The sequence below is a fragment of the Cenococcum geophilum genome, assembly GCF_001692895.1.
Source record: "Cenococcum geophilum 1.58 unplaced genomic scaffold K441scaffold_5, whole genome shotgun sequence".
Lineage (NCBI taxonomy): Eukaryota > Fungi > Ascomycota > Dothideomycetes > Gloniales > Gloniaceae > Cenococcum > Cenococcum geophilum.
The window spans coordinates 2,685,441-2,753,699 of NW_027137563.1; the positions used below are offsets into that span (position 1 = coordinate 2,685,441).

Below are 68,259 nucleotides of genomic sequence, written 5' to 3' on the forward strand. Positions count from 1 at the left end.
ACATTAACTCCAATAGAGCTTTAACTACACCCTGGTTAACGAGCTTAAATATTAATCTTACTGGCTATAAGCCAACTACAGAGGTAGAAAAGCTAGCTTGGTAAGGTAGACTCTAGAGCTTCGTATTTAACCAAATCTAATATAGAAATAGAGCCTCCGGAGTCCTCACCACCGACTATTCTACCTACCTTTTGAGCCTCTACGGGTGCGGGACGAATTTAGCTATATTTGGATACTGTATTAGGTAAATTAGGGCTGAATTTTAATTAGGTAATGTTAATATTTGTATATAGAGAGGTGCTGCCAAAAATCCGAAATAAAACACTATAAAGTCTATATAAATTTCCTAATTGGGACAGCTAGCTGACAGCTTGACAGTTAGCTTACGTTGTCTAACAGCGAGCGGACAGCGAGCGATCCAATTGACGCAGTCAGTCAGCTATTTTCCTCAAGCTCGCAGCTAAGCTAACTGTTGGACACACTGCGGCCCTTACAGAGGTAAGGCCAATAATTATAATAACCTTACAAGATTAACTTAACCCTAAGTTAGATGCGCTTGCTATAGTTGGTGCATACAACACGCCCATTGCAGCAGATGCCGCTCAATACCTTAGTTCGTCAAATTCCAACCTACAAACCCCCAACCCTAAACTTCATTTCCTACTTACGTGGTATCACAACTGGCGCTCCTGCTCCCTTTTTTTCTGCTACTTACATGACTGCCACTGATATCTCCCTCTAGCTAACCGCTCCGGTCCTCTTGCCCAAATCAAGCCGCTCATCAACCCCATCTTCTGGGACACCGTCACCGGCAGCGACAACATCACGCGCGAAATACAATGGACTGCTAACATCGGGCTGGCATTCAACTTAAGTTTGCCCCCCCTCCCCAAACCATATGACAACTTCCACCCCCACAACAACCTCAATCTCTGCACCTACACTAACCAACCCCTAGCCGTAATAGCCTTTATCGCCTCTCTCGGCCGTGGCAAAACTGCTCGAGGCCGCCTTACCATCACGTCCAGCCTCAACATAAATGTGACTACGCTCCCCTACTTCAACGACCCCGGCGCGCACGACGCCACTGCCTTCACCGCTGCAATCGCAAAGGTCCTCCCGCTCGTCCAGCAGCTTCCAAACGTGACACCGTACTTGCCAGCCGCCGGCGTCTCCGCCGCAGATTACATGAACAGTTTGACCATTGATATTTCCATGAGTGCGAACCAATGGGTGGGGAGTACGAAGATGAGGCTGGGAGGGGCTGGGGAGGAGGACTGGGTCATGGATACGAAGACGAGAGTGAGTGGCGTGAATGGGCTGGATGTGGTGGATGCGGGGATCGTTAATGGGGTGCCAACGGCCAATCTGCAGAGCGTTTTTATTGTTGGGGAGCGGGCGGCGGTGGAGATTTTAAAGTTGAGATGAGGGGAGGAATGTGATGGGAGAGAGCTGGAAAGAGATGGGATATGAATGAGGTCGAGTTATGGTAAGGGGAGAAGTTATTAAAAAAAAAGGGCAGGAAGCTAACTAATTGCTCCAATAATCAATCCTTAACAGGCAATACGATATTATTGGTATAAGAATAACTGGCTCTGGCAAGATTTTCGCGCCTTTTATTTACTCACGACAGTATCTAGAGATAATACCTCTCAATAAGGTAAATTTGGTAGAGCAAAGGTGTCGATCGGTAGTCCGTGCACCGATGAGTAAGTAAAGAATGAGGACTCTGTCTATTCAACTATGAAGAAAAGAAGCTATATATACATGAGGTAGGTGTCTGAAATAGGAAAGGGAGGGGGGGTATGTAACTGAAACGGGGGTAGTAGTACACCCGGAATGAGAACAAGGATAGGGTAATAGGCTAAATTCAACCTGAATCGACAAAAGGGCTTAAGTCACCATACTTGTTCTCACACACAGATATCGCAAAGTCTTCGTTTATTAAACCCGGCTTAAATCCTTACATTTACCAGAATTATCACATCTGTAATACGGCTACTTGCGTTTCGGTGTAGAAAGACAAGATGTGGTGCCTGACTGGCCCAAGCCCCCTTGCAACCCCACCACCCCGGACTGAGCTTCTCCGCATTCCATACACTTGGCCACAATCTCTTAACCAACGCAAAACCTCCGCCGCACGTGCGGCCAGGTACGGGCAACGGGAAGGACGTCATGACGCATACACGACATCGTATAATATGCCGAGAAAACCGATCTATTGAGGATGGAAAAATTATCTCCGCTTTGGGAATTTTGCCATGAGCTATCTATCGAGAAGAGCTAGGTTTTTGAATGTTGCAGGGATGAGTACCGGGTTGCTGTGCTGGACGTAGGGTTTTTATATTGGGAAGACGTATAGACAGGGTTTTTCCACTCTTTTTTTCCTACACACATTTGGCTGCTGCGAGGAACGGGCAACATGATGAACCGACTAATACGACTGTCTCCTCTGGCGCTCCTGACACTCTCAGCGTGTGCAGTTCCGGTTCCAGAGAAGAGTTCGAGATTTAGTTGGGCGAGTACGAGGGCATTGTAAGCGGTTGTTTCTGTCTTAATGATGCTAGTTCAAGAATTTGGTGATGGTGGTTCGGGAGATATGGTTAACGAAAATGGTGGCGTATAGAATTGCCTTCGGAGATTCATACACATACGTCCAAGGCACGCGCGGTTATGCCAACTCGACCTTCATCGGCAGCCAGCTAGATCTGAGCTATACGCCACAGGAACTCCTCACTGACTTGATCGTGCAGAATCAGGTGAGTGGCTGACCGATTTTCTGGCTTTGGCGTGTCATATCCATTTCATATTTTGGCAATTACTGTGAGGTCGGATAAGGGACTGACGGATGCTCGACAGACTGCAACGGCAGAAGGTGGGCCAAATTGGGTCGAGTACCTGACGGGATGTGGACTGAAGCCTGGATACACCAGCCCGTTGAAGTGCGAGCCGCAGTTGTGGGATTTTGCCTTTGGAGGGGCAGATATTTCTGTGGATTTGTGAGTGAGGAAGCTTTTGGCCTTCTTTCCTTTTCCAACCCCCTTTCCTTTTAACCTGATTATTTTAGGCGGAAGATGATGGAAATAATAAGGCTCGTGAGGAGGGAGGGCTAATAAAACCATAGCACGCCGCTTCACCATAATTGGACTATTAGCTTAGAGAACCAGGTCACACAGTTCATTGGCTATGGGAATCTTGTTCTGGAGAAGTTTTTGGATAAGAAGAAGACGCTTGTGGCAATTTGGATAGGTTTGTCTCTCACCCCTACTAAACTCCCACCCCCATTTTCTCATCCTTCACCCTACGTTTTCCTATCCCACCACTGGATAAACTCCGTGTATTCATACAACCAAGCCATTAGACACTCTTTCCTATTTCTAATCTTTCTATTTAGGTATCAACGACATCAGCGACAGTGCCAAATACGTCGTCAACTTCCCAACCTTCTACAATACGCTCCAAGACCGCCTCTTCTCCCTGGTCTCCTCCCTATACGCACTTGGCTACCTCAACTTCCTCTTCTTCAACCTCCCGCCCCTAAACCGCCGCCCCGGCCTCGTTAACTCCGCCAACCCGCTCCCCAACGCCACCATGATCAACTGGTGGAATGACGCGCTCGCTAACCACTCGTCCCTCTTCGCGCAGCAGAACCCAGACACAAACGTTATGCTATTCGACACGCATGCTGTGCTGAGTGGCATATTAGACGAGTCGGCGAAGTACGGGTTTGTTAATACTACGGATTACTGCGCTGCGTATAACCAGCCGGATATTTTGACGGATCCGGAGAAGTATGGCTGCTTGCCGCAGGACGAGTATTTTTGGTTTAATTCTGGCCATATGACGAGTCATGTGCATCAGATTTTGGCTGGGGCATTGGAGGAGTTTTTGCAGAAGGAGAGTCGGGGTAAATAGGCTGGATGATCAAGTTGCGGTGGTAAAAGGAGAGAGAGGAATGGAAAGCCCAAGAAAACGGCCGACTAATACATAACGAAGAATATGCTCAAATATTAAGTTATGAGTTTACTAGAAGGATAATATAAGGAAAAGCTATCTGGAAACTTAGCCCTATTATTCTCCGATTCATAAATTCCGAAATAGGGGAAATCCAAATTTAAACTGGCATTACAACACCAGTCTCCTGATCTAGGAGATTTTAACACCAGCTATTATGACCAGCTCACATGTGTGAAAGGAAGAAGATTTGTAGTACAAATTTACTCTTCCTTTATGTCCTAATATGATAAAATCGGGAGGTTGGGAGGCGGCTCGCTACCAGCCACCTTTAATATAACGACAAGAAGCGGTCCCAAACACCAACGCGTCTTTGAATAGTCACGTCGGTCAGGGATAGGTATGGAGGTCACTGTCTAAAGTCTTTGTACCTTCCCGATTAGGAATTTTGGCTTACCGCCCGGCAGGGCATTATGTATTTTATCACTGAAGGCTTAAAACCCGCATTTAAAACACTAAATATCTATATAAGCAATTGCTAAGAAGGCAGGAAGAAGGCAGCGACGAGATATTACTGCTTAACCAGAGGACCTCATAGAGTCGGTGGCAGAGCTAGAATAGGGCAGGAACCTATAGTCGCGTAAACCTCACAACCTTAAAACCAACTAGCTTATTAATTAATCTATTATTCACACGCTTACAGAGAAGAGGATTAATTAATCTGATTGGTGGGTACAGGCTTAAAGGCATTAATTAAGAATGGGTATATTCACAAGGCCATTTATAGGGGATTGCCCTGCCTTGACTAAACGTGATGCCCATAGACCTGTGCGTAAGTATATCGCTGCAGTATCTATTTATAAAGCCCAAAATATATAACCAAAGAAAAAGGTACGGGTAGAAGGGAAAGCAAGTAAGCAAGGCTTAACTTTGTAAATATTAATAATATTAATGTTACTAAGATGCAGGGGTGCTACTATAGTGCTCGCTTAGCTATATAGACATATTTATTTATTATTTACACGCTTATAAAGAAGAGAATTAATTAATCTAATTAGTAGGTATGGGCTTAAAGGCATTAATTAAGAATAGGTATATTCGCAAAGCTATTTATAGGGGATTACCCTACCTTAACTAAACGTAATACCTATAGACCTAGAAGCGCAGTGCCCGTACTATATAAGGTAGAGTAAGGGGAAGAAAAAATAAAAAATAAAAAAGGGGGGGGAAGGAGAGATTTAAGTTAATATATTAGAGTACTAAAATAGGCACTCCTATACGCCGTTATGCCTAAATACCTTCGCCTATTATATCTAAGGCAAGTAATAATAAGAATGGTATTAGCGTTTTATATTAAAAGTTTACACTTAGCTAAAATAGGTCTTTTAGGGATAATAAATAGTAAAGCTAAAACGCTTATAAGGACCACCGGCCTAGTTACTATATTTAGCCATCTATAAAACCGTTATCTTAAGCATATTAAGCAGCACCTTTTTAAAATAAGTATCCGTTATAGAGCTTAGAGTAGAGGCTAAAAGCGGTAACTTTATACTTTAGCTTATTCCTAACCATATAGCTTATAAAGGCTAATCTCTTAAAGTAAAAGAGAGGGGCGTTTTTAGGTTAGGGGTTATTTTTAAACAGGTATTTTATAGCTTAAACTATATATTTAGATTACCTTAAAGCGGCAATTATAATTAAAACTCCTTAGTAATTAACGTCCGTTTTACTACGCTTTAGACATAATATTATATAATCCTCTACTAGCGTTATATCGTTTCTAGTACATTTTATAGTAAAGAAGGCATAGCTATCTTTCTAAGCCTTAGTATAGGTAATCTCGCCTAGATAAAGGAATCCCGTAAAGGCCGTAGTAACGGCAGCGTTAAAGTTAAGATCCTTAACAGATTAGGCATTTAGGGTAACTAATTAGGCAAGAATATCTTTAGTAATTAGCAATCTTTTAGCTGTAGTAAAGGGATTTATAAATATTATACCGTTTAGAATCCTTTTAATAATAGGATTATTAAAAACAAAGGTATTATAATTAGCGTTAATATAGTAGGATTAAATTACGAAGACGTAGGCTCTAACTATAGTAGGCTTAATATAGCTTATTTCTAAACTAGCATTACTAAAGATCTATTAGGTAATCCATTCTCCTAGGTAGTAAAGAGGCGCTAGGTACTTTACCGCTCTATAAAGGTTATAGTAGCCCTTCTAACTCTTAATTATAGGATAGTATAAATCTCTTATTCTATTAAAGAGGCTATACTATAATAGTTAGCCGAAGTATTCTAAAGAGGCTTTTACCTTAATCTAGAAATTAGGTAGGGGGTCTTTAAAAGGGACTAGGTCTCCTATTTTAGCGTTAAATTAAATATAATAAAGAAGCGTATAGTAATGGTAAATTAAAAGTATCCTAATACGGGTATAGTAATAATACCCTATTACAATTAAAACGAGATAGAGTATTAGCTAGCCCGTTTTCTATAAAGGAAACCCACTCTATATAGAGTGTAATATTATAGGCTATAGCTAGTTAGAGGATTTTACGGAGCGGGTAATTACCTAGTCCTTTTACTACCATATTCTAAAATCCTAAGAGTGCTACTATATTATCTATATAGATATAAACTAAGCTATACTCCTATTATATTGCCTAGAGCTAAAATAAGGTTATAATTGCTTAGACCTCCTACTTATTAATTAGGGCAAGGCGGTATTCTACATTAGGGTAGTAGCTTAAAAAATTATCTTAGGGTAGAGATACCAAATAGGGCGGCTATATTATCCCTTAAAAATCTTTAAAAAAGAAGAAGGCCCTATAACCAAAAATCCTAAATACGTCTAAGAAGAGATAGAATTATTTTTAATCTATATCGTTAAAGAAGAGAATACTATTTAAAAGGGTAAAAGCATCCCTCTACCATAACAAGTCTTAGCGAAGTTTAGCTATTAGCCGTTAGTAAAAATAACTACCTACTTTTATAAAAGTAGAGATAAACTTCTAGATAAAGCGGTTATATAAACGCCTAAGCCTAATTACCTAGGTACTCTAAGTAAGTCTACTAGCTAGTTTTTAACTCTAAACTAATATTAGGGATCTACTACTTAACGCTTTATTAATCTCCTTAATTATAGTAGCCTATTTTAAAGAAGAAAGACGCAGCTTAGACTTTAAAGTATCTATAATATAACCTAGGACTTTAGCCGTAGTGCCTTTAATATTCTTTAATTCGTTTTATAGGATGCCTAATTTATTACTTAATTAGTTATATACACTAAGCAATTAAGGGAGAATAGAAGCGTTAGAGAGTATAAAAATAAAGTTATCTAAATAATACTTTAAGGCGGCGTTTAGAATATATTAAATAAGTATCTAGTAAAATCCCTCCGTAAAAAGATTAAATAAAAAGGGTGCAGTTCGAAAGCTAAATAAGAGGTAACGTTTAAAATATACTACACCCTTCTAGGAGAACCCTATAAGGCGTTAAGCTTTAATAGAAAGTAAGATATTCTAAAAGGCGTCCTTAATATCCCTCTTAATAATTATATAACTACGGCTTATATATATAACGTATTAAAGAACCTAATTAACTATTAAATATTATAGTATGGCAAATACTATAGGGATTAAGTTGTTAATAGATCGGCTAGATAGTAAGGATAAGTTATAAATATAGCGCCATCCCCTATCTACTTTAGGTACTAAACCTAATAGCAAGAATATAACGGGAGACGTTACTATTATAATCTTACCTATATCTAAATCGGCGCTAATCTTCTCTAAGATTAGGACCGTATTTGCGGCTATTAAGGCTTAATTCTTTTAGAAGAGGAGCTTAATTTCTAGGTCTACCCTAATCTAGCATCTAAACTTTAAGATACTAATAATATTACATTAAAGGTTGCTAGGGTATAGGGATAGATAATACCCCCACGCTTAAATAATTAAGGGGGAAAGAGAGTCCTATAGAGGAGAGGAGGGCAAAAAGACTAGAAATAATAGTATAGTATTCGGCCTACCTATACTATAAGGGTAAAGCACGGTTTTAGTGGAGTATAGATATAGTTTAATAAAATCCTCTTTCTCCTCTTCCTTTTCCTTATTAATACTTTCCTTTAGTAATTACTACTTATAATTTCTTATAGCATATAGGCCACTATACTTACTATAGGTATATAGAAACTTATAATCCTTACCTAGGTTATACTTCCCTCTATTAAAGCTATAACAGGTCCTTAAGATATTAGTACTTACTTACGCGCGTTTTAAAATAAATATAGATTTATAAGTACTAGGATTATAATAAATATCCAAAAAGTTACTAGAGATCTTTTAGTTAGCTAGCTCTAACTAGTTCTTTTAAATAATTATAGAGTAATACTCTAAGGCTATAGTCATTAAGGGAGCAATTTAGTAGGTAGTAGATAGCTAGATAACTTAATTATAAAAGGTAAGTATTTAGGGAATAAGATCTACTAAAAGATTCTTATATATAACAATTAAAATCATTATATAGTTAAGGAAGCCCTCTACCCACACTTTAACGGATAGGTAGTCCTTTATTATCCCTTCTTTTAGTCTTATAAAAAGAACGCTATTAATAATAAGGATATTATTCTAAGGCTTAGACTAGAGCTAGTATATCTAGAGGTAAAAGAGGTTATTAGGCAAGAAAGTACCCCAAAATACCTTAAGTATCTCTTTATTTAGGACGCCAGGGAGAAGGGTATTTAGGATATTAGCTATAAATAGAAGCAACTTACCTAGTTCATTAATTAGGGTTAAGGATAATACTGCCGTAGCTAATCTCGCTATTACTATAGCAAGGCTTAATATATAGAGTTTAGTCGCCCAATCTTCCTATTTTTTTTAAACGCGTAATATTTTAGTACGGTCCTTCTATTCCTAAAGGAGTCTTATTTTTTAGTTAGTTGCCTAGTTCTTAACCTCCTTTACCTAAGCTCTTTTAATCCTTAGGTCCTCCTTATATAGTTACTAAAGCTATTCTTTAGCTTTTTTAGCGGCTAAAGTCTCGCGTTAAGCCGCGGAGAGAGGCGCCATTATAGAGAATAGAGACTATAACGCTAGCGTATCGCCTAAAGGTATAGGGGAAGGTAAGGGAGACTAATAGGTAACCTCTAAGGAGTTTAGCTCGTTAAGTATATCGTTATTAGTTAAGTTTTTAAGGTTTTTATAAACAATTCGCGAAGGTTTAGATAAGCGTATAGGTTATTAAGTTATTAACAGCAACAATTAATTATTAGAAATTAAGTAAATAAGGCATTAGCTCTTAAATAAGACTAATATAGAAAGCAAGTAAGCAAGGCTCAATTTTGTAAATGTTGATGATGTTAGTGTTGCTAAGATATAGGGGTGCTGCTACAGACATGTCCATTAAATAATCGCCTGTGTATTGCCTCTTATTTAGAGCTTTAAATACGGGCTTAAGCCTCTAGTAATAAAATATATAATATTCTACTAGGCGGTAAGCCAAACTTCCTAATCAAGAAGGTGCAAAGACTTTAGACATTGACCTTCGTAACTAGGGTGAGCTATATTGTCTCTCTCTATGCTTTCTATATACATATATCCATTTCTAAATCCTTTAGTTATCCCAATAAGTCAATTCTTCATCCCCTTCCCTAAAGTAAATATCTCGTGCACACGAGGAGAACTTGAGGTATGCTTTTTACGCCAGCCTCATCCAAAGAACTAGAAGATATATATTCACCGCAAGAAGTCGCAAGAATTCCAAAACTCCTAATAAAAAAGGGGTTGTTCGGTTGCAAATCGCCTCCATTTCATAATCTGTTTAATCCGTGTGCCTTTTAGTGTCGCCCATTTTGTAATTAGTGGCGGCTACTACTGTGGCTCATTTGAATATGTAATTGAGTCGATTGTTCGGTTAAGGCTCCATAATGAGGCTCCAGATTTAACTTCGCATAATGCGTGATTGACGTCGGTGAGCGATTCGAATGAGCCCCTCTCTGCCACCAGGCCTCTATCGCGACCCCCTACTTTGGTGTAGCAATGGAGCCTCCTCAGCTAACGCCCTCTCTGCGATCGACGCTTTCTATACTTTTACCCACCTCCTATAGGAGCCGTAGTAGAGTTACAGTGACGCCCGCGACGCCCGCGACGCCCTAAAAATAAGCTTATTGCGATTATAAAGATTAAGATATTATTATTATTATATAAGGCTTGCAAATGCGATAGTAGTATCGCGATTGGGGTGTGTGGAGTCGCTATATCGTCACTTTGGCACGCATGTGAGAGCTCCATATTAAAATGGAATATGGAACAGGAGCTCGAAGCTACATATTAAAACGGTGCCAAGAGCTCCATTTCAACTACTGTATACAGTATAGCTTGCAAATTTGACGCGCTTACCGGTATGGAGGAGCTCGATATTCAAAAGTCGCCGTATTTACCGAACGACACCCTCATATTCATATTTGAGCTCCATTTCGGTTACAATATGGAGCCTCCATATTCGTAACGGAGGTGCAACCGAACGACCCCTAAGACAAATACATTTGCATACCTCTATAGTCCATAAAATTAAACGACTTTTTTCTAATAGGCCGTAGGATTACTTCTAACGGAAGGGGATAGGTTTAGTTAGCAGTTTGACATGGTTTCCACACATGCCTGATCTTTAACGCCTACATCGCGGCCGCAGCAGCCACATAACTCAAGCCAATCTGCTATCCGCTTCCACCCCATATACACCTACAACATAAGAAAATAATACCCTCACACCATTCGCCATCAATACGGCGGAACATTTCACGGCCCTGAGGATCCTACCCCGCCGCTGAAGAAACCCTTCAGCAAACTGTCTGCTGCTCCACCACAGAGCCTTGTTCTAATTTTTACATTTACGTTATCCTATCCACCATAGGAAGTTAGCAACTTACCTTTTTTCAAGCCTAATACAAGCCTGGGAGAGGTGTTACTATGTCAACTTCTCCTAGAGCATTCCAATACGAAGCACTCACCGAAAAGGATGGAATTCGACTGATAATCATCCCGCCCAAAGTCTCAGGCAACAGAACCGTAAGCACTGCAGACCCGGACGCACTTCAGTGCAGCCTTATTCACACAACTCTATCACATTGCGAAGACGAGATCATAGACCACTACACGGCACTGTCATATGTCTGGGGCGACGCGACGGACACGCGGACTATCTGGGTCAACGGGTCGCCCGTACAAGTGACTGTGAACCTGTACGCAGCCTTGAATGATTTGCAGGATGAGACACGAGTCTTGCGTCTCTGGGCCGATGCTCTTTGCATTAATCAGAAAGATGACGAGGAAAAGAGCTGGCAAGTGATGATGATGGATAAAATCTATAAGCTGGCACACCACACAATCATCTATCTTGGTCCTCTGACTGTTGCTTTAGAAGCACTGCTGAAGGCCTTGGCCTCAAGAACGGGCGCTGAGAAAGAGGTAATCATAGGTGACCTCAATCTCTCTGCGATTGATAGCGACAGACTTGACCTTCTCCGTCGGCCCTGGTTTAACCGTGTGTGGGTGCTTCAAGAGTTGGTCCTGGCACGAGACCCGTGGGTTCAATGTGGGAAACTGCGACTGAGGTGGGACCGTATATGCGACTTTCTGTATCGAACAGTACAATCACAGGACAGCTCGATGGGTCGAGAAGACATGACACTCTTAGGGATGCAAAAACTTCGAAACTTATACCGCGCGAGTTTATTTTCCGAAACGCCAAAGCCGGATCTGCTCGATTTGGTAGTATCTCGCCGCGGTCTTGGCGTTAGTGATGGCCGTGATATAATTTTTGCTCATCTCGGGCTTGCCTCAGACCTCCCTGATCACAGGATTGCAGTCGATTACAAGAAATCTTGCATGCGTGTATATAAAGACTTCGCTCTTTATGTGATGGAAAAATTCGACATTAACCATATAACCTGCCACGTCGAGGATATACCCCCGGAGCAGCGAATGCAAGGTCTGCCTTCTTGGGTGCCTGATTGGACTTGGCTACCACAACACAAACAGCGATATAGATTTGATCGGTACCAGGATGATAAATCAAGCCGCAACCCAAGACAGAAGTATTTTCTAATCGAAGAATCATCCGTTCTTGTGGTTTATGGCAATATACCAGATCCTATCGTGGATATCAGTGTTGAACTGTCGAGCTCACTATTCTCAGCCGCCCAACGACGACAGTTCCAAGACGGCTTTAGATCTCTAATAAATGATCATGATACCCTTGACCAGCAGAAGATCTTCCAGCAAATGTGGAACGCATGGCGTGCAGTTCTTGGAAATGATGTAACATTTAAGTCTTACGAGATCCCTGCATATATGTATCTGCAACTTTCACTCGAAAAACTATCTACAATTTCACCCTATTCAGACGCTTTACCAGGCAAACACCTTCTCTCTCTATTTGACCCGAGAATATCCTCAGCTCACCTTATCGAAGGGAGAAGACTAGCTAAATTAGCCAGTGGGCGGTGTTCCATAGTCCCAGCTTCTACATGTAAAGGAGACATTTACGTCGAGGGATTAGAAGCGTCATGGATACTTCGACCATTGAACTCCTCTAAGCGGGATCAGCATCTAGAAGCGCAAATTAGGGACCTATTAAGACATAATTTGAACCCAGATGATCGGCTTGGAATTACGCCAATCGAACACTGCGTGCTTGTTGGTCAGTGCTGGTCTTATTTCGATTCACTATATGGGAATTCCAGATCCCCATTTTCACCAACTATTTATGCTATTCATTAAAGGAGTTTAGCCACACAATAGGAGTAGCACGAATTCAAAATGAGTATCAAGCGATATTCATATGTCACCCACGATACCCTATACTACCCTATCTCATCTTACCTTGAGCAGGACCCAATGCACGCGCAAAACCTACCTACAAAATCAACCCATCAAGCATCCTCTTCAACTCCCAAACTCCTTTCCATTACCCTCTCACATCTACCAATCCCCCCACTCATCCTCCTTCCCCGCCGGCGCCTGCCCTCCCGCCCCCGCTCCCCCCTTCTTCATCGCCGCCGTCCCAATCCCCGCCGGCTTACTCCTCACCGCTACGACCCCCACCCCGGGCCCCGCCGCCCCCACCTCGCCCGCACTAGAAAACTCATCCCAGAAATCCCTCTTATCGGGCGCGGGCCCCGTCGGCGGCTGGCCGAACGAGTCCCAGAAGTCCTTCTTCTCAGGCGCTGTTGTACTGCGGGGCCTGTTCGCCGACGACTGATTAGGGTCATGGTCATCCGCGGAGCCCTCGACGAAGCGGGACAGCGAGGTCGCGGCGGCGGAGGTGCCCTGCTGGATGCCCTGGCCAAGCGTGGCGGCTGTTTGGCGGGCTTGGGCTGTGAGGTCGGCTTCGGCGAGCTGTATAGACATGTATTAGCAATTGGAGAATCCCCGTCCGGAGCCCCCGGCGTAAAGCAGATGTAGAGAATGCTGTGCGAGCCCAATCCCTATCCTCATGCCCATCCCACCCCCTAACCACCACACCCGCACCCCCCAACCAACAAAAACCAAGCAAAGAACCACAAAAAAAACAACATACCTTCTGCACCCCCGGCTTAACCCACCCCTCATACCCCGTTCTGGCCCCCTTCCCCACCGTCGCGCCCAGCCACCCAAACCCCTTCGTCAGCGCCGCCACGGGATCCTTCTGGAACTCATCCAGCGCCGGCGGGGCCCCCTCCTCGCCCTCCCCCCCCCCCCCCTTCCNCCCCGCCGGCTCGCTCCCAAACCCCGCATACTTCCCGCCCTGACTCGGCGGCAGCTCCGCCGGGCGCTGCGCATTCTCAGCCCCCATGCGCGCAAAGAAAGTCTCGTTCTGCGTCTTCTTCGACGGTGCAAGCGACGCCGTCCCAAGCGAGGGGGACGCCGACCGCGCGGGGATGCCGCCGCCGCCGCCGCCGCCGCCCGCCACGTCCGACGACCGCGTCCGCGACAGCGGCGTCTGCGACCGCGACCCGGCCGCCGAAGCGCGCCCACTCGTCGGCACCGCCGCCGCTGCTCCATCCCTCTTCCCACGCTTCGGCAGCTTCTCGGCGTCGAAGTCGCGCCCCTCGACTTTGCAGCTCAGTCGCTCCTTCCACTCGTCTCCGGCAGCGGAGTCGTATCTCTCTGCGATGGTGGACGCGGCGAAGGAGCGGCCGGCCGCGGCGTTGGAGCCGTGCGCGTTGAAGAAGGCCCGGAAGGGCTCGTTGCCGCCGGCGGCCATGCGCGCCAGCTCGGCGGGCTTGAAGGCGTCCATGGTTATCGAGCGCACGAAGGAGATGTGCACGCCTAGCCCGCGGTGGATCCCGCTGCAGGAGAGGCACATGAAGATGCCGAGTTTGGGGGAGGCCTGGAGGGCGGGAGGAGAGGGGAGGTTAGTGCTGGACGGAATTGGGGGGGAGAGGTGTGTGGGCGGTGGGGAGAGGAGAAGGGGTTGTGTGGATTGGGTTCGCGGGCTTCTGTAGAGGTGTGCTAGTGTGTATGGGATGTAATCGGCGGGCGTGGTGGTGGAGGGAGAGAGGCATGTACCCATTGCGGACTCGGCGCATTGCAATCAACGCAGATATTGTTCCCGTTCTCTTTCTGGATCTCGAGCAACTGTGAAAAAAAGGCGCACCAGATATTAGCTACTGCTCAAGAATATTCACTGAAACCTCGACGTGTTGAGTGGCACAGCTCTTCAGGAGTCTCTCTGCAACGAGCGAAACCCAGCGCGTAAGCCAGGTCTTTGCGGCAGAGTGTGTTGAGGGAATGTGTAGGAATGGTGGCCTACCTTGCTCCTGGTTTCAGGATCAACTTCCCACATGTTGGTGGTAGTGTAAGGAGTGGGTGGAGGGGGCGCGAGCCCTAGGGTGTGAGAGTGTGATGTTGGCGGGAGTTTTCGAGGGGAACCGTGGCGAGAGTCTGACATCGATCGGCACAAAGAAACATAGATAATGCATAGAAACAAGCCCCAATTACCGTCACTGAGGCGCGCGTAGCATAATACGAACGTCAATCAAAGCTATAGACGCTATCTTGTTGTCGATTGGTCTCGGTGTAGATTGTTACAGATTATTGTTGTTGAAGAGAGATTACCTGAATGCTGCTCGCGTGGCCTATGTCCAATTTCGACGTTCCAATTTTCTCCTTTAACAATTCAAAAATTATTTCTCCTCCTGCTCATTCCAACACATTTCCCACCATTGCTTTTGCATGCTCATAGTCTGGCCACCACCTATCTGTCTTGTGCATGCGACACTACCTCCCCCAGTCCGCGCCTCCACCAAGACTACCAGATTTCATCTATCCACCACCAGAAATAGTAACCGTATTGCCATCCTGAACCCCAGCCATATGTACGTGACATGCATCATTCGAGTAATAAAAAGACATTTACAAGTACAGCCCACAGCAATTACCATTTTTTCAGCCATCATTAAAGAACCCTCGTAGCCCACTGACATTCCACGCAAAGGTGAGAAGTCCACACCCTCAATAAGTCTAAAAGCCAATGGGGCCCCCCTTGGCTAAACAGAGTTCGGGCCGAAGCCACCATAGTCGCTCCACAAACACCGTTGCGCCAATGCTAAATTATGATCAAAAATAAAGACTAGAAGGTGAACTGTATTTACGAGTGACCCGAGCGGTCATTGATCTGTCGGATCCGGATTTCTCACCTGTATTCATGTCAGCGTCGAGTTGAACAAGAGACATCACCGAGACTACTCACATTCAGAGTCCTGGTATAGTCCCGGTTATCTTCGATCGTTATTATACTGGTGTGGCTCCCGTTGTCCAAATCCATTAATGCCGTCGGATTCAGTCTCTGGTCATAGAACAGCGGCCTACTGTTTCTCCTTTCCGATATCGGGCTGATTGAGTCAATCGTGTCGAGCCCATGCGAGCTGCTTCGATTCACCGTTGTCGTGATTACTGGCGGAATATAAGAATCTTTCTCCGTCTTCAAAAGACCCGTCTTACTCAATGTGCTGGTATTTCTTCGCGGGGGAAGAGTTGTTGCTGTAGCCTCCGAATCTTCCGCATTTTTATTCCGCTTGTGCCGAGACAGCAGAAGGAAAACGACGGCGCCGATTAGCGCGAGCCCCACAACCGATCCGACCACAGCTCCGGCAATGGCACCCTTGGAAACTCCTTTCTTAGGTGTTTGTGTCATTTGTGACGGATCAGTGGGCATGCTGGTGACGGTTTGTACCACCACTGCCCCGCTGACCGTAATGGTTTGCACACTAGTTATAGGAGTTGCTACCCACGTGGAGCTGTGGGTTTGCGTTGCTTGCGTTGCTTGCGTTGCTGGTGACGATGCAGGAGCCGAGGTGGGTTGAGATGACGAGGTTGCTGCAGCTGGAGTCTATTTCAAGTTGATTAGCATGAGAATGATTCAAATCGACTCAAAGGAATAGAAAAAGGGAAAAAGAACAGGCTTTATCATACAGGAGTAACAACGGAACTAAATACCGAAGGTGATGCAGTGACCGTCCTAAAAACAGTCTTTGGATCGTCAACGGTCTGCTTCGCAGTAGGAGAAGGAGAAGAAGTTGGCGGAGCCGATGGACTCTGCAGAAAAAGTCAAAAAAATGCAAATCGAGGAAGTGGGTGAGGAATAAGAGCAAACCAAACTAATATAAGTTGACAAAACGGCAGACGAAATTATAACCAAAGACGTTGAATGTATAATCAGAAGACTTGACTGCGTAGACAACCCAAAAGTAGATTTGGATTTATGCCGAGAAGACAAGGACGTCCGCGTCGCGGAAGAGAGAAGTGTTGAAGTAGGTGAAATAGAGAACGAGGAAGAGGGTAAACCAACCGTCGTCTCTGAAGACCTAGAAGAAGAAAACGCCGCCGAAGTTGTAGGCAGCGAAGAGAATGTAGATGAAGGCACAGATAAAGAAGAGGTGGTTGGGCTACTGACCGTTGAACTAGTGCTCGAGGCGGCTCCCATGGTCCCAGAAGGACTCTTACTCAACGCAACATAACCAAACAGATCATTGTTTGAAGATCCACAACTCTCGGCGGGAAAGCCGGGACATTTATCGCTGCAGTCTGAGACGGATGACTGGTCAGCGGGAATGTAGTTTGAGCACCAGCAATTGTTCCCTTGTACAATTGCGAAGGCGTAATCGTCCTGGCAATGTGTTGAGCACCATCCGTTGGACTGCCACGTCCAATATGCTGTGAGGCTGTCAGCGAAAGTTATCTCAGAGAAATGGGGTGTGTCGTTCATACATGCTCCATTGCTTGCGCCTGTGTTTTCGGTCGAGCAGTACTCCTGAGTCAAAGAATCGGTACGGTCTATGAGTAGAGTGAGAACGAGGGTTGCTACCATGAAGAGGCCCGAATAGTAAGGCATTGAGCCAGTCATGGTCGTGGTTGTGGATGTGGATTGTGGTCGTGTTCTCTCAGAGTAGGGTAGGATGGGATGGAGTAAAGACCGACGCGTGGGTGTGAAGAGCCTCACAGCGCCACGCGGTATTAATTCCTTCTCAAAGCGATTGTGTGATTATTAAGGGTTGTGCAGTAAGATGGTGAAAGGTGTCGAGGTCAATTGGTGAATTGAGACAGGTGTATGAGTGGACGAGGCAGGTATCCGGGGTGACAGGTTGCACAGACAGATTTCACACTGCCTAGCCACCGATGAAAGCTCGGACTGAGGGAGTTGTCGATGAGGTTGTCAGAGACAGCAGATTCCTGGCAGCTGGGAAGCAAAGCCCGAAGTGATCGCTGGTGGCTTGCACAACAGCGCCGAGGAATAGCGATACGAGAGCTTCGGGTCTAGCACGGCGGCGAGCTGTCGGTCAGCATTTTCTCAAACTTTTCCCCTCGACCTGGAGGGCTTGAAGGAAAGGAATTGAAGAGGTTGGATCGGGAGGGAAGGCAAGAGATCGGAGAGCGGACATGATGGTGGAATAGTGGGAAGGAATGCCGCGAGCTTTGGGGGAAAGCTCGGGTTCAAGGTTTTGACCGAGGTGGTTTAGCGAAAGGCTTACCGCAAGACGGACGGGGGGGTTCCCTGCGAAAAAGAAGAGGTAGATCACTGTCAGCCCCGTTTTTGCCGTGCCAACAGGAAAGCGGACAGGGGTGAACAAGGCCGAACAAGGACGGTCGAACGACGGTCAAGGACGATCAAGGACGGTTTGGGATGCACAGGACAGGTAATTGCAAAAGCCGCATCTACTCAATCGGGAGCCTGTGATTCCGCTGTTTGCCGTCGATAGTTCCGATAGTCCCAACCCAGTTCCCCAACCAAACGGCGATTTATTAATGTCGTGATGCACCCTCCTCCTTCGCCCTGGGTAGACCGACTGACTGAAGAGTGGCACGGGTGGCTACTACGATGGTAAAAGCCTCTCGCCCCTTCTCCGTCATGACGTGGACGAAAGCGGCGAAATGCAGTCTCGCAGCCACGGCCAGCTCGAGACTCGCAGATAGACGATCAGATTATATCCAATGCGGAACGACTATGCTGCCCTGTGGAGAATGGACAACAAGGGCTGGAAACCCACGGGCCCAGATCAAGAGCCTTCCAAACTGCGGCGCAAAATAGGGCGATTGAATAAAAAAGCGAATGTACGCGTCGTCCGTGGAATTGCTTCAGCGGAACGATCGCAATAATGGACCCAAGTGCACAGAGCGAAATGAAAAGAAAAAACGAACGAATGTCGAGAAGGTCGGAGGGGAATGTCTCAAAGATGGGAGCGAAAAGGGCAGGAAATAGTCCTTGATCAGAAGATTCTCGCCTGCTGATCCCGCTTGTCGGCGCAAATTTAGAAGCACTTGCAGGGTCGTATTCGTGACTAGGATGTCCGGGCAGGATTGCGGGGAGGGGCGCAGGGGAACCAGAGAAAAATAACCCCAGAACAATCAAGAACAACCACATCAATTGCCATTAGAAGGCTTAATATTTATTCTATATATACAGGGGGTTCGCGTTTGACAGGTGTCAGCCCTCTCTCCGCTGGCCGTTTCTTCTCTGCAGGCTTCAGGAGTTGTGGCTCCGTCGACTGCAGTAGTGCTCCGTAAAGCTGTTTGCGAAGGCGAAGCACAGCGTGACAGTTTGAGACAAAAGCCCCTCGGCTCAGGAGCGTGGCCATCCAGTGCCACCAGACGCTGTGGGCCAGCTCGGCGAGAGCAGTAAAAGAAAAAAACTTTTCACCCTTGGGGAAGCTTGGGGAGACTGAAGAAGTTTGGAAAGGTCGTCCGGCATTCGGGCGTCTCGCCGAAATCGTGTATCAGTGCTTCCAGAACGCTTCTTCATCACAAAACTGGCTGTGACAGTCTGCCATACCGCTGCCGGAGTGCATGTAATGTATGATATGCATGATACGCTTGATACGTGGACATACCCTCACGGCCTCTCTTCACAACCTATGGGCGCGTTGAAGCGCTCTATCTACGGCTTTAGGCTGTATTTGGCAATGTCAGCTGCCCTTCACCCGAAAGCGGACAGTCTCAGGCCAAAATGAGACTCTGTTGTCTCGTCCCGATCGAATCTCCACCAATCGTGATGCCAAGGCTCAAGATCGCAGCGGTGGTGGCGTTCCCTAGGGCGCTGTCGCTGTTTGGTTCGTGAACCACGTCTCGCTTAAGGTCGCCGAAGTCTTGGCCCTGCGCCTTGACAGACATTGCATCATAAGGAGGCGAAGCTAACGAGGAGGCGAAGCTAACGAAGAGGCGGGAGACTTTGTAGGTGCTGTGGGCGCTGTAAGATTTGCACGGCGAAAAAAAAGAACTAACGCGTTTCAAGATGGACAGGAGACAAGGACCTTGATACCCTGGAATTTTCGACCATCGTTGCGCTTTTAAGCATGCTAGAGGTGCCTTTGTTATCCCTTGCACCGATAACTGCGTCCAATAAAGTGTGGCCCGTGCATACCAATTAAATAAGGGTTATGCACGGGCGGTAAGTTGTTCTACTGCATTACTAGAGTCTTGAATAAAGCAATAAATATATTAAAATATTAGTATATTCTATATATAGACTCTTATTCTTTAATATTTAGGCCGACTAAAATGCTCCTTCTAATAAGGCCCTACTTTATTGAGCGATATTCGACAGAATCCGCAGCTAAACCGAGTTCTTGGCGCCCACTGAGGTCTCTTAAACTCCTTGCTCCTGCGAGATCTCTTTATAGTATTTACTGAAAGCTCGCATAGAGGCTTCCTGGCCGAAAGCTTCTTAAGCTGGCTCTTTCTTCCTGCCTACAAGCACGCCACGCAAGCCACTGACTTCTCGTTTATCTTAACCGATTTGTATCCGTGATATAGACTGGGTACCAATGTTTGATATTCGTGACCACGTGCACGGGCCACAATCTATTGGCACCCATCGGTGCAGGGGATAGACACCTTTCGTCATTCCTTCTATTGCGAGACCGCGATCGGCATATTCGGTTGAGGTACATTCTCCATGATTTGACCAAGTTCATCGTTTCCCTAGACGTCGCGAAAAGAGTCATTTTAGAAAAATTTGCGAGTGCCAGAGCCATCTCTGACACGTGCCGGCTACACAATCAAGATATCATGTTGGGGCGAAGTAAGCAAACCAAGATACACAACTTGGGCGAACCCCAGCACGAGTAATCTAAATATGCAGTTCTGCATATCCCATACAATCCTTTCACAGCTTGGCCTTTTTGCCGCTTTTTACGCCTGTAACCGATTCTTCCGATAGCAGAAAGTCGGGATACTTCCAATCTCCTCCAGTGTTCGTCCCTTGAGTATGCCACGCTCCTCCGTCAACTAGATAGGAACAGTAGTGTTAGTTCAGCAGCCTAAAGAAAGATAATAGAACACACATATTATACAATAATATCACTCACCAACAAGAATCTCACCATTCACATAATTCCCAGCATCTGAGAACAGATACACTGTCGCATCGGCAATCTCTTTAACCGTTCCGTATCTCCCTGACGGTACTTTCTTCATGTTCTGTTTTGCATTGTCTACTATGGAGAGCCTTGCCATACCCTCCGTGTCCGCAATTGGGCCGGGAGAGATGACATTCGAAGTAATTCCTCGAGGCCCTTGTTCAATCGCCACAGCGTGTGCCATGGCATCTACACCTGCTTTTGCGACGGAGACATGGCTCTGCATGGGTGTACCGGTGTAATGTAATGTTGCGCTGACGAAGATGATCCTGCCTCCAGTGCCTTTCGGTGGTGCTAAGGGCAGTTGGTTAGTATAATCGTACTCGTTCGAATTGAAGGGCGCTACTCACGGGTCTTCCCATCTGTCTTGTGCTTAGCCGCAGACTCGAGCAGATACGGCATCGTTGCTTTAATAGTATTCCACGAGCCCAAAACATCAATATCCATAACTGACTTGAAGGCATTAGACGATATCTGGTTCATTGGTGCCAGGAAGTTTCCAGCAGCGCCAGCACTGTAGAACATCAGCATTCACCTTCGAACATCTCATCCCTTTACCAACGAGGCCTCAACATTAACGCCTCCCAGCCCAACTCTTTACTCACACCAATCAACCTCCGGCAAGACGGCCAAAACGAAAACACCTGTTCGCAGGACAAAATGAAGCCTACTCACATGACAAAATCAATCGTACCAAGCTCTTTCACACACTTATCGGCCGCCTCGTGCAGCGCTTCCGGTTTCCTCACATCGACGTCTCCAAATCCTAACACCTTAGCTCCCTTCCTCGCGGTAGCGATATCCTTCGCCATATTCTCCGTCTTCTCGACATTGCGACCTATGATGCAGGCATTGGCACCTAGGTGAACCATAGCACGGACTTGGGCTGAACAGATTGTGCCTGCGCCACCAGTGCAGAAGACAACTTTATTATCTGATGGGGAGCGATGGCGCCATCAGCACAGGCAATACAAGTACACATCACAGGACGAAATAGACAGGAGAGGTGGCAATGCTAGCCAGATCTCGTGTCGGGATGGAGAGCATACCAAAGATGCCATCCTTCCACACTTCGCTCAGATATTCGTTCTTGGGAAGAGGCATTGTTCTCGGCGTGCGCCACGGTTCGTTTCCTGCAGACTGTCGCAACGCAGCACTGGATATAGCGGAAAAGTGAGTGGTTCTACAGGAATAGAGGTCGTGTAGAGCAGCTCACGCCTTGAAATAGCTACGGCCGAAGCTGACGGGTACCGGGAAGACGGTGTCGCCCAAAGCAGAAAACCTCGCGGCAGGCATTGACTTGCCGAGGTTGCAGTAGGTGATTAGTCGAGCATCTCGAGAAGCTCCAACGAGAGCATTAAGACGCTGCAGAACCCGTGAAGTTGCCATAGTAAAAAGTATTATAAGCCTGCATTGACACTTGATCAATCTTGAAGTGTGTAGGTGAGAAAATAACCCGGCGGAGCAGAGATGCGTAATTGGCGCAGCGTTACACTTCTGAAATTTACGGTCAGCCATAATGCCAAGACGCTTGTTTCAACGCTAAAATGATTATAGCTAGCCGCTTCCATCCCTGCACCCACCTAATTAGATTGCTACCCTCCGACGACTCTCACCCGCACGTGGTGCATCCCTATGAACCTGTAGTGGCATGGAGCGAATTTGCGTTAGGAAGAAAAACAAAAGAACCAGCACGGCGGGCCAGCACGACAAGCAAAGTCCCACGATTATTAACACGGTAAGAACGATACATAAGGGAAAAAGAACACTCCCTGAAGGCATAAGAAGATACTCGAAAGAAATGGATGCAGCGCTGCCAGGCAGGCATACCCGGACTCTTTATAACAACCTTAAGTGAGTGTATTGGCACAGCTCCGAACAGGAATAGCACGACTCAACGGGCACAGACTTATGTGCCTGCGGACAAGCAACAGAAACCGGCAAGTATTTTCTTTTCCGATGTCATACCAAACACAAATGCCAGCGCAGACGGATACAAGAAGAGGCAATCTCTCCTGTCACTTAGGAGGAAAAGCACCGTCTAGCCCACACCGATAGGCCTCTGACATGAAAGTCGTTCGAGCAACAATCAAATTCGCCATAACCACAAGATGACTCGACACTGAGACGGGGACCCCAATAACCAACTGACAGCTGCAACTTCCAGTCCTACCCCGTCTCCTTCCCCGACTAACCCTCACTACGCACCCCCATGTCCCTAGCAAGTCTCGCTTCAATCTCCGAAAGTAGGACACTGAACACTTGAAAGATTGACACTAAGATAACCTGCCACCAACCCCATACGAGGCCTCTCTATCACAACCATAAATGATACTAGAGGAGGGGTTTTGAGGAGATTGGCGGAACCGAAAAGAAGTGAATTATGTAATCATAGCTTAACTGACTAACTAAGTTAACGTACCCTGCGGGCCAGTGGGCCATGCGGGCCAGTGGGCCACTTACTAAACCACCAACGCCAAATATTGCGAATTACTCAACCACGAATAATTATATTTGGTGTAGCTATCTACTAGCTAGTTGCCTGCCGTCTAGGGCACGTACGCGCCGTGTGTTCTGTTGAAGTACATACACTGCACTTGCGTGGTGCTCGCTGCGGTCGCTCGACCGCTGCCTCTGCTGCCCCCTCTGCTACCCCTATTTGGGCAGCTTGCGCACGAGATAACCCTTCTGCTCCTAATAAAACACCCCCCCTAGCTATATACGTGCGCGGCTGTGCCCTCTTCCTTTTCTGGCGTTGGTTTTCTGTACGTAGCTTCTCATTTTCACTTGCAAGCAGCACAGCGCTTAATATTGCTATTTCACACCCCTTAACAAGCTGGCTAAGGGCTTGTTCCGTTGGACTTGGTGGGGTATGCGTGCGCTGTTTAAGATAGCGTCTTAGCAAAGCCGTTTGCTGCTGTAGCTTAGTAATATTATGCGGTGTTTCAGCTACCTAGGATGGATTCAATTGCGGACAGCGTTGGGGTAATAGCGTCTGATATTCAGCGTGTAGCTGCGACAGCACGCGATTAGGGCTGTACGGAATAAGGCTAGTAGCTGCAAATCCTGCCTGTATATTATTTTAATGCAGCGCTGTTTGCCTAGCCTGCCTATATAGTGGCAGGAATTTGTGTTTATTAATATGGTTAACACCACGGCTTATAAGCTGTTCAACGCTGCGTCCGTAGGCCTGCTTTAGCGCCAAGAAACAGCCTATATTAAGCGGCTGCAGTAGATGCGACGAATGCGCCGGCATGTAGATAACGATAATCTTGCGATCTAGGCAAAACTGGTTAAATTTGAGGTTAATGTGGCTGCCGTGGCCGTCTAGCACAAGCAGCTGATGCGTGCCAACGGTACGATCCTTTATATGCTTATAGAATAGATTTAGCCAGGTTAGGCCAATCTCATTTATTATCTAGCCATTTTTACTAACGCTAATCGACCAGTTATGTGGAATAATATCGTTCTCGTACTAAGCAGCTTAGTGCATTACTACTTTAAAGATAACTAGCGGTGGAATTATACCCCCTATTGCATTAATGTATTTAACAATTATAACCCATTCTTAATTACCTAGCTATATTATTCTAGGCCGGCTAGCCCTATTAGTTCCAGTAACAACTCTTATAGTTGTAATAACGCCCATTTGGAAGCCAGTTTTATTAAAATTCCAGGTATCGTTATTAAGAATCCTATATTATATCTTTATATCTAAAACGCGTTTAAACCAGGCCTAAATAAGCACAGGATCTTCGCATTTAGCACGCTGATAGTTATACTTGCGATTCCATTTAGATTATATATCGTTATGGCGCTTAATAAAGTCGTATACCCATCGCTCACCAACTGGTTGTAAGCCGCGCTGGGTAGCTAAAAGACTAGCCATCTGCCGTACGGTAGAATTCCTAGATGGCATACCGCGTTAATCCATTGACAGAATCCACTGCTTAAGGGTCTCTTCTTGTGCTGGTGTAAGACGGCGATTTGGAGCAATAGAACCGCGTTATGGTGTAATACCTTTACGGCGTCGCTGAGCTGTAGATCGGGGCACGTCGTACGTGCTAGTGGCCTTTCGGAAACTTGTAAATTGGCCTTGCTTATGGGCATTAATAGATAGAAGAATTCTGCCCTCTTGAAAAAGGGGATTTTCTTGTTGTAGGGTAGCCATTGAGGTCGTAGTTGTATAACGCGTCGCGTCCTTTCGCGATTTTAATGGGGTGGCCCACTGGCCCGCATGNCCCACTGGCCCGCAGGGTACGTTAGTGCCTTTTATGCTTAGTCATCCGGGCGGAATAAATTCATTCGTCTATTCATCTGTCTTTGCTGCCATCACTGGCGGAGGAAATGATCGTTCTCAGCGAAACTTTCATGTGCGATAGATCTCCCACAAAGCATCATGGCTGAAGCCATTGCAGTCATCAGTTTCGTATCCGCTGTCTGCTCCCTGGCCGACTATGGAACAAGAGTTGTGAAGCGCTTGAACGAATTCAGGACCAACGTCCATAACCTTCCCCAAACATTTCTTCATATTAGCGACCAGCTACCCCTATTAACCGATACCGTGAATCGCATTCACCGGCAAGCAAAAGATGGTCATCCGAGCCCACAGACCGAGACGGTGCTACGCCCGGTGGTAGAAGGTATTCATGCACAATTGACACAGCTCGACTCTGTTCTTGTCAAGGTGTTGCCTTCTGCCAAAGCTTCAACGTGGGAGAAAGGCATCAAGGCAGTCAGAAGCTTAAAGGCCCAGAAAACTATTGACGACTTTGCTTCAGTCATCGATCGCTACATTTTAAACCTCACGGTCTACCAGACTACCCATAATGGTGATCTAATTAAAACTTTAATCAAGTTAATAGAACAGATGAACTCTCCGCGACTGCAGGACGTCCAAGTCGCGCCGCCGAGGAAGCCTTACTTCATGGTTCGCTATCAAACTGACGAGGATTTCATCGGTCGCGAAAAGATCGTGGAGGAAATTAGGCGACGATTCGGGAGGAAAAATCGAGTGGCTATAGCTGGGATAGGCGGTGTTGGGTACGCTTTCCAGGTTGCCGGATTGATTTTGACTATTCTATTAATACAAACTGCAGAAAGTCCCGTATTGCCATTGAATACTGTTATCAGTACAGAAGGGACAACCCAGACGCCCACGTATTCTGGGTGCACGGTGGTAACAAAGTCAGATTCGAAGCAGCTTATCAAGAGATGGCAAGGACGATGAAGATACCTGGCTTCGATGACCCGAAGATCAATACTCTCCAGCTAGTTTCCGATTGGCTGACTGATGAAGACAACGGTTCTTGGCTAATGGTGTTAGATAACGCCGATGACGCCGAGGTCTGGACCGAGCCTGCCATACAAGAGTCCTCCCAGCAAGACGGTCTCTACCGGTCAGCGCCTTTGATTGATTATATACCTCGAGGCTTACATTGCTTTGTGCTGATCACAACGAGGAACGGCCAGCTTGGGGAGACACTTGCAGAAGTTAAGAGGGAAAAACCAATCGATGTTCTACCACTTGTCCCGAAGGACGCGGAAAGTTTGCTGCGGAGGAAACTCTCAGAAAATGACGATATTAGCCAAGAGGATGCGAATGAGATTACGGAAGCTTTGGATTACCTCCCCCTTGCTATCACCCAGGCGGCGGCATATTTAGATCAGAACCGTATAACTGCCGCCGAATATCTTCATCTGTTCAGAGATGGTGAAGCAGATACCTCAGAACTCTTGGAGCAGGACATTTATGACGCAGGCCGCGACTATGAGATCCAAAACTCTATCTTCCGGACCTGGAAGATCTCCTTCGATCAGATTCTTAAGCAAGACCCACGCGCGGCCGAGGTGTTGTCTCTCATGGCCATGTTGGATCGACAGGCAATATCGGAAAATTTGTTGCGGAAAAATGAGGAGCGGAAGTTAAAGTTCAATGCCGCCATCCAGAAGTTGAAGGCCTTCTCATTAATCACAGAGGAAATAAAGCCATCAATCTTCAGCATGCATCGCCTCATCCAGCTTTCAACCCAAATGTGGCTAGAGCATCAGAATGAACTGTCGAGATGGCAAGAAGCAGCGTTATCTACGGTGGCTGAATGCTGCCCGCTTAATGGGAACTACGAGAACTGGATCTCGTTGGAGGCTATAAGCCCGCATCTTCAGGTTGTGCTGGATTACCAATTTAGTACAAAACCTTGTCAGCTACAGCGCGCGAAAATACTGTTCACATTAGGATGGTACAACTACGAGCAGGGTCGATATTCGAAAGCCTACCAGCTCTATTTGGAATCTCTGGTGCTTCGAGAGAGTAATCTTGGGCCGGAGCATTCCGACACACTGGACAGCATAAACAACCTGGCGTTGGTGCTATGGAGCCAAGGCAAGTACGGCGAGGCCGAGAAGATGCACCGACGAGTGTTGGGAGTAAGAGAGAAGGTGCTTGGGCTAGAACATTCCGGTACACTGAATTGCATAAACAACCTGGCGTTGGTGCTACGGAGCCAGGGCAGGTATGGCGAGGCCGAGAAGATGCACCGACGAGTGTTAGAGGTGAGGGAGAAGGTGCTTGGGCTAGAGCATTCCGATACACTAAACTGCATAAATAACCTAGCGTTAGTGCTACGGAGCCAGGGCAGGTACGACGAGGCTGAGAAGATGCACCGACGAGTGTTAGAGGTAAGGGGGAAGGTACTTGGCCCCGAGCATCCTAATACGCTAACCAGCGTAAACAACCTGGCGTTTGTGCTACGGAGCCAGGGAAATTACAACGAGGCCGAGGAGATACACCAACGAGCGTTGAAAGTAAGGGAGAAGGTGCTTGGCCCCGAGCATCCCGGTACGATGACTAGCATGAATAACCTAGCGGAGGTATTACGGAGCCAGGGAAATTACGGCGAGGCCGAGAAGATGCACCGACGAGCGTTGGAAGTGAGGGAGAAGGTGCTTGGCCCTGAGCATCCAGATACGTTATCGAGTGTATATGGCCTTGCCAACCTACATCAGTGCCGGAAACAATACGGTGATGCGTCTATCCTTTATCAAAGGGCCTGCTCAGGATATCAGAAGATACTTGGCTCTGACCATCCCGACACTCTAAAATGTTCAAAGGACTACCTTTCCATGCTGGGCTCTCTACTATAGGGCGGAATTTCAACAACTCAAATCATGCTTGTCCGACAAGAAGCAGCAGAAATCGGTGACCTAAAGTTCCTTAAGCCGATCGAGAATGCAGCCAGGGGTGTGGTTAGCTTGCTTCAAACTGCTGCACGGGAATTACGTATTGGTCATCAAGACATAAATATTGTGGTCAGAGATCAAGCTCAAACTTAATGATGCATATAGTAGTGACTGGACAGGGAGCGCGATAGGTGTGTCTCACCAGTATAATAGTGTTGGGGTGGGAATAATGGGAAGGCTCTGATTGGGAACAAGTATGGTGGGAAAAGCTTTGGGACAATTGAACACGTCTATGACGACCAGGCTGACGGACGAGCCATTCCTCATCGTCAAGCTCGTAGAACTGGGATCATTTACTTGAGATCGGAACGGCTTATATTAGCCACAAGGGCCTGTAATGATACTCAATGACGCTTCAATCCCTCGTTTGCTTGATTTCGTAATGGTGGGTTAATCCTAAGGCTCAATTCTGAGGCTGCTAGCCATAATCGGGCTAGCTGCTTCTATCCTCGCATCCACCTAATCAAATTGCTACGCTCCGGTCAGCATTTTAATACATCTACGCACGTAATAGCACTGAATTATCGTAACTCCTTATAAGTGCAGCAAGCCTCAGTCGAAATAGGATTTTGTCTGTCCGCGATCTTGTACATTCCTCAACTTTGAAATATGATTTCTGACGCTTTCCCAAAGTTGAACGTCGGGCAAGTTAATTCACTCACTTAATTTTAAGGCAGGATTTGCTTACTTGTTATCAAGGGCAACGATGACCTTCGATTACGCCATTAAAGAGGTATAGAAAGTCTACTTGATTTCAAATAACCGCCAAGATTTCAAAGCTAGTCAAGCTTAAGCCGATACTATATGTAATAATGTAAGTAAGCTTTGCAGAGTGTGGAAATGCATGAACGACTTGATTGTAAATGTAGCTCTAGAGGCTCTATATATATACACGAAGAGGGTAGAAATGATGGGGTAATAGATAGCTAAAACGGGAACGGTGATCTACAAGCAATATTGATCTGCAAGTCAATATATAAGGTGGCTGTCTTGGAGCCCTCCAGGTGACGATCTCGACACAGTGTCGGTAGTCGGTTACAAATAAAATGGTTCTTTTTTCTAAGGGTATAGAAAGTAAGAGACCTGTGATAGAGGCGGGTGGCTGAAGAATTATCAAAAGCTAAACTCGGGCATTGAAATACAGCCTGATGGGTAGCCTATAACAACTATGTCTCCACAAATCAGTGTGGGTAACAGTTAGCGTCGCTGGCAGCGTCGCTGATAGCTAGCTGCTGATGTAAGCAGTCAGTCAGCGTATAGAGTTATAACAGTCAGTCTACGATATATATACAGCGCGCTGACAGCTCGCTGCATAGGTGGTAAGAAAAGATAGATCTTGAAGCTTTTGGTAGAAGTTAAGGATATTCGGATATTCGGCTTAAATCCGGTTGGCCACTGACGCGCCAAGCACGGGAAACCTCTGGGATACTCATAGTACATAGTACTGTTTTCCCTAAAATCCCCGTCGCGTAGATGAACTTGTCCCCTCGCGATATTTACCTTTTTACCAACACGGGGCAATGCAACGCACCTTATATTTTACCTGCCGAGTAGTAGAGCTTCTTCCTCTGCTTCTTCCTCTGCTTCTTCCTCTGCTTCCTCCTTATTGCCTCTACAATCTACGCCTTAATTAAGCCACTCAGTAATCCGCAGGCGTCTTGGCTCTACTGCTTCCGTCCCCTCGCGGTTGAAGATACCCCGAGTCGGACGAGTCGAACGACTCTGCATTGCGCGAGCCTCTACCAATCGGCCGAGCCACCTAACCCAAATCCCTGCTACTGACGTCATTATCAAAACCTCCACAGGCGCGCTGAACGAATTTAACGATATTTAAATACTATATGGGGTAAACTGGGGTAGATTTGAAATTTGTCGGACGGACAAGTCACTCATAAGAACTCTGTCGATTGAAGCTGGCTCTAGAAGCTCTCTATATACATGAGGTCGGGGCAAAGACTGACGACGACGCTGACGACGATTCTGGAACTATTACTCAATCGCCACCAGGTCGATATTGCCACTCAGTCGGTGATAGGTAATGAATAGGTAATAGAAAGTAGATAGTAAGACATACGATGGCAAGAAACAGGTGTGAGTCATAAGGTGGTACTTGACAGTGACCTCAACGTTCGACAAAATTGGGCAACGTTAATATTTGTATATATAGAGGTGCTGCCAACAATCTATAATTTAACTTTATGACTATCAGATCTATACAATTTACCCGATTTGGATAAGCGCGCTGACAGCTGTGCAGTCAGCGTATACATATACCCAGCGAGCGGACAGCGAGCGATTCAATTAGTACAGTTAGTCAGCGAAGCTCGCTGTACGCTGACTGTTACCCACACTGCCACAAATAGCCGTGACAGCCGCTCGATGTTCGCGAGGGAACCAAAGAAGGTTCACGTTTCTTCCACTTATCCACTCATCCCTTACAAGTAGTTCGGACAAATGAACTGACTAAGGGAGTATACTCACGGCATGAGAATGAAGCCGAAAAGAACCCCTGTTTGTTTCAAGGCGTGATCCGTCTATCGAGAAAGAAAGAATACATAGATCTTCAAAGCCCTCGAGCCTCTACAGCGCGGCACCTGTGGCGGCGTCTCGGAGCCGTATCGTCTTGTCCTGTGAGGCCGACGCTACCTACTTGACGTCCGGCGAAAATGTAACGGCTCCGACTAAGCTAGTATGCCCTTTAAGCTTCTGCAGCGCGGCGCCTGTGGCGGCGCCCCAGAGCCGTACCGTCTTCTCGTCCAAGGCCGACGCCACCTGCTTACCGTCCGGTGAGAACATGATGGCTCTAATTAAGCGGTGTGCTCCTCGAGCCTTTGCAGCGCGGCGCGTATCGCGGCATCCTAGAGGCGCACTGTCTTGTCGACCGAGGCCAACGCTACCTGCTTGCCGTCCGGCGAGAATGTGACTGCCATGGCCGAGTTAGTATGCCCTTCGAGCCCTTGTAGCGCGGTGCCTGCGGCGGCGCCTCAGAGCCGTACTGTCCTGTCCTGTGAGGCCGACGCTATTTGCTTGACAATGCTTGCCTTCCGGCGAGAACGTGACGGCTTCAACCGAGTCGGTATGTCCTTCAAACCTTTGTAACGCGACGCCTGTGGCGGCGTCCCAAAGCCGTACCGTCTTGTCGTGCGAGGCCGACGCCACCTGCTTGCCGTCCGGCGGGAACGTGACGGCTCCGACCGGGTCGGTGTGCCCCTCGAGCGTCTGAAGAGGGGCACCCTAGACTTTTAAACTTGGGGTAACTGTGTAATCCATTTTGGTATGTAAGATATGAATTTCTTTCGGACTATGCTCTCATCTGGCGCGAAAACAATAGCGGAACAGTCTGTTTGCAAAGGCGCTGTTTCAATTACAAATCGATTTGCGAGGATAAAACGCGTAGCATCATGGAGGAAACTCGATACCTCCATGCTCTCACCCGGCTGTAAGAGTATCTTTAGTAGGCCGTTTTAACATTATGCTAGTGAAAACTTACTTCAAGGAGGCAGTGTGATTTATGAATCATTCGAATGCTTTCGGATATTAGCCCAGCCAAACTTATAGCCTCGAGCCAGTAACGGTAAGCATACTGGGCTTCCTTTGGTAGGCGATCCGAGATTGTTTAGGTGCTGACATCCCGTCGTAGGATTCCAGGATTTAGTAAATTGCAGATGTTTTACTTTAGCTTACCAGGGCTAGACATCAGTTAGATCCACCTTCTTGCTATTTTAAGATGCGTTCCATTTTCGTCTACCCAGAACGGACTTAAGGAATCTAGATCGCTACATCTCTCCTTGTCTACAAAGAAGTCGCGAAATAATAGGTGATACAGATAAAGCGGCCGGTGTGTCCTTTAGAATATCCAGGATGGCGTAGAGGTCCGCAAGTCCCCGCTCTATAGCCCCCTTAGGAAGATGAAGTAAGCTATAAAGTAAGCCAAGAAACAGCGGTAAGTATAGGACTATAATGTAGATTTTGTTGGGTTAGTGTTCTAGTGCTGAAGTAGATGTGATTCTGTCTAGTATCTTAGCTGGTCTCTTCGCCAGGGTTGTTTTGGATAATGCGAATAAGCGAGCATAAAATATCCTTTATCCAATAGAAAATGCATAAAATATCGCAATCGATAAGGATAAAAGTGCCCATGCGGAGCTTTTCTACCCCAACTGGTAAGACTCCTGGCAGAATTCGGCAGAATTTAGTAAACTTAGTAGAATTTGGCAGATATTGCAGATATTACAGATATTGTAGATATTGCGGATATTACGGATATTGCAGATATTACGGATATTACGAATACTGCCGATATTGCGTATATTGCGGATATTGTAGATATTGCAAATATTACAGTACCTTTCCCCCCTAACTATATAGCTAAATACTTAGAGAAAAATTACCTATTTCTCTTATAGTTCTTCTCTAATGCCAATTCTTTAAATACTTTATTTTCTTAAGAGTTTTAGAATCTATCTATATTCTCTCCTATAATACTATATAATATCCTCCTAAAAAGACTCTTTCTAGCTTATTACTCATTGCTATAATTAAGAGAATTTTAATTGCTATAAGCGAGAGCCGTGGCTAGCGCTTTCGTTGCTATTCTTAAGACCACTACTAAAGTATAGTTATTAAAATCTTATATAGTGTTACGGACGCTTTAAGTACAATGTTATAACTACTTAGGGAAGAGTTAGAAGAAGCTAGTTGGTTAATTTAAGCACAGTCTAGGATAGAGCCAATAGAACTATATAACGAGGAATAGTAACTAAGGTCATATAGGGTAATTTATATAATCTATAGGATCTATATAATCCGTAATAGAGTAGATAGAGTATACGTATATTATATATAAGAAGGATTTTATAGGAGTACGGTTATATATTTAAGGACCCTCGTTAGGAAAAAATTTACCAGCATTTTCGCAGCATTTGGCGGCATTTGGCGGCCAAATGCGCAATCCGCGCACTGCAACGTGTAGCGTATAGTATCAACTTAGGTGCGGCATACTGCCGCATTTAATAACGCGGTGCAGCATACTGCCGCATCCAATAACGCGATACAGTATACTGCCGCATCCAACAACGTAGTGCAGCATACTGCCGTATCTAGCAACGTGGTGCAAGCATACTACCGCATCTAACAACGCGGTATAGCATTCTGCCGTATCTAATAACGTGGTATAGCATTCTGCCGTATCTAATAACGTAGTATAGCATTCTGCCGCATCTAATAACGCGGTATAGCATTCTGCCGTATTTAATAACGCGGTATAATATACTGCTGTATCTAGTAATACAGTGTAAGTATACTGCTGCATTTAATAACGCGGTATAGTATACTGCCGCATTTAATAATGCGGTATAGCTAATTATGTATTTATAGCCACTTGGGCAAATAGTGCCTTTATTTTATTAAGCTCTTTTTATACTTAATATATAATTAATATATAATGCCCCCTTCGCGTATTTTATATATTTTACTTACTTTAAGTAATAAATAAGCATTACTCTTCCCACGTACTTAATAGTATTTACTTAGTCTACGCGGTTAGTAGTATTTACCTATTCCGCGTAATTAATATACTTTACTTAGTCTATATAGTTAGTACCCTTTACTTATTCTACGCAATTAGTACCCTTTACTTATTTTACGCAGTTAGTATTCTTTACTTATTTTATACGCCTGGCATATACTATATAAAGAATATATTTTAACCTAATAGTAGTATTGTAACGTGGCCCGCCTCCACGTTGCTATACGGCCAAAAAGACTGAGAGTGCTTGCGAACTTGTCGCAAGCGCGGCGGGACCTAATATATATACTCTTACAATTGCCCTCTCCTCTGCGCGCTCGTCCCCGAGCGCTCGCAGGGATTCCTCTGTGCGCCTATTTGGGCCTCCACAGGGATTAAACGCCAAGAGTATCACTATATTAGTTAGTCCCTAGTAATATAAGTAATCGGAATCTTCATTAACGCCTTATCGCATAAATACGCGTTAGACTATACTAGAGCGAAGTAACTAATAGGGATTGAACCTATAACACCTAGCCCCAGTAAGTTCGCAAGCACAATTGTAACGTGGCCCGCCTCCACGTCGCCATACGGCCAAAAAGACTAAGAGTGCTTGCGAACTTGTCGTAAGCGCGGCGGGACCTAATATATATACTCTTATAAGTATAATATAACCTTAATACGCCTAATAACGCCCTTTAGTTAACTTACTATTTTAAGTTTAATATTTATATAAGTCCTACCGCGATAGTAATACCGTACTATTAAACCCCTAATTATCTTTATTCTCGCCGTTATTTTTACTATTATTTTCTCTATTTATCTTACTGCCTTCTCTACTCTTATTCTCTTTATTATCGTTATTTTCCCTATTTATTCTACTGCCTTCTTTACTCTTATTCTCTTTATTAGCAAATTCTAGTATTACTAGTTTATCTCTACTTTATAGGTGGGCCTTTATATTCTCTAGTATAGTACTATCTATAATATCTATAACCTTAGACTTGCCGGTAAAAGTATACCGTAAGATACGGTAATTAATTCCTATTTCCTATTTATTATTACCTTAAATTTATTTAAGGCGCGCTTAGATAGCGTTAATATTATAATTATATAGTATTAAAATCGTCTTATTAGTATACTATAAGAAAGAGACCTTATATATAGTTTTGGGGTTTATTCTTTATAATAAATACACTAGTCTACTATTATCCTATTATATTATCTTTATTAGCCCGTATATAATAATTAAAATAGCGTAATATTATAATATAGGAAATAGTAGGAAAGTACTATAGTATATACATCGGGAAAATATTCGTAGGATAAGATTTAAGTAGACTTTGGTTTTCGCGTTTCGCGTAATTGATATATAATTTAACCAACTCGACACGCAATTGACCAACTTAACACGCAATTAACCAACTTAATATGCAATTTGACTAACTTAACACGCAGTTAACCTACTTAACATGCAATTTAACTAACTTAACACGCAGTTGACCTACTTAACATGCAATTTAACTAACTTAACACGTAGTTAACCTACTTAATATATAATTTAACTAACTTAACACGCAGTTAACCTACTTAATATGCAATTTAACTAACTTAATACGCAGTTAACCTACTTAATATATAATTTAACTAACTTAATATGTAGTTGACCTACTTAATATATAATTTACTAACTTAACACGCAATTAACCTACTTAATATACAATTTAACTAACTTAACACGCAATTAACCTACTTAATATATAATTTAACTAACTTAATATGTAGTTAACCTACTTAACAAACTTTAAAGCTAACTGTATATTTCTTAACGTGCGATTAAGGTAAAGTTATATACTATATATTTAACTATTATATATAAATCCTATACAATCTTATACATCTCATACAATCTCATACAATCTTATAGTCTTTATACTTGGAGGCTCTGCACGAGGCTCTACACAAAGCTCTGCGTATAGAGGCTCTGCACGAAGCTCTGCGCATAGAGGCTCTGCACAAAGCTCTGCACGAAGCTTCGCATAAGGCTCTTCACGAGGCTCTACACGAAGCTCTGCGTACAGAGGCTCTGCACGAAGCTCTGCACGAAGCTCTGCACGAAGCTCTGCACGAAGCTCTGCACGAAGCTCTGCACGAAGCTCTGCACGAAGCTCTGCACGAGGCTCTGCACGAGGCTCTGCGCGAAGCTCTGCGCGAAGCTCTGCGCGAAGCTCTGCGTACAGAGGCTCTGCACAAGGCTCTGCGAGAAGCTCTGCGTACAGAGGCTCTGCACGAGGCTCTGCGTACAGAGGCTCTGCACGAGGCTCTGCGTACAGAGGCTCTGCACGAGGCTCTGCGCGAAGCTCTGCGTACAGAGGCTCTACACGAAGCTCTGCATCGGGTCCCCGCTATATTCCCGATAGCCTCTACACGTGCCTCTACCCTATATAACCACCTTATTTTTTACCCTTCCTTCCTTCTTTATATCCTCCCTACCTAGGGAGGCACCAGAACGGCAGCCAGCAGAGGACCGTTGCTAGAACTAGACGACCGTCGCCAGAACCAGATGACCGTTACCAGAACCAGACGACCATCGCCAGCCAGACGACCGTCGCCAGAACCAGACGACTGTCGCCAGAACCAGACGACTGTCGCCAGAACCAGACGACTGTCGCCAGAACCAGACGACCGTCGCCAGCCAGACGACCGTTACCAGAACCAGACGACCGTTGCCAGAGCCAGACGACCGTCGCCAGAACCAGACGACCGTTGCCAGCGCCAGACGACCGTCGCCAGAACCAGACGACCTTTGCCAGAGCCAGACGACCGTCGCCAGAACCAGACGACGTTGCCAGCGCCAGACGACCGTCGCCAGAACCAGACGACCGTCGCCAGAACCAGACGACCGTCGCCAGCCAGACGACCGTTACCAGAACCAGACGACCGTTGCCAGAGCCAGACGACCGTCGCCAGAACCAGACGACCGTTGCCAGCGCCAGACGACCGTCGCCAGAACCAGACGACCGTTGCCAGCGCCAGACGACCGTCGCCAGAACCAGACGACCGTCGCCAGAGCCAGACGACAACGACTAGCCAGCCAACACTATAAACGATTCGATCGATTGATCGAATTAAGGTAGCACAGACAGGTAGGCACAAACAGGTAGATGCTAATGGGTAGGTAGATGTAGACAGATAGGCAGATGCAGATAGGTAAGCAGATATAGATAGGCAGGTAGATGCAGATAGGTAAGTAGATGCAGATAGGCAAGCAGATATAGAATAGGTAGGTAGATACTAACGGGTAGGTAGATGTAAATAGGTAGGTAGATATAAACAAGTAGATATAGATAAGCAGGTAGATGCAGATAGGTAAGTAGATGTAGATAGGTAAGCAGATATAGATAGGTAGATAGATGCTAACGGGTAGGTAAATATAGATAGGTAGGCAGATGTAGATAGGTAGGCAAATGCAGACAGGTAGATGTAGATAGGTAGGCGATGTAGATAGGTAGGTAGATGCAGATAGGTAGGCGATATAGGCAGGTAGGTAAGTCAATAGGTACAGTAGATAGGTAGAAGAGAACCATCGCTATATTATATTAAATTATCTAAAATAATAATATTTATTTTGCTAGCCTTATAAATAGCTTTAAAATAGCTTTTATTTATTTAAAATATGCTATTAGTATAAAAGAGGTAAATATAATTATGGTTGCCAAATGCGTAGATTACTGGCAGGTTGCGCGCAGGCTGCGTGTCAAAAAAACACGACATAGGCTAGTCGGTCGAGTTGCCAAATGACCTCAACTGCGCGCCAATTGCGTCAACCACCAACCATTGAGGCCATTGAAAGGGTACCATATTTTGCTAATGTAGCGAGTATCGTAATATAATATTACGATATAATTAATATAATATTATATATTTATACTTATAGTATACGGTTATTAAGTAAACCCGTTATTATACTTAGGATCTAGTTTCTTTAAATCTTTTATAGTATCCTTAAACGGATTACTAATTGCCTACTAAGTCTATAGTATCTTATCTCTAGTTATATTCCATATCTTATTAACTTATTATAAAAGTAGCCTATATAGCCTTTTATTACGCTTAANTTAGTAGCTCTTTTANGTATTNNNTAGTNNCTCCTAANTATCTATAATACGCTTTAGTAAGTATAGTAAGAGGCTTCCTATAGATTTACCTATAATTATAGCGTTAGCTTTAAACTTATAAATAACTTATATTCTATTTCTATAGTCCTTAAAAGTATATTAAATCGCTATATATATATAAGTTATATCGTATTAGCTATAATAGGCGAAAAGAGGTTAGTACTATTCTTATTAAGGGTAAGTAACTTTAGCCTAGTATTAAAGAATACGCGCTTAATATAATGTGTAATAATTAGTGCCCTAAATCTTATCTCTCTATTCTAGCCTTAGTTAGTTAGGTATAATAAAAGGCAAAGTACTAACTAGGCCACTAAGCGTAAAGCGGTTATTCTTAAGTAGTTCTACTACTTCCTCTACTATAGCCTTAGTATTTAGTTTAAGGCAGTTATAGTTCCCGGTAATAGTATTGTGTACTATATTTATTATATAATACTAAAATACGCTAAGCTGGTTATATAGCTAGAAAATTAGTTAGTATAGTGCTACTAAATCTAAGGACCGCGAACCTTGCGTGCCGCCGGCCCTAGTAGTATACTTAATGCTCTATTTATTGGGTTTTTATAACAGTCTATAATAGCAATTGCCTCTTTCTACATTTGCTTTATTAGTATGTTTAAACTACTTATGTTTATTTCTGGCTAGGGAGAGAGATAGAGCTTTTTAGGTATAGAGCCTATTATTATTTATATAATAAGACGTATCTAAGCAATACTGTATATCTTTATATTAACTAGGCTAAGTAGCTACTTTATATATTATCTAAAGTCATCCTATAGTAGTTGTTTATTTAAGTAATATATACGTTTCTTTTAAATGTAGGTTTTAGATGTCTTGCGGTTACTTAGGGTTTATAGGCTTTCGTCTAATAAGAACGGGACTATCTATTAAAATAATATTATTAAAATTAATAATAATAGGTTATACTATAGCATATTAATAACAGCCTTACCTTTTAATAGAGATAGTTATAGTATAGAGCCTAATATTATCCCCTTTAAGATCTAGATTATTTTAGAAGCTATTACTTAACTTATAGCGTCTTTATTTACTTTTTTATAGAATAGGTAGAGAATAAGTATATTAGTTTAGTAGAATTATTTAGCTTTTATACGCACCTTACTTCCCTAAAAGACGCTAAATAGTCTAGAGTCTTATACCTAATATACTTTAAATAATAACCTGGTTAACTTTTATAATATAAATTAGGTATTTTTTACTAAGTATATAAAAAGGAGTTTTAATAAACTTATAATAATAAGTTAGGAGGGCGGCCTGACTATTTATTAGGCTTTATAATAGGGTAATTAGATTACCTTACTATAGCATAGGGTCCTACTTTATATAATATTTTTTCTATACCGCATAGAAGCCTAGTTCCTCGCGATATTTGCCTACTCTTAAGGTAGATGGTACGGTATATAGGATATAAAGAGTAGCTAGCGCGTAAAGGGCAATATATAGTAGTGTTATATTCTAGTTTATTATAGTTGCAGTAATCTACCCCTTTATTATAATCTGGCGCCGCTAGTTATAACTTACCGCTATTTTAGCTAAGTTATATTTATTTACCGCCTAGTATAAGCCTATTTCCTTATATATATATTAACCTATACCCTATTTATTTACTTAAAATCTTTATTATATATAGTATTATATATATCCTAATTACTATAGTTGTTTATAAAGAAACAGTCTATAATATTAATGTCCGTTAGTATAAGTAAGATAGGCCTTGTGATATAGTTAATATTATATATCTAAAGGGTATCTAGCGTGCGTTTCGTCCTGCTATTAGATAGCTTTATACTTTATACTCTAAGTATTCTAGTTTTTATGTTAATTTTACTACTGTTATAAACTTAGAGGGTCTTTACTAACGTACTAGCGTATTTTAGGTATTTGCCCTCGCTATCTAATCGCTTAGTATCCTAGATTATAAGTAGTAGACAAAGCTTCCCTACTTTATTACTATAGAGGCTATTATTGTTAGTTACACAGGGTGACTCACCAATAACGACTACTCGAGTAGGGTTACAGTAATGTTGGTTAATAAAGCTTTTTAATTAGAATAAGGGAGGGCGAGGAGCTTAAGGCTCCTTGCCACGCTAGTGCCGCGGCGTTACGTAATAACCGCTTACCTTATTCCCGACACTAGCAACTCTTCTTTTATAGTTGCTATCTATATATAAATACTACTTAACTAGCGTAACAAATACCAATCCTCCTTACTTACTATTGCTATTGCAATATAAGTCTCGCTGTCCTAAAATTTGCCTTTTAGTATATAGTGCTTTCTTACTTAGAGTCGTAAGTCTATATTGTGTTAGGGCCGCTAAGGCGCTAGTTATAAGCGAGCCAATAGCAAATTTCTATCCCGGGGATGGAAAATCCTAATTGGCTAGGTTAAGTTAGGGTCTGCAGAATCTGGCCAATTAAACAACTTTAACCGGCGGTCGAAGTTCCTAGATATCTTAAGACCTTACGTAACTAAGAAATTTCTAGGGACTCCCTTTTAACCCAACCTTTAACTTATATACGTAGAGTATTTATATTAACAAACGTCTCTAATGCCTTGTTTAGGTTCGCCTTTATTATCGCATCTACTAGGTTATCTTAGCCATTAATCCATTAAATCTTAAAGAGTTCTTAACGCTTGTAGGATTGCTAAAGTGCTAAAATATTAATTATAAGGCGCTTTTTCTTTATGGTACTAAGCTTAACTAAACACTTATAGAGGGAATATAAGTTGGTGTATACGATTATAGAGATAATAGGAAGTTTGAGTTAATCTATAATTATCTTTAGGGTAGTTCTAATTATAATTGCTATATTAACTCCGCTAACTATTCTATATATCTCTAACACTAAAATACTTTAGGTAACGCGCTTGCTCTTAATTAAGCTCTAATAAATAAGATTGCTATAGATTATAAAGTTATTCTCTCTAGTAAATTTATTTATAATAATAATCTTATATCCTAACTAGGAGCTAAAATCTTTATTATTTATAAACGATCCATTAATAAATATAAAGAGCTTAATAGTAGGAAGATTAATAGGCACGTAGAGTAGTCCCTAATTAAGATGGTTTATTTACTAGAAAAGACGCTTATTTAGGGCAAGAATATTATCCTTAGTTAGTTCCTNGTNTTANGCGGCAATAGAGAGATTAAATAAAGCCTTAGGTTAATAGATAGAAGTAATATAAGCTCCGCAAGCGCGTTGCTCCACGTATCCTTACTTTAGAGAATTAATGTTAATAACATTAATCTTCTTACCTTAACCCTTCTGGCGCAAAGCAATAGAATTCTTATTTAGGGAGAGGATGCATCTATTAAAGAGTAATGGTATTATTAAATTAAGCTTTTCCTTTGGCTTTACTATAAGATTTGCCTTTATTAGCTTATCTTCTTTAAGAGCTAAGAACTGGTCATCTCCTAAGATAATTATATTATTAGTTTATATACCAATAATTCCGAATAGAGTTCCTATAGTTATAATAAGGAAGCAGGAATTAAATATAGAAGTAGTTATTAAAAGCTTCTCTTTATAGTGCTTACTGTAGGTAGCCTACTAGTAAGTTCCTGCCTCTGCGATTTTATATAATGGCTTAAGCATAACTATAATTATATCTTTAGGATACTAGTAGCGAATTTGCTCCAGAAGGTATGCTAATATTAAGCGCTAAAGGTGTATCTCTAATTGGGTATAGGCTTAAGTGATATCTCGTAAATAAACTGCTATTCTATTCTTTATTAAGGAGGGAGCTAGCGCAACAATAACTTACTAATTAGCTCGTTAAATTATAGGAGATTGCGTAAGAATTACCTCCTTACTATTATCGTTGTAACCTTAGATAATAAGCCTTAATTTCTTAAATAGGGCGTTAGTAGCTTTGCCCTTAATCTTGTTAACTATTCTTAACTTAAAGATGCGAACTCTATTGAACTTAGTAAGGTTATACTTCTTAAATTTAAAGACTCCTCTTATAATAAGACCATCGATCTCCTGCTTATCGGATGCTTAAAAAGGAGCTCTTAGAGTTATAATACGACCTTCCTTTCAGAGCTGTTTTACAAGTTCGAAGTTAGCCTTTTCCTTAGCTGTTATAAAGGCCATTAATAGCTTAACTCTATTCTTAATAGCGGCAATAAATTGCTCTTTAAAATTAATAAAATGTTAGCGATTTTATAATCCCTTCGGGCGACCTCTACCGCGTCGTGGTTGCGGCGTATCTACTATAATTGTGTTAGGATTGTGGTTCTCCTCTAGGGCATTTTCTATAGCATCCTACAAAGGCTTAGAACTGTTATCTTTGTAGTAAGGCTTAATAACAGTTAAACAGAATTAAGTGGGTCCGTAAGGCATCTAAATAGTGCAAGTTTAACTATTAATTGCAATAAGTTAATATGGGCCTAACTACCCTCCTTTTTTACGCTATACGCGTACCTTAGACTAGAGTGGTAGATTAAGCGTAGTTAAGGTGTTTAGGCCATTTCTTATTTCTAGTGCGTTGTTAACCTAGCGTATAGCGTAGAGATGTCGCACCTCCTTCATTGCCTTATAAATAGCCTTAGCTTATTATATAACAGAGGGAGATAGTGGAGAATTATTAGTTATTTAAGCGTAGGCGCTAAAGACAAGTAACGTAGGTATAAGTCTATTTAGGCCAGTAGAATTATTAACGGCTTTAACAGCTATTTATAAGGTAAGTTCTTCGCTAGCGTCCTCTAGTTCTAAAGAGATAATCTTATATACGCGGCGTAATGGTGCGTAATATCGTTCTACTTTTCTAATACTATTATATGCCTTAATAGGGACTTCCTTAACCTTAATTGCCATTACTTTTATCTATTATTAAAACTCTATAGATAAGAAGTTCTTTTCTACATTATAGACGATTTAGTTAGGGGGTTTTAGGTAGATATTAATCTAGTATAATTATAGGGTGTCCTATGCATTTCTAGCTAATATATCCTTTAAGAAACGTGCGGCTTAGAAGGAGGTTAAGAAGTTAATAACTTAGAGTACTAGCTTGCCGCTAAGGTATATAACGTTAATAATAATATAGAAGTTAAAGTTATAGTTATTTTTAAGGCTGAACTTAAATCGGCCAGGGGACTTCTGGTTTATTTAGCAGTAATAGTAGTACTTTATAAGATGCTCAATCGCCTTAACCTTAACTTTATGGCCTACTCGCTAAAGGACCCTAAGTAGTTGGTAAATAGATAGGTGGCTAAAGCGATGGTGTAGTTAACGTAACTCTAACTTAGTTAAGTGGCTCTAAGCAATACTCTTTTCTAGTTAATAAAGGAGCAACTAGAGGTAACCCTATTTGCGCATAACAGGCACCCAATTATCTCCCTAAATAAGTATATCCTTAAGGTTATTAAGCTTAACGCCTAATTTATCTATATCTCTAATGTAAAATAGAAATAGGGTATTTATAGGAATAACGTAAAAGGTAATATACCCTAAGGGGGTTTGGACCCTAATTATGCTAAAAGAGATTGTAGTACCCTTGCTAAAACAAATCGTATATTGGCCTGCCGTTAAATAGTTAATCTAAACAGAGCTATTAAGCTGCTAAAGGGCTCGAACTTAAGGTTCTCCTACTATAGATACTTTTACGGCTCTAGTATCTAGTATAATACTATAGAAGACGTTTGCCGAGTATCTGTTATTAAAGGAAAACGCGGAACTCTCCCTTAGCTTGTTAAAGATATCTAATTTTATAGTAAAATAGAGCGTAGATTAGTTATTAAGAATAGTGACGGTTTATATACCATCTACCTTATTATACTTAGTGAAGTATTAGTTGGGTAAGTAGTCCTTAATTTCTATATCTATAAGGAGCTATTTGGCCTTATTAACCTCACTCTTAAAATATTTTACGCCTTTATATTAAACCAGAAAGCTTTAAAAGTAGGCTATAGTAACCTTATAATTTCTAACATTTCTTATACTTTAGTAAAACTTATTATATACCTCCTTTCGCTTATTAAAAGAATGCCTAGTTAACTAGTAATTCGGCTTCTTATAAATATAGCACTTCTTCTAGTAATTACTTTAAAATGAACCTCCATAAGGGCCTCCATCTTTACCTTATAGTTATTAATTATACCCTCTACCGTATTATCCACCCCAGCTACTATATATTCGATTAGTCTAGTTATAATTATATTAGTTAGGCGGGTTAATTAAAGTAGGTTAGAGTTAGGCGTTAAATTGCTATACTTTTTAAGAGTGTAGAGTGGTGCTAATAGAAGATCTTAATTAAGTATATACTCCTTTATAAGTATTTACAGGATTAAAGAGTATAAGGTTGCATTCTTTAACGCCTTAGTATACGCTAATAACTTAATTACATAGGCTGAAATCCTTTTAATATAATTTGGATAAACCACACTAAATCGTCTAAAGTTAATTAAAGAGCTTTTGAAGATAATTAAGTTAAGGGACACCTAGGTTTGTAGCGATAATCCTTAGGAAGGTAGTTTCTCTCCATTCTAATATATACTACTACTTATTCTCTTCTATTTTAAAGTGGCATCTTAATATATATATTATGCGGTTAAAATCGTATCCTTTTCCTGCTAAATGATTATAATAGAAGGTACTAGCTTGGCCCTTAAGCATAACGGAATAGGCATTATAGTATTAATTAGACTCTATTCCTACCTTCTGGCAATAGTTATAGAAGATACGTAGTTTCGAATTGAGAATATCGTATAATTCCCCGCCAAACTTCTTCTCCTAATTTAAGTAGAGCTTCGCAAGCTTTATAAGCAATTTTGAACTACCTCCGATTTAAGATTAAGATGGAGGTAGGAGTTGCATTATAGGCTGCAGTGGGGACGTAGGTCTGGTTGGTAGAGTCCGAAGGTCGTTAAATTGCGAAGCAATGGGATCCTATGCCTGCTCTTGTTGGGGTATAGTATCTAACGTTGAAGTTATAGGTTAAATTGGATATAGAGGAGTTAAGGGCGGAGGTAGGGTTGTCTCTAAAGGTGTATTACTTAGGTTCCATTATAAGTTAAGCTTCCTTATAGTGCGTAGTTGGTACTTAATCTCTTATGGAGTCCATTTATGCTCTTTTTTTATGTTAATAACCTACTCCTAAATATTGTCTCTAATAGTACCCCCATCCATTGGTATAAACACTCTATACTCCCACAAGAAGTTATAGAAGTCTTGTATAATATCCTTCTTTATAGGAGTCTATATTTCCTTTATCCATCTAATAAAGTCCTCCTTTATATAATACTATAGTATAGTATTATTGTATTTGCTATCTTTATAGTATACTATACGGTATAATAAGAATCCGTTTAGGTCCTATTACTTAGCGTTTATAAAGTTAATTATATCGGTATTCCATATTTCCGGGTTAATGTCCTTCTCGTACTTCTTTAGATAGGTTAACGCTATAGTAAGTACAGAATTGATGGGGTGTCGTACGTTAAAGGTAAGTAGGATTTTTGGTTTTATAGGATCTCGTAGGTTTACTATTAAGAGGTAGGCAATTTAAGATATTGTTTAACGCGTTTTAGACGTCATTTAACGCGTTTTAGACGTTAACTTGGGACTATAGGTTTAGTAACACTTCTAACCTAAAGTACTTAACCAAATCTTTGTAAACGTGGTTGTTTTATATAATAGACGCAACTTGGTATCTCCTAGTACTTAGTAACACTTCTATTACTAGTTTTCCGTAAGTTTAAGATAGCACAGTATCGCCAGAATCCATTCCATATAAGCATATATAGCACCCCTATACAAGACTATCTCTTCTATTTAAAAACCTAGCTGCTCTATAGTTAACTGTATATTTAACCACTAATTAGTGTTAGTTATATAGGGTAACTCACCAATAACAACTACTTAAGTAGGGTTACAGTGATGTTGGTTAATAAAGCTTTTTAATTAGAATAAGGGAGGGCGAGGAGCTTAAGGCTCCTCGCTACGCTAGTGCCGTGGCGTTACGTAATAACCGCTTACCTCATTCCCGACAATTATTACCTACTTATATTCTTATACTATAACAGCATTATAACAGGGGGCTTTAGTATTAGCCTATAATAGGGTATATTAAGTAAATACCTTATTAAGCTTATTAGTATTAATAGTATCCTTTTTAAAGTAAATATAGTATATAATGCTATAATAGATGCTTAAGGGTATCTTTAATACCTAATTATTATCGGCCTCTAGTTGGTTAATATCCTAGTTTATTTACTAGATTCTATTAATCTACTTACGGTATTCCCTTATAAAGGGGGCTAGTTTAGATATAAGGTTGGTAATCTCTATCTAGCGCTATACCTCCTTAACCGTACGCTAGATAGATATATTAATTCTTTAGTCTTAAAGTGTCTAAGTTATATAGTTGTTAAAGTTCTATATATATAAGTAATATACGCATATATTAACTATAGGGCCTAGTTATATTGTCTATATTACGCTTATTAGGTCTACTAGGTTTAAAGAACGACATATAAAGGGCTGTTACAACGTAGTAATAAGAAGATATTTCCTTACGGACGAGCCGTATACACTCTAGTAGCTATATTAAAAGTAGTATAGGCAGTGACGCAATAACGAGTAGGAAGATTTCTATATATAGTTAGACGAAAAAGTTATCTAAGACCACCTAATTATAGAAAAGGCTATAAATCACATTAAAGGGGCCTTAATTATAATATTAAAAGATCTAGAGGAATACTTAGAGGACTAGAGAAGTAAATAACGCATCTTAGTACCTGCGAATAAAGTTATAACATTTAGATTAACACAGCAGAGGTTTAAACTTAAGAACAAAGACGAGCTAAAAGTTAACCTAAAGCACTAAGTATATTATACGCTATTATAGATTATATATATGGATAATATATGCAACATACACAAAGCACTAAAGGATAAGCACTATAAGTATCCTATAAGAATATATTGGATAATAGAGGAGCAAAAATATAGGAATGCTAATTATATATATAGCTGGCATCTAATAGAAGTTCAGGAGTTAGGTAACTTAATACTTTAATTAGAAAGATTCTTTACAGAAGAATGCCTAGACAAATAATAGTAGTGGGAATATTTAGAGAATATACGTCTATGGTATATTAAAAACAAAAAGCAAACTAAGTATTAGCCTAAGTTAGACTAAGTATAAATAGGATTAAGCAGCCAATAGTTAGGAAAAGTAGAGGCCTATAGGACTAGAGGGAGCTAGTAGTAGAGCCTTAGACCCTTAAAGGAATTTAAGGATAACACCTAAATTTATAAATTAAGTGGTAAGATTAGCAGTTTAAGGCACTAATAGATAGTGGAGCAATAAGGAACTATATCTCGCTAATAGCAGTTAAAAGAATGGGTTTACTATATAGGAAAAAGAAGCACCCTTACCTATTAGTGACAATCTTAGGAGATCTAATAACTTATAGAGGAGGGATTATTAATCTTAAAATAGGACCTATTTAGTTAACCATTAAAGGGAGATAAATTAAGATGTCTTTTAATATATTACCATTAGGAAATAATAAGGCAGTATTAAGAATACCTTAGTTATAGGAATATAATCTAAAGATTAATTGGATTACAGGTTAGGTTAATATTAGGGATACTTAACACTATAAGAGGCGATAATAAGCTAAGATAGTATAGTACTAGGTCGGAGCGATATATAAGGAGACTAAGCGAGGCTTAAGTTATATACCAAAGAGATACTATAAGTATGGTAAAAAACTATAGTCACTGGAAAGTAAAAAGCTGTTAGAGTATATAGTATGGGACTATAAGATAGAATTAGAACTAGGAATAAGTTCTAAGTTCTTTTTAATCTATAAGCTTACTAAAAAAGAAGGTAGAGCACTAAAAGAGTTTGTCTAGAAAAATCTATAAAAGGGATATATTAGACCATCGCAGTTATTAACGGGTTATCTAGTACTATTTATACTAAAGAAAAATAGTAAGCTAAGGCTGTGTATTAACTATAGATAGTTAAACAGCATTACTAGAAAAGATAGGTATCTTTTACCCTTAATTAGCGAAATTTAAGATAGGATAGATAACGCGTAAATCTTTATAAAGATAGATCTAAGATAGGCGTACCATTAAATTAAAATTAAGGAAGGTAATAAATAGAAGGCAGCCTTTAGATTAAAGAAAGGACTATATAAACTATTAGTTATACAATTTAGGCTTATAAACGCACTAGTAATATTCTAAAAGCGTATTAATAATATATTAGGAGAATACTTAGATGAATTTATTATAGTATACCTTAATAATATTATTATCTACTTAATAACTAAGGAGGAATATGGAGAACACATTAAATAGGTCTTAAAAAGACTATAGGAAGAACAGATGCTAGTAATAATCAAGAAATGCGAGTTCTTTACTAGGAAGACCGATTTTATTAGATTTATTATTAAACTAGGCTAACTTAGTATAAATCTAAAGAAGATTAAGGCTATAGTAAATTAGTAAGAACCAGAGAATGTTATATAGTTAAGATTGTTTCTAGGGTTTTATAATTACTATAGAAAGTTTATAGCGCAATAGTTAAAGGATATTAAGCTATTTACACGGTTAATAAAGAAAGAAGAACTATAGGTATAGGGAGAGGAATAGTAGGAACTCTTTAAGAAAGTTAAAGAGTTGTTTACCTAGGAGCTAGTTCTTAAGATCTATTAACTAGGTCTAGAGACTGTTATAGAAACAGATGCATTAGACTATATACTAGGGGTATACTTTATATAGAAATATTAGGATGGATAGTACCTAGTAATATACTATAGTTAGAAGATAACACTACTAGAGTTAAACTATAACATCTATAATAAGGAGTTATTAGGTATAGTTATAGTATTAAAGAAATAGAGAGCATTTTTATAAGGTATAGAGAAACTATTTATAGTTAAGACGGACTATAAGAACCTAATAGGATTCCTTATAATAAAGGAACTTAACTAAAGATAGGTTAGATAGGTGGAGATACTTATAAAATACTATTTTAAGATTTAGTATACTAAGGGTATAGATAATATATAAGTAGATGCTCTAAGTTATAAAGCTAAACTACAAAATAATAAAAAGCTATTAGGGGCTTTACTGCAAAAAGATATAGATGGATTAATTAGATATAACTATCCGAAAATTATAGTAACTTAAGAGGAGTTAGAAAAAGTCTACAAGATACTAGAGAGCTTTTGGGTATAAAGAATTCTAGAGGTATAACTAGAAGATCTATAAATAGATATATATAAAAATTAAGAAATGAAGTATATCCTAAGAAGCATAGTAGAGCAATTTATAGAGGACTTCTATAAGGGAATAACTTAAGGACATAATAGAGCTACGGGCTTAGTGTTAAGACTCTAAGAAAAGTACATTATTAATAAAATCTAGGGACTAGCGTAAAAAGTTATAAAGGAATATTTAGATTGCTAAAGAAATAAACTAATAAGGCATAAGCTATATAGAGGGCTATAACCTATTAAAACACTAGAGAGACTATAGGAGGTTATATTATAGGACTTTATTATTAAGTTACTAAAGTTAAGAGATCCTATTACTAGATAAGATTATAACGCGATTTTAGTAATAGTAGATAAGCTTATAAAGTGGGGATACTTTATAGCATATACAGAAGAGATATTAGTAGAAGATATCGCTAAAATCTATATTAAAGAAGTATTCGCAAGATATAGAGCATTAAGTAAGATTATATTAGACAGAGATCTAAGATTTATAGTAATATTTTAGGAAGTGTTCTTAATAGAGTAAGGAGTTTAAGCAGTAACTTCCACTATATATTATCCGCAGACAGACGGTTAAATAAAAAGACTAAACTAGACACTAGAGCAGTATCTAAGGCACTATATTAATTACGTATAGAATAATTAGGTATTATTATTACCAGTTATATAGTTCGTATATAATACGACACCTTAAGAAGAAATAGGTATATTACTATTTAAGGCAAATTACGGATATAAGCTAAGAATATTATTATTACTATAATAAGTGAAGAAGATAAGTAGTATAGCTAAAGAAAGAATAAAGACGTTAATAAATCTTTATATAGACCTTANNGAATTAGTAAANNNAGTATAAGAGAGAATAANAAAGTANTATAANGCTAAGAGATCTAAGGGACCAGATCTTAAGGAGGGAGATAAAGTATAGCTACTACACAAAATTTTTAAGAGTTAACGACTAAGTAAGAAGTTAAACTACGTTAGACTAGGACCTTTTAAAATTAAGTAAAGGATTTCACCAGTTACGTTTAAGTTAAACCTACTAGCTAAAATAAAGATCTACCCTATATAGCATATTATAATATTAGAGCCAGTATATAGGAATATTAAGCCACTAATTTATAAAGCGGACACGTATAGAGGACAAGAAGAAGATAAATAGCAAGTTTTAAAGATTATTAGTTATAAGGACATTAATAACAAAATATAGTATAAGGTTAAGTAGATAGGCTATATTAAGACTACCTAGGAACTACTAGAGAATTTAAAAAATACTATAAAAAAGGTATAGGAGTATTAGAAGAAATTAGGTTAGGCAGCATTAATAAAGAAGGATTACTAAAGAATGAGTTACCTAAGGGGGACCTAAGAAGAGCAGTTACCGAGCTATTTGGACCTATTTCCTTCTCTATTGGAAGAGAATCTATTCTTTTATTACTAAGTTCCTATAAACCTTATTTTATAAGTTTTTACTCCTTAGAATAAACCTTTTTACGCACCTTCTTAAAATAGATTAACTAAGTAGACGCCGTAAGACGAGACTTAAGGGCCCGTTGCTAAGCATCGGCAGCCTCCCGTTTAGCGTCCTAAGAACGGCGCAATTTAGCAAAAGTAATAGATAGCTTATTATCTAGCCGCATAGCAGCAAATTAAATATAAGACCCTAAAATAAATTAATTAGGGAACTAGACAACTATTAAGAGTAATAGGTTATATATATTTAGCATTAAAGATAGAGCGAACGTTATAGGACAAATAAATATTTGCTTTAGTGCACTTTAAGTAAGAAAACGGTTGTTATAAAGATAGGTTCGCCAATATAATATAAACCAACCCCTCTTTCAAATAGCAAAAATATAAAGACGGTATAATCTTACTAAGAGACAATATTGTAGCGATAGTGCGAATACGACAAGCAGTTAAAGAAGAAGAAATTGCTTTAGGTATAATAAGCAATAATATTAACTAAATTAATTAGACGGATATTACACCTCTAGTAAACAACTTAGAGATATTAAAAATCTTTAAGGATAAAGATAAAAAGGAGGGAGATAGTGTTACGGACGCTTTAAGTATAATATTATAACTACTTAGGGAAGAGTTGGAAGAAGCTAGTTGGTTAATTTAAGCATAGTCTAGGATAGAGCCGATAGAACTATATGACGAGGAATAGTAACTAAGGTTATATGGGGTAATCTATATAATCTATAGGATCTATATAATCCATAATAGAGTAGATAGAGTATACGTATATTATATATAAGAAGGATTTTATAGGAGTACAGTTGTGTATTTAAGGACCCTTAATCCCTACCTAGATAGTTCCTTCCTTATAGTAATTCTTAGAATATAATTAGAGTTAATCTATTAGGTAACCACTCCACTAGTTATTATTACGTTGTTAACTTCTATACTTGCATTACCTATATACCTAGCCCAATAATAAGCCTATTGTAGTTCCTGCTATAAGGTTCCGTTATATATAGCGTCTTAAAGATAAAGTTCTTATACTTATTTTAACTTTTTAGTTAAAATATTATGCTATTAAAATCCTTAGCAATCTTATTAAACTTATTAAGGTCTTAAGCTAGAGCTAGCCTTTTATATAATAATATACTTCTAGGCGTAGAACTCTTATTCCAATATCTTTCCTAAAGCTCTTTAACGCTGTTAAGTATAGGCTTACGCTACTTTTTCTTCTAAACCTGCTTAATATATCTTATATAATAGGCTAGATAAAGAATAAGTACAGTGGCGTAAAGGGGCAAGTTATCTATTTTATAATAATATTTATTAAAGATATTCTAAGTATTTTTAATGCGTTTAGAGAACTCCTTATTAAATATATACTCCCTCTATTATATAATATTAGCTAAATTAAGAAATAAAAAGGGGGGATAAACTAACCTAGGATTTATTAAGGTGCTTAATTATAATATTTATTATAAAGAGTATATTCTTAAGCGTTGCTTTATATCCTTAGTATTTTAGGGTTACCTGGTAAAATATCTAAAGAAAACTTTTTATTATATAAAGCGCCTCCTAGTTCTTTAGACTAAGATAGTCCTTTTTAAGCGTATTAAGGTTATGCTTAGTATATATATTAAGGGCAAACTCTTTCTTAATTGCTACGCTAAGCATAAAATACTAGCTATTCCATTTTATATAATTATTAAGCGGAATTCTTCTCCTTATAAGACTTTTAAACTCCCTTATATAACTAGCTAAGCTATAGGTATATATAGTAATATTATAAAGCTTTTTAAGTACGCCAAGTTTCTAAAATATATTACTTTTTTCTTTCTCCTCTTTTGGATCTAACTCTTTTTCTTTTACCTTATCTTCTTTATACGACTTAATATTATTAAAACTAATTAAGTTTTTAAAGAGGAAAGCCTATATGGTAAGGTTAAGAATATAACCCTAATAGCGGATCTGTTAGTAGACAGGATTCTATTTAATTCCTTCTTTTTAAAGAAGCTAGTTACTTATTATATAATAGAGCTTATTATTTATAATATAGTTATTAGATATAATGGCACCCAGCTTTTATATAATCCTATAGTCCTTAAGCACTAAAAGAAAAGTATTTTATTGCTCGTTCCCGCTATAGGAGGCTACTATACAGAGGCCGAGAAGAGCGTTTATAAGCTTTTCCTAACTGTCTATAAAATGGCCGCAAATTATAAGAAGAAGGTAATTATTTAAAGAGGTCTAGATATTAATAGAGAGATAAATACTTATTAGTGTAGACTGCAGCCTCTTTTATATAATATCCTTTTATAATAGCTATAAGTTATAAATCTTTTTACTAACTGTTAAATAGGCTATAGTTATATGGCCGTTTACTTTAGGATTAATTAACTATAGAAGAATATAGAACTCTAGCTACTTAACTATTTAAAATAGTAAGTTTTATATAATAATTAATGTAACAAGGGCCTTATTAATAACTTTTTTATTTAGGATTACTTGGAGTACTTCTAAATCTAGCTCTTCTATCTTATTTTAAGATGACGCTTTAAGGTAAAGGTCTTTTAATTAATCCTATATTGCTTCTTTTATACAACTAGTTTTAGGCTTAACTATAATGCTATACTTTAACGCTAAGTAGTTTTGGAAGTTGGAAGTTAACTATATAGCGTATAACTCTATATAGTGTTTACAATAGAATAAAAGATGGGCTTTTTTATTTTATATAGGCTTATTACTGCCTAGTAGACGGGTATGCTCCTATGTTAAAAGAGCTGAGCAACCTCTTATATTTTTTAATTTAGAGGTATTAATAGAGTTAAGAGCTTTTGATTCCACTTCTAAAGTTATATTTTATACGATAATAAAGAAGAAGAAGGCAACTAAAAATTTATTTGGGGTATGCCAAGACTTATCGCGATAAGGATATCTATTGTGCCTTATCGCGATAAGATTTATCCAAAACAACCCTGCTCTTCGCAGCGTATCCTCTTGTCAGCCGGACATACCAGGTCAGGAACAAACTCGTGTAAGGATTGAAATCTACGTAGATGCAGGCTTATATACAGGCAGTGTAGTACCCCCCATAGGGGTCCCTGGAGAGCGGTGAAACTAAGCTAAAACTGGGCTAAAACTGACGTCTAACAAGTCGACACCTCTCCCTTTGCGGATAAAACGACATGCTGTCGCAGCCTAGATAAATAGACCACTGGTATTTGGAACCAGCCGTCTAAGAGCTTGCTCGCTTAACCGGCCGGCTTTAAGAGTTTATTCCTGTCTAATTAATCTTAATTTATAGTCTAGAAAAATAGAAAAATAATCGTCTATAATAGCCGCATTTAGTATTATAAAGGATAAAGTTGTGGTACTTAGCAGTAGGAATCTAGCAGAAGCTGTAGCGGATTAGAACCTCTAGTCTACTTATAATTAGCACCCGCAGCCGGACCTTCTTTAGCGATCGAGCCTTATCTCAGAGTCGCAGAACAATTTGCATGTTGTTTTTACCTTTATATTCGTCTAAAGCATCCAACACTATAATATACGATAGGTACGTGTTACCGCCGTTTAGCTTTAAAAGTAATCTAAGTACGAGTTGGCGGTATTAATCTGCGAGGGACTAGCTTATGATAATACTACACTCTATAAGAATATTACGAATGTACCGCTGGACTGGCAGAATGTATATCGCAAGCTGTATAGTAATAGTAGTAATAAACTTTAGTAAACTCGTGGATATTATTAAGAGTAAGCCGTATAGAGTCGTACAGCTTTAACGGGAGTAGGTTAAGAGCTGTAGTGGAGGTAGGGAAAGGTAAGGCAAATGCAAGGTATTAATTTAGGTATAGACGCGCACTAGATGTAAACAGGTTAAACGCATGTGATGTTTTAACTTTAAGTGGAAGGGTCTAAGCCTTTTTAGGCAGGGGTGTACGCATATCAGTTAGGGGGCGCATTAGTGATTAATGGCGCCCTAAATTAAAAGGCGTATTTGCTGCGAACGGTAGGAGGCTAAGCGGATTTTCTCGACCTATTACAGCCTGTACGAGCTTTGGCTTCTCCCCCCCCCTGGCGCGCAGCGGTATATATCTAATTTCGCTAAACCTGCAGCTAAATTAGTATGTAGGGCTAGTAGGAAGAGGTGTAGTGTGTGGCCCTGGCTTGGGCCACTAGAGCCACCTCGAATTTGAAGCTCAAATCTGAAGCTATTCGTGACTTGCCTCCCTTACCAAAACCGTGATATTTGCTCCAGATTGTGGTGTATTAAAGCTTCTTTCTCTCCTTAATATAAGCTCCAAACGTATAGCTGCTGCCTCTATTAGTAGTCCCTCTGGCCGCCTACCTATATAACGATTTCAAATGTCACTAATATAACCTTCCTTATTAATCGCCCGCCCACCTACTTTGACATAAAGCTTAAGTATAAGTACGGTGGTAACTCTCCCACCTGTATATAGTAGCCAAATTGGTATACAGTTCGAGTATCCTCTATAGTCTATATACGAGGGCCTATATACGTCGCAGCAGGCTGCCTTATTTGCTATGGGTGAGCTTAATAAGATCCTAAACGATCTAGCAGCTGCTAAGGAGTATAATAATAAGGAAGTTTGACACTTTTACTACCTACAAGGTTATGATGCGGTAAGAGCTCCTATACAACCTCTATAATTCTTATAGTATATGAATATAGCTCCCCTTACATTGCTAAGTTAATCGTATACTTAAAGGCCTTTGTTAGCAGAGGCCTTAACACCTAAATCTTTAGTAGAGAGGGAGGAGAATTTGGCTCTAAGGCTTTGAATAGAATAGGAAGAGCAGCTGGCCAAGCCTTCTAGTAGAGGTTCCTTCTTTAAATATCGCCTCTTAGTAACTGCCAAGATTAAGAAGATAAATCGCTTAGATTATTTCCTAACTTATACATTTCCTAAGGCTCGCCTTTATCTCTTAGTTATATATAACCGCGAGGTTCTTCCTAAGGTTAATAAGGCTCTGCAGCGGAAGTACGCTGGCTGTACTTTTATAAGTAATGGGTGTAATAGTATTATAAAGGTTCTTAGGCGATTAAAAGGCTCCTCTAAAGCTACCTTCTAATTTAATCCTAGCTATATAATAGATTGGCTTAATTCCGAGAGTGAGCTTATAAGGCTAGCGAGAGCCTATTACGATTGCCCTAGTGACATAATTAAGAAGCTTAAAGTTAAGCTTACTCTTAAATATATTAAGACTATAGGATAGTAAGCTCCTTATCCCTTTGGCCGCTCTTTTATAATAATATAATTGGCTTTATAATTGGCTCCGGAATCCTTATAGAGCTCTCTACTAACTACGCCGCAGTATACGGCTAGTAATCTTGCGGCTTCCTCTATAGACCCTATAGCGAGCTTTATAAAGATATTTTAAAGGTAGTAATGTTATAAGAACTGTGGTAGTAACTGGTGCTAGGTGTATTAGTAAGTCAACTATAGGCTTATATAAGAGGATATAAAGAAGTGGGCTTAGGTAATGGATAAGGGCCTTACTACTAAATATACTCCTCCCGTTAAGTTAATATAGAAGCTTTTTAATAAGAGGATAAGTAGTAAGAAGAAAGAAGAGCTTACTACTAAGGCTTCTATACCTAGTACTCTAGGTGTAGTTAATTAATTCTATATTAACCCTATGGGTAGTTACTATAGGCGCCTATCTATACCTTTAGCGGCCTCTCTCTTAAGCCTAAAGTTGTTGCTAATTGCTCCTCTACCGCGCGCTTAAGGCCTTAATCGGCTTGCTAATTTACGGGAGTAGTATAAGTAGGCAGTATAAGAGTTAGAGGACTGGTAGGAAGATATTGAGGCCGTATATTAAGTGGTATTTAAGAAGCGGTGGGACTTAAAGATGATTTAAGAGTAGAAGCTAAATAAGTAAGGAAAGACGCTAATTAAGGTAATGATTGAGGTAGGCGTTCTAGAGGCAATTACTAAGAGATTATAAATAGATATCAAGGAGTGGAGGGCTTTGAGAGGCCTTAGTGGTAGTAACTTTAAGAGCCTTACACTTAATTAGTAGTAGATTTTTTAACTTAAGCCTATATCTGCTTATAGGCACCTATTATAATATATACTTTACTAGTAATCCTTATATAAATTGTATATTGTAAGTATAGAAGGTAGCTATACTAAGCTTTATACGTAAAGATACCTTACTCCCCCCTACTAATATAACCGCTATGGCGGAAATAGGCTCTTGCGCTCTTACCTTTGCCTCCTACTACCTCTATATACTAGCTTAGAAAGCTTTTAAAGCTATTACCCTATTACTTTAGCGCCTCCTTCTAAGAAATAAAGTATTGCCGAATAAACTCCTTTAGTTTACTCTATTAAAAAAGAAAATGGAGATTTGACTGCCGTTTTTGGAGGGTTCTGTCGCCATTTTTGGAGGTCACGTTACTAAAACTCCCCACCGCCCTAAGCCTTTTGCTTACCGGTCTAACGTTAAGCCTCTCACTTACCTAGCCTGTGCCCCGTTTTTTACAGGCAGACCAGTTCATCCAGAAGTATAACCCTTTTACGCGCCTAGCGCTGAACCTATATATACTCCATAGCTCCTACCTCTAATCCGTTTAACCTAGGCCCCGTTTCTCTTATTCTTTACCCTCCTATCTCCTTAACCCCACATTACTCTCTATACCCTTTCCGCTGTCACTACCCTAAGTTCTCTTCTAGCTCCCTAAAATACGGCGCGCTTAATTATTAAATTGCAGCTTATTATCCAGCGTTACTAACAATAAGTATATAGATATGGATAGCGACGGTAATAGCTACCGGATAAAACTAACCGTCCTCGATAGTAATACCGACAGCACTACTAAATCTAAAAATGCTTACGAAGTATCCGCTCAAGCATGGCTTTATAAAAATTAAGACCATCTACTAGAATATTACCTCAAACAGTTAGAAGAGTTTAAGAAATCTAATTTTACGACGCAGAACTACGCCGATGCCACTATAGCTCTCCTTAACCGCATTAAAGAACACTAGCATTAGTAAGTAATAACCTATTTAGCGGCTTCTTCTTAGGCCTAACTTAGCAGAGAGCTAATAATTTCTAGATACTGCACCTATATAGGGAAAGACCCTAAGAAAACGTACCGAGTCCTCTCGCTTCGGCTCCTTTATAGCTTCTTTAACTAGTCCCTAAACTAGAAACGAGGAAAAGGTAGTAGAAAATGGTGCAGGACAAAGGTTTCTAGCTCGCTTAGCCTATACTAGAAGTACTATCGCCTTATATACAAGAGAGCGACCGAAGGGAAAATTGTTAGTAAACTAAACCGCTAGATATATAAGGTAATTACATTCCTAGTTAATCCTTTAACCTAGTAAGGTAAGGCAGAGCTAAGATATCTTTCTTAGGTACTTTAGAAACTGGCGGAGAAACATAGTCTAAGCAAAAAAAAGTAAGAAAAGACTATTATAGACGCGGAGGATCTCGCCCTAGTCCTTAAGACTAACTTAGTTACAATAAGGAAGCAATATATAGTTAGACAACATTAGATATAAGTGCATTTCTTAATATAACTAGGTCTTTACACTGCGAGCTGACCTAAAGCTCTTCTAAACCTATGCTACTAACATATAATAATTACACTTATTTATAACCTAGAAGGCGGGCCTTATAAGATCGTGCCTAAGTTTATATTTGAATTTACTAAGGAATATCTTAGCATGAAAGAAGCGTATATTCCCTTTCTACCCCATTCCTCTCCTTACGCTTACAGAGAACCAGTAATACTTTCCCAATTCCTAAGATTATCTTTAACCCTTCGCTTATTCTTAGCCCTTACGTCTTTCTCCTAGGCCTTCTTTTTACGGACAAAGCTTTTACGGCCCCTAATCTAACGTCCGTAGAGCAGCTTAGCAAGCTATATATTAAGCCTAGGCGTAATAAGTTGCCACTACCACTCCGTTTAGACCTAGATAATATCCCTATATTTTGGCGATTAATTAAAACCCCCTACGGCCATAAGGTCTTACTTAACTAGCCTTTACTATACTTAACTCTTTTGCCCTAGATTAAGGACCTTAGCGCAATTACGGGATTTTAGTAGGTTACGCGCCTATATAGTCTCCATTACGGCGTAGGCAAGGCATTTAATAAGAATGGTAAGTTCTATTATATAGAGCTAGTTCTACTAAAACCTTTTTAACGCCTATACTACCTAGGTAACGTAAGTAACGCCTTCCGGAACCTAATAATATAGTACGCCGACGCTCAAACGTTCCTAAAGCACTACCTTTCGCGGCGTGTTAACGTAGATACATAAGTAATCGTTTAAGGCTTAGAGCCTTAAGAAAAGTTAATAAAAGTAGTATACTAAATAAGCCGATTAATTAACCCGCGGCGGCCACAGCACCTAATAATAAAACAATCCTTATTGGTAAACGAGAACCCGCGTATTCGTTCCTTAATCGAAGTTTAAAATAAGCTAAAGCTTAGCCTTAAGCGCAAAACCGCAGGAAGTACAGAATACCAAAAGCTTAGCCGAGAAATCACAAATAAAAGGCAACGTTAGAGAAATGCGCTATTAGAAAATATTAAGAAGAATTAGGACAACGAACAAGCTATAATTAATATTAAGCGGCAACTTTCTAAAGTTACATTTAGCAAGGATATTAAAGCAACCTTAAAATCTAATAATAATAGATCGGCCGAATATAAACGCCTTATTAAAGTGATTATAACGCTACCTGGCACGTCACTAAAAGATAAGATATGCAGACGCAATAATGCCATTAATGCAGTTATAGATTACTGCAATATTAAGAAAGGCAGAGCGTATCGGCTAAGTCATTGCCAGAGACAGTCTAGGGTAGGTGTCGCCCTTAGCTAAGTTAAGATTAAAGAAGATGCCAAGATTTTAGAAGCGGCTAAAGCGCTAGAGAGTGCAAAGTTATCCTTATTTAAGGAGAAAAGACCAAAGATATACTTTATCTGCCTTGGGAACCAAAAGCTACTAATTAGCAAGCGCATATATAGGTTCCATACTCCAACTACTTTTACGAAGCATTTTTGACAAGCGCATCTCTCTAAACTCCTATAGTAGGGTAAGATCGAATATAACGTTTGCGAAGTAACCCTTAAGCATAAAATGCATCTTTAGAACCATACGCTTAGTATATATGGGACCTTTTCCTAATTATTACGCGCTTATCTTATTATTCTTTACTACTTTTTATTTCATTTTAGTCTGTTATTATCCAATCCTATTCTAGTATTTAGTAGAATAGATGTAATAACTGGGATTTTATAATTCGTCTGGGGGGGCAAGGGGTAATAGGTGAGGTAAGGGTAAGAGTAAGGTAAAGGATAAGATAAAGGGTGGGGTGAGGGGTAAGAGGTAAGGGGTAAGGGGTAAGGGATAAGGGGAGGGGAGGCTGATAGGAGATAGATAATACAGTTGCTATATAATATCTGACGGACCGACTATAGACGAGATATACATTTAAATTTCTTAAATCAACCCAAATAGAGAAAGGAAGAGAAGTATTATATAATAACTTCCTACCTAAGCCGATCTCCTAAGCTATATATCTTTACTTATGCATAATACTCGCACCTTTTATAATAAAGTATATAAGGGTAATTAGGGTCGAATAGATAACTGCTCTCCTTAATATAATATATAAACTCGGCTTTGCAACCAATATTACGATAGGTCCTAGTCGTATAGAGGGTATTAAGACAGTTATTAATGTTTTCGCTTTTACGCTTAGCCGCGGCGCACCTCGCCTTGGCGGATTAAAGTAGTAATTTTATTTATTATAGCTAGGATTAAACAGCTTAAAGTTTCTGTGTGAAATTTTCCTCTATATCCTTAGATGCGGTAATCGTTGTCCGTATAATACCGATAGCGAAATCGCTTATAACGTCTAGCTCTGTGAAGTCCTTAAGTTTGATAAGCTCTTTAATGTGCTTGGCCGCTGTTAAGGTAATTATATTATATAATGCTAAGTCGCCTATTAGGCTAAAGACATCCTTAATAATATTAGGGAACCCATTTGCAGACCAGCCGGTTCCTAGAATGTATTGGATTTTTATATTCGCAAGCTCTTTTAGCTGTGGTATATTGTAATAATCGGCAATTATATTAATATAGACGTGGCGAAGTATAATATAGGCCGTTGTCGGCCGTATCGTTGTGTCTTTATTATCGCCACCGCTACTATTTAGTTTAGATGGCGATAAGGCATCGGCGTTGTCGAGTTACGCTACCTCTAATTCTATAGATTAAAGCTTAAGTACGGATAAATTGGATTAGCGTGCGAATATATCCCTTACCTTAGCCGAGCTTTTCCATACTTATAATATTGGATTTTTGCTCCTCCTTGCCATTATTATAGTCCCTCTTATATATAAATTGGATTATTCTCTTAACGGTACCGGAATTGAACTCGTTGATATTTATAATATTAGTCGCTACCTCCTACCCGTTAGTGAGTTCCTAGTTAGGGTCAATTTCATTAGATGTTTGGTTGGCTTTTACCTAAAAACCTCTATTATAGGCAGCTGTAAGTACAGGAGATTAGGTGCATATAATTACTTTATAGACTTTAAACTCTAGCCCCTGGTATATAAGTTTTAAGTCGCTATATTTCTCGCTGTCTATAAGCTACGCTAAGCCGAGTAGAACATTTTTAGATAATATATTTTATTAGTTTTCTTTTCTAGTTCTAGTTTTAACTGCGTCTTGAGTAATATTTAAGAGTGTAATTTAGTATTAAACAGGACGATTAAAAACGAGAACTCTGCTTTATTAAATATGGCTCTAGAGCCTCTATATATATATTAAGAAGTCATTATTAGCTTTGTCTAATCTGCGACAGATTTAGTTAATTAGTTAGAGCTTTAAATATTAATCGCTTAACTAAGGACTAATATAACTTCTAAAGTTATAGGTCGATATTTGGCTTATATATATGCTAAGCATTTTTTACTACCTCTCCACCCGGATAAAGCCAGTCATATGACTAGAAAAACCCCACTATTTATATCTAGTAAAAGTATGGAAAATTACAAGGTAATAAATAAACACTATATAAACGTACGTGGCGGCTATAGGTAGAGGAGCGTATATTGCGGTAAAGGAAAAAAGGCAACTGTATTTTAGCCTAGTTAGCCTATAGGCCTTATAACTCTGCCAGTAAGCCCTAAATTTCGTAATAGTAAACGGAACCTAGGCTTAATATAGTTAGCTATTAGCAAAGCAATGTTAAAGCACCTACTTAGATTTAAGATTAAGTTAATTCTCTAAGGAATATAGGGAAGAATCCGATTAGTTCTTAGTAGGAAAGGCTTTTATGGTATAGAACCTTAATTAAGGCTTATATTAACTTATCCTAGAAATCTCCTGTCTGTCTAGTTTAAGTAATTAATTCGACTCTTTAGGGATGCGATGCCGAGGAGGCTAGTATCTTATGATGAAATAGGGTAATTATTATAGGCTTATGACGAAGAGAGCGATATAGAGCTACCTGTAGGATAAGCCTATTGGAACGTAAAGAGAACTGGTAAATAGAGGTAAACGCGGGGTTAGCGCACCCGGAAAGGCACTAATATAGTATCGTTATATAGGCCGACCTATTGTCATATCTATAACTTTATTGGCTATATTAGGAGAAGGTAGAAGCGGAGACTAGTGGTGTTAGCCGGTTTTATATCGCTAGCGGTTAATTAGGTTGATGTAGTTAATATAGTTAATATAGTTAATAGGGTTAATAGGGTTGACGCGGTTAATAGCCCTACTTTAGTAAACGGCACTCCGCGTAGTAACACTAACTTTTTATTTTAACGCCACTACGTATAATAAGTCTTACCGCTAGATCTAAAGCTAGTAATATATAGGCTGTTGCTGGACATTCCAAAACTCAATGGAAGCGGTTCCTGGTAAGCAGGGATATAAGTATAGCCTCAACTCTTAGTAATAAAGATTGGCAGATACTTATATAAGAAGAAGCTAAACGACTTCGCTTATTATATTTAATACGCTTTGCTTAGTTTAAGGTTTCTATAGACAAATAGAAGGAGCTTCTAGAGCGTTTAAACAAGCTGCTAGCGGCTGAGAGTATACCCTAGATAGCTACTAAAGTCCTTAATTAGCGTATAGCATAAGCCGTTAGGAAAGCCTATTGTTAGTTTTGTTGTATTATAGTTAGAATACTTATACTAACTTAAGTTTTAGCTTTATTAAATGTAGCGTCCAGGGAGGAAGCAAGTGAATCAATTAATTAACCCTAGGTATCGACTAAGTAATATAATCCTATAAGAGATATAGACCGGTAACCTATATATTATAGGCCCTATAAGACGTAAGAGTAGAGGGGTGTCGCTTAAAAAGGTTGTTTTAGTTTTCTAAGTAGTTTATATGTCGACTCTAGCAGTGCCCCCACTTTTAAGTCTTCTTACTTAAGGAGGCTTATTTATACCGGACGTTATTAAAGAGATTAGGCTTTTAAAGGGTTAATGGGGAGATAAGGAGCTAGATAGAAAACGTTTATATCAATCCCTAACGTTAATATATATGGTCATAGCTAAGGTGCGCATATAGACAATATACCTCGTTTCGCTGCTATATACCCTATAGTACCTATCTTATATACTATACGAATGATGTAAACCGGCGATCAATATATAGGCTATAAGACGCGTCGTAGACGAAATAGCATATGCCTTACGACTTAACTCCCTCCTATTCGTTAATATAAGACGTATATCTAGCTCCTACGCATAACTAGGACCGAAACTAAGCCCCGGCATACAGCCCTATACTTTAAGCCTATTACTTAGTTTGGGGTTAAGAGGATATTAGTATAATTTAGCACTTTAGTACTTACCAGCTTAGCTATCCAAACGCCTCTATACCTGCAATGGCCTGCTAATAAATTTTTTTGTAGGCAATTAGCGTTTTGTTCTCGTTTTCTAGGTTATTTAACGCCCCCAATTTTAGACCTACGTATACTTTCGCACAAATCTCTTTACTTTTCAATATTTTTAGTCTTTTAATTTGTCTAAGTTAAGGTCAAGAATACGGCATATGGTTAATTAAAGACAGTTATATACTCGGCTCTAAGAACACTCCCCTAGCGTTTCTAATATCCACGAAATCGTATCCCCAGCAATGTGTTCTATGTGTAATATATAGAACGATTACCAGTCTTTATGTGTAAGTTTTTGTAGCTTTATATATTACAGCTAATCTAGCTTCTAACGCTAAAATAGAGTGAAATCAGTGACGACTGGAAGAAGGAATTTGAAAGACAACGCGATATTATTTACTCTTATTTTAAAGACTATAGGTTAATAACGGATAATAAAGAAGATAAGGCTTTCTAAAACCTTATTAATTACTACAACGCTTATAATAATCTAGAGAAAGTTTAATATTTAAAGGAGATGCTGCTTAACCTCGATCGGGGTAAGACTTAATAAGAGATACTTACTAAGAAAATATTATAGGAAGGATAGGAGATATTAAGATATGGAATTTAGATATACTATAGGCCTTAAGAAGCTCTTGGATATGACTTAGTAATAATATAGCAGTGCTTAATAGATTATCTCCCCCGTTATAACTGAATGTGTAATATAACTTTTATTTATCTTTTAATTAACGCCTAGCGTGCAAATAAGATATTAATAGGTAAGCTAGGCGATTCTATAAGCTGGGTAATCGTGCGAGCTGGGTGATTATACGAGCTAGGTGATCGTGCGAGCTGGATACTTATAAGAGCTGGCCGATCCTATAAGCTAAGTAATTATACAAGCTAGGTAACTGTGCAAGTATAGTGCTTATAGGAGCTAGGCAATTCTGCGAGCTAGGTAATTATACAAGCTAGGCGATTATGTAAACTAGGTGATTGTATAAGCTAGGCGATTATGCAAGCAGGGTGATTATATAAGTAGGGTGATCTAACCTAGCGCCCTCTATTAACGCCTAGCATGTAAATAGGAAGCAGATATTAGGAAGATACTAAAACTATAAAAAAAAGAAATATATAAGTCCTAGATCTAAAAATATTAAAAAAGTTCCTATATAAAGACCCCTTATATATACTTAGAGAAGTTCCTATATAAATAGCCCTATAAGCGTAGCTATAAGTCCGAGCCCTTTCGCGTAACCTAACTACCCCTCCCTACTATACCGGAATAGATAAACAACCGCTGTGTACTATAAGCAGAGAAATAATTTAAATAAAAAGAAAACACTATAAAAAAATATGTTTATATCCTTAAGATATAAATCTATAAGTACCGTAGTCTTAAACACGACTAATAGTTGCTAAGGTGGTATACGTCCTAGGTCTATAAGAAATTCAAAAAATCCTAGGTCATTAGCATAGATTTGCCTACTATTATCGCTTTTAAGGTAGTAAATAAATTTATCTAAGTAAAAGCATAGATTATTGTAAATGCTTTATAGCTTACTATAAGTCAAGCAGGCAGAGACTCTAGTAGGAATAGTAAAATATTGTTTTGTTTCGCGATAGGCTAAACAAAAAAAGGCTAAAGTTTTAACCCTTTTACCAGCTTTTATTAGAAATCTTCTTTATATTTATATCCTATACTTATAGATTTAAGACTATAAAGCTAAGGCCACCGTATTTAACCGTCGCCTATATAGCCTTATCACTTAATATCTCTTTATTGCTGTCTGCCCCTATTTCTTTATCTTTAGTGCTAAAATCATTTTCTCTGTTATATAATATCTCTGCGTCCTATTCTTAATCCTTATTACTAAAGTTACTTTCCCAACTAGCTAACGCCTTTACGTTGCCGTTATCTCTAAAGTCGGTTTCTCTATCTATAAACGCCCACTTACTAGCTAATAATTTAGGGACGTTGCGCTTATAGGTACTTAGGGTTATAAATACCACTTAAGAAGAAATTATAGTTAATGTTATTAGGATATAGAACAAGCCTATAGACCTCTAAGTACTGGCTACTTAGCGCTTTAAGTAAAAGATCTCCCCTAACGCAAGGCAGATTAATAGGAGTTAATTTACTACCTATATAAGGCGGAGCGCTTATAAAGGGCTTAGCTAGAATAGTAATTAAACCACCTTAAAGGCACTAATAGCTTCTTTACTATAGATAGGGGGTTAATATATGAGATTAACTGGCTAGGATAAGTTTACTGCTTAGGTAGTATCTTGCCCCGGGAAGGATAGGCGTCGGAAATAAATTATATAATGCTATTCCTACTAAGAGAGGCGTTATTAGGGGTTATTGTTAACTTCTAATTCCAGTTTATAACTTTATGTAAACGCTTCTAAACCCTACTAAGGCATACGGCGTCCGTTAGGGATCGTCAGCTATTTAAGTTTAGCAGCAGCTTAGCTAATAGCTACCCCCAACAATGCCTTACTTGTAGACTACTTTAGGCACCTATAGTTTTAGGCGCAGACAATACGTAAGCTAAGAGTAATCATAGCTACTAAATATTGTACCACAAACACTATATAAAGTGGAAAGGGGCGGCTAGTATATTTTGCCTTTCCCTTCTACCTTCTGTCCTAACTCCGCCTTAGGAGAGAAATGGAATATAAATATTATGCTCCTAGTTCTTATATGCCATTAATTTAACTTACCTTTAAATCTGACCTCTTAACCATATATCCCTTACCATCTTTATAAGAATACTAGATATTATATATATTACCTTAACTAAGCTTAGATATATTACTAATATAACCTATAGGTCCTCAATTAGTGCTTATAAAAATATTATAATATGCTATCGCCCTAAAGATAATATACCTAATTATTAACCTACTAGAAACCTTAAATTATCTTAAAATTGCATTAATAATAAAGACACGGTATCTGGTAGCGGGGAGGAGAAACAATTGTAGCTTTCCGACCCTATGTAGAAATAGATGCCTTATATACCTGCTTAAACACCTAATAAGGCCAATTCTTATGAAAGCGACGATAATACAAAGGGCGATATACAAGGGGATACGGTTTGGGGAGGTGTATAAAAAATATACCTCAATTATCTTAGGGGATTGGAAGGCGGCGAAACTAAGATAGACTTACCTAAGCTAATGGAGGACCATGGCGAGGCCAAAATAGACTCGCCTTAACTAAAAGAGAACTATGTTAAAGGCTTATCCCAGCAGATAAATATAGTCGTGGGTTCTAAATATATTTTGCCGGTACCTAAAGGTATATTTATAAGACACCTATATTATTTAGCAATACTAATAATTAAGTAAAGAATGGTTTAGTCCCTATATATCCATCTAAAGTGTTAACAATTTCCGATGCCAAGATTTTAAGCGGATAAGTAAAGTATCTTATATCCTAGTTACCTACTTATTATATAATAAAGGACATAACACGTTTTCGAAACCCTAGTTATAGAGAAATCATATCTTTATACGGTCCTATCGTAGTAATATGCTAGTATCCTACCTGGGTTTTAGCGGTGGCTATACCGCAAAAGAAACTTTTATTATACTATACTAAGAATCCTTATCACCTCCGCCGTTATGCTAAGATATATAAACCGCTTAAAGATATTATAATTGAGATAGCTAAGAAGGGTAAACCGTATAAGTAAGGAGATTAACCAGGATAGTAGTAGATGCCCTCTATACCTGCTTATATAACTAAGGAGGTTAACTTTTATAAAATCGACGATAATATGGAGGGTGATATATAAGAGGATACGGAAATGTATGCTAATTACCTTAAGAGCCTAGAAGGCCGTAGCAAAACCAAAACAGTCTTACCTAAGCTAATAGAGAGCTATGGCGAGGCTAAGACAGACTCACCTCAACTAAAAGAGGTTTATATTAAAGGTTTACTAGTGCCTTTAGGTATGTTTATAAAACACCTATATATTATTTAGCAATACTAATAATTAAGCAAAGAATAGTTTAGCTAATCCTATAAACTTCCTTGGAGATATACCTCCCCCAACTAAAGTGTTAACAATTTCCGATACTACAATTTTAGACGGACAACTAAAGTATCTCTTATTGTAGTTGCTAACTTGCTATATAATAAAGGACTTAAAGCGTCTCCAAAACCCTGGATATAGATTAGTTGTATTTACATATAGTCCTATCGCAATAGTATCCTAGTATCCTACCTAGGTTTTACCCGCGGGTATACCGTATAAGAGACTTATATTATACTATACTGAGAACCCGCGTTACCTCTATCGTTATGCTAGGATATACAAACCGCTTAAAGATGTTATAATAGAGATAGCTTAAAGGGGTAAATTATATGAGTAAAGAGATTAACTAGGAGAGGCGCCAGATGATCATTTAGAAGATCTATTAATAAGAGGGACACGTAAAAGAAAGGTAGATTGTACCATAGATGGAGCCTCTAAGAAGCCAAAGAAATGAGAAATTTCTTATAAGAAAAGATTTTCGCAATTATATTTATGTTTTCTGGCGCTAAGAATTAAAGCGCTAATTAGGATTTCCTTAGCTCGGTATTGTTTTTCTATCTAGTTGCTTCTATATTAAGAGTATTTCATTATTGTTTGCATATACGTTAAATTAAAGTTAAGAACTCGCTTATAGTAAGCTTATAAGTCCTCCACCTTTATATGCTTAGTAGCGATAAGTTAGCCGCCCTGTGACTTGCTTAGTCCTCCATAAAGAATTAAAGTTAAGGTATTAAAGTCTTTAGCGTTTTTGTAGGTAACTAGGGTACGGGTTAACTCTAAATTTCATATTAATAAGGTAGGAATGTTAAGGAT

The 68,259-nt window shown here is 40.0% G+C and overlaps 9 protein-coding genes across 9 annotated transcripts; 4 read left to right on the forward strand and 5 right to left on the reverse strand.

Annotated features, from left to right (window-relative positions):
• The first annotated feature begins 304 nt into the window (after positions 1-304).
• Positions 305-1,562, forward strand: K441DRAFT_256748 (cellobiose dehydrogenase). The gene is made up of 4 exons (XM_067640803.1): positions 305-498; positions 551-671; positions 743-874; positions 959-1,562. Exons 2-4 carry the CDS (start codon positions 596-598, stop codon positions 1,426-1,428), a joined length of 678 nt encoding a protein of 225 aa, XP_067508554.1. The 5' UTR covers positions 305-498; positions 551-595; the 3' UTR covers positions 1,429-1,562.
• Positions 1,563-2,168: 606 nt separating this feature from the next.
• On the forward strand, positions 2,169-4,125 carry K441DRAFT_653483 (carbohydrate esterase family 16 protein). Its single transcript, XM_067647547.1, has 5 exons — positions 2,169-2,535; positions 2,627-2,759; positions 2,860-2,999; positions 3,125-3,249; positions 3,395-4,125. The coding sequence occupies exons 1-5, from the start codon at positions 2,423-2,425 to the stop codon at positions 3,913-3,915; spliced, it is 1,032 nt and encodes a 343-aa protein (XP_067508555.1). The 5' UTR covers positions 2,169-2,422; the 3' UTR covers positions 3,916-4,125.
• A 6,799-nt stretch (positions 4,126-10,924) lies between these two features.
• On the forward strand, positions 10,925-11,974 carry K441DRAFT_603289 (HET-domain-containing protein; the record flags this gene model as incomplete). The annotated part of the gene is made up of 1 exon (XM_067645297.1): positions 10,925-11,974. A coding segment is annotated over one exon (1,050 nt), but the record flags the coding sequence as incomplete, so codon positions are not given.
• Positions 11,975-12,937: 963 nt separating this feature from the next.
• On the reverse strand, positions 12,938-14,783 carry K441DRAFT_684542 (ArfGap-domain-containing protein; the record flags this gene model as incomplete). The annotated part of the gene is made up of 4 exons (XM_067651791.1): positions 12,938-13,354; positions 13,536-14,327; positions 14,507-14,575; positions 14,751-14,783. 4 exons carry the CDS (start codon positions 14,781-14,783, stop codon positions 12,938-12,940), a joined length of 1,311 nt encoding a protein of 436 aa, XP_067508557.1.
• An 823-nt stretch (positions 14,784-15,606) lies between these two features.
• Positions 15,607-17,342, reverse strand: K441DRAFT_674017 (uncharacterized protein; the record flags this gene model as incomplete). Its single annotated transcript, XM_067650702.1, has 5 exons — positions 15,607-15,636; positions 15,690-16,328; positions 16,412-16,534; positions 16,893-17,152; positions 17,207-17,342. The coding sequence occupies 5 exons, from the start codon at positions 17,340-17,342 to the stop codon at positions 15,607-15,609; spliced, it is 1,188 nt and encodes a 395-aa protein (XP_067508558.1).
• Positions 17,343-20,352: 3,010 nt separating this feature from the next.
• Positions 20,353-22,102, reverse strand: K441DRAFT_653487 (peroxisomal 2,4-dienoyl-CoA reductase-like protein SPS19). The gene is made up of 5 exons (XM_067647548.1): positions 21,900-22,102; positions 21,526-21,784; positions 21,201-21,364; positions 20,800-21,144; positions 20,353-20,719 (listed from the first exon to the last, which is right to left on the reverse strand). Exons 1-5 carry the CDS (start codon positions 21,952-21,954, stop codon positions 20,598-20,600), a joined length of 945 nt encoding a protein of 314 aa, XP_067508559.1. The 5' UTR covers positions 21,955-22,102; the 3' UTR covers positions 20,353-20,597.
• A 3,147-nt stretch (positions 22,103-25,249) lies between these two features.
• K441DRAFT_540220 (TPR-like protein) lies at positions 25,250-27,993 on the forward strand (the record flags this gene model as incomplete). The annotated part of the gene is made up of 2 exons (XM_067642587.1): positions 25,250-25,893; positions 25,950-27,993. 2 exons carry the CDS (start codon positions 25,250-25,252, stop codon positions 27,991-27,993), a joined length of 2,688 nt encoding a protein of 895 aa, XP_067508560.1.
• A 2,685-nt stretch (positions 27,994-30,678) lies between these two features.
• K441DRAFT_733506 (WD40 repeat-like protein) lies at positions 30,679-31,774 on the reverse strand. Its single transcript, XM_067654256.1, is given in 4 exon segments — positions 30,679-31,072; positions 31,086-31,323; positions 31,338-31,538; positions 31,580-31,774. 4 exon segments carry the CDS (start codon positions 31,607-31,609, stop codon positions 30,948-30,950), a joined length of 594 nt encoding a protein of 197 aa, XP_067508561.1. The 5' UTR covers positions 31,610-31,774; the 3' UTR covers positions 30,679-30,947.
• A 28,546-nt stretch (positions 31,775-60,320) lies between these two features.
• Positions 60,321-60,716, reverse strand: K441DRAFT_541126 (uncharacterized protein; the record flags this gene model as incomplete). Its single annotated transcript, XM_067642630.1, has 1 exon — positions 60,321-60,716. A coding segment is annotated over one exon (396 nt), but the record flags the coding sequence as incomplete, so codon positions are not given.
• Positions 60,717-68,259: the final 7,543 nt, after the last annotated feature.

What these genes read in the sequence shown, in the direction of transcription:
- K441DRAFT_256748 (XM_067640803.1), top strand. Translation starts at nt 596, where the DNA reads ATGCCGCTCAATACCTTAGTTCGTCAAATTCCAACCTACAAACCCCCA. An exon ending in CTTCATTTCCTACTTACGTG is followed by an intron (nt 672 to 742) that starts GTATCACAACTG and finishes ATCTCCCTCTAG; the next exon opens with CTAACCGCTCCGGTCCTCTT. An exon ending in CGGGCTGGCATTCAACTTAA is followed by an intron (nt 875 to 958) that starts GTTTGCCCCCCC and finishes ACCAACCCCTAG; the next exon opens with CCGTAATAGCCTTTATCGCC.
- K441DRAFT_653483 (XM_067647547.1), top strand. Translation starts at nt 2,423, where the DNA reads ATGATGAACCGACTAATACGACTGTCTCCTCTGGCGCTCCTGACACTC. An exon ending in GCAGATATTTCTGTGGATTT is followed by an intron (nt 3,000 to 3,124) that starts GTGAGTGAGGAA and finishes ATAAAACCATAG; the next exon opens with CACGCCGCTTCACCATAATT. An exon ending in GCTTGTGGCAATTTGGATAG is followed by an intron (nt 3,250 to 3,394) that starts GTTTGTCTCTCA and finishes CTTTCTATTTAG; the next exon opens with GTATCAACGACATCAGCGAC.
- K441DRAFT_653487 (XM_067647548.1), bottom strand. Translation starts at nt 21,954, where the DNA reads ATGCCTCTTCCCAAGAACGAATATCTGAGCGAAGTGTGGAAGGATGGC. An exon ending in CAAGACAGATGGGAAGACCC is followed by an intron (nt 21,145 to 21,200) that starts GTGAGTAGCGCC and finishes AACTGCCCTTAG; the next exon opens with CACCACCGAAAGGCACTGGA. An exon ending in GAATGGTGAGATTCTTGTTG is followed by an intron (nt 20,720 to 20,799) that starts GTGAGTGATATT and finishes GTTCCTATCTAG; the next exon opens with TTGACGGAGGAGCGTGGCAT.
- K441DRAFT_733506 (XM_067654256.1), bottom strand. Translation starts at nt 31,609, where the DNA reads ATGATTCATAAATCACACTGCCTCCTTGAA. An exon ending in AATCACACTGCCTCCTTGAA is followed by an intron (nt 31,539 to 31,579) that starts GTAAGTTTTCAC and finishes GGCCTACTAAAG; the next exon opens with ATACTCTTACAGCCGGGTGA.